Raw genomic sequence first — 72,089 nt, forward strand, 5'->3', positions numbered from 1 at the left:
CTAAATTAATTGTTTTCTTACTTGAAAATTACTCCACTAATGGCTAGAAGGGGGAAAGAGCAATGCTTTGAACTCATAGGATGGAATCACAGTTGCAGCTTGGAAGATTCCTTTTTTAGATTTTGCAAGTGTTTTTCTGACTGCCAATTTGATCAAAGTTATTCCTTCCTGAAGTACAAAAGGGGACTTTAGGTCATGTTGAAGTAACAGTCTCAGCCAAAGGCTAGCATTCTAAAAGCCATTTAGAATTTAGTGGGTTTTGTTATTTATAAAAAATTAGCATATAAGTATTAGTGATCATGCAGTTAGATGTTTACATAGCACCCATTTTTACTTCCTTGGCTCTGAAAAGAATTATATCTAGGAGAAGATCAAAGGTTCTGATCTTGAGAGTGGCGTCCTTAATTTGACCCCTTGGTTCTGGGTGTGAAATTTTCCCAGCCCTCTGAAGCCTGCCTTACAGTTTTATTCACCCACTCCTTAAAGCCCAATGACCTGACATCTACCTCCATGAGTCTCTTCCAAAGGGTTTCATTTATGTTTTACAATCATACTCATTTCTCCTCTTCTGCTTACAAGCTGGAGTATTTTCCAGTTCTTTGCTGTCAAGATAATAAATTGACACCAGGCAGAGAAAATAATCAGACATTGACACACCATTTGCCAACACTTAGTTTGGTTGAGAGAAAAATGGGTTTTCCCAGAATTTCTAAGGTTAACATTTTTAAATCAAGAGCCAAGCCTAGAAAACTGGAAAAAAAAAAAGAGGTTTTATGTATCTAAATAAATAGAGAGTGAGTGAATGAATGAATGAATGAATGAATAAGTAAATAAATAAGTAAGTAGATAGATAAATAAGTAAATAAAATCTGAGGAATGAGATGTTAGAGAAATTCCTATGACACTGGGGGAAACCCTTCATGGTGCTCAAGGGAAGAACCAAGAGTTGGGGAGAGAGGTTGGGTTCCAAAGTCAAATTCTAAAGCTTCTCCTTTAGAATTCCAGAGCAGCAGGTAAAGGCCTTGTTCTTGTGGGTAGGCTGTGAGTGGAGACAAGGAGACATCCAGAGAAGGCAGAGTGTCACCTCCAATAGAATGCCCTGTGGAAACCCGACAATGGCCATGGGAGTTTCTTACATCTGTGGATTGGAGGCAGCAGCACAAGGGCCTGCTTGTTTCACTGTAGTCCAGAGAGGCACCCAGAGTTCCTGGAACCCTAAGAAAGCCACAGAAGGGCTAAGCAGCTTATGGACTGGAAGGGGCTGGGGTTGGGATGAAGAGGCCACAGAGCATGGGGACTTTGCCATCAGAGGCAGTAGCAAGAACATTTGTCATCAGCAGTTGTTATCTACACCACGCCCAACCATGCAACAGCAGATAGAGCCAGGGTAGAGGCTGAGGGCCAGAAACAAAGTGGGGATAAAACTCCTGAACTCAATGCTGGAACAATCAGATGTCTCTTCTCTGATAACCTGGGATTTGGATCCTCCCTCAGAGATAGGGCAGGAAAACAGTCAGAAGAAACTTTGGAAGATCAAGTATTTATTAAGTGACCCAAAATAGAACTAAACAGTGGCTGTGTTCATAGTATTTTAAATTTTCTGAAGAATCAGCGCATCAGAATAAACTGGAATGGGGTAGAACAGGTTGTCTTGCTCAGGAATAGGTATACTCAGGGCTCCAGGAAGAGGTGGGTTCTACAGAGAGAGGGATTTTCTGGGCAGGCCAGGAAGTTTAACCTTCAGGATGTCATTTGCACAGACTCCACCAAGGCCCTCAGCCTCCTATTGTGCTTGTAATTTTGTGTTCTTTTTTCCTAGGGAGTGCCTCATAAAATCAGGATACGCCTCTGAGCTCAGATACACAAATTAAATAAACTTATTTTTTCTAATATCTGAATTTCAGTGTGTGGATTGGGACTCCCACTTCCTGTCTATAATGCTTTATTGAGTGAAGAATTTCGAGTTTGCCTCAGTTACTATTCCCAGGGCTTCATGAAGTCAGACACTGTTGTTTGTCTATGCAGTCCCCTGTGCCTTGCACAGTACACAATTTTTGGTACAGAGTAGAAGCTCATGTGAATTCTAAATGAGCTTGTAGGAAGGAGAAACTCCTTGGTGAGCAGTCAGGAATGGCCTCTTGGAAGGGAAAGGATTAAGTCAGCTTTGATATTGGCATTCAGACACCTGAGAAGCAGCAAAGAACATGCCAAATGTGGGAACTAACAAATTCAAGAAGGGCCATGATATAAACCAACTGGCCACCATGGAAGGTTCTGGAAGCCAAGGCACTAAACTCTACATCTATATGTTCTAAATAAATGCCCCCCTAATGATGATAAGCTTTACTCTTAATGATGTATCATATTCTGGAGCTTCATGTGATCAAAAAGGAGACTGAATCAAAGAATGGTCTCAGTAAACGCAATCTTTAATATCCACTTAAATAGAGCCTTAAGATAGCACAACCAAGAAGCCTTATAATTCCTCTCTAGATTTGTCTTTATGTGGGCCACTCAGTTTTCAAGAAAATTATTCAATGATTTTCCCTGAGGAAGGAAAATTAAAAGACAAATGAAGAAATACCTAGAAAGCTTTTTCAAAAGTGGACTATGTTTTATTAAGGATAAAAATTGCAGTGCATGCAGTAGCAAATATCCAAGTGACGGGTTTATGGTTTCCTTCCAAGTTATGAAATAGTTGAAATTTAAAAAGGATATTTTACATCTCAATATATTAAAATGTTTAATTTGGCTGACAGACAGCCTTGCTGGGGGGATCCATCAACATGTACAAGAGGATTTCTCAGCTCCAGGTAACTGACCCAGGGAAGGAAATCAAGACCCCATGGGCACATTCCCAAGCCATGAGCAAGGCCGTGTCATGGACTTCTCTCAAATGAAGACCCCAGTCGCCACAGCAACACTATTTTATTTATTGGTTCCTGTCATCTAAGGAAACAGAAATAAAATATAAGGACAGTCCTTTAGACAAATTTTCTCAAAAAAGATCAGAGACTGAGCCTATTGCTCAAACTCTTACACCTACCTGAGCTAACAATTTAGTACTGCATAAATCCTGGGCGATTTCAAAGGTATCACTCATGCACCTCAGTAGAGTGTGTTTCAGGAAATTACAGTTGATACTGAGATAGGAAAATGCTGCCAGTGGTATAAATGGAGAAAAGTGTTTGTCAAGGTGTAAAGTCTACATGCCATGTCTAAGATGCATGCAATACTTTTCTTTCAAGAGACTCAAGTCAATCATTTTTTTTACTGGAGAACTTAAATTAGAGATTTTTCCCTGCTCCCGACATCACTAACCATTTTGCATGTCACTGTGCAAAAAAACAAAAAGAACACTTTGCACTCTGAGATGAACCAAAATTAATGGGGTCACCCTGACTGGTTCTGGACCCCAAAATAATGAACCCTTGAAAAAATCCTATTAACCTGAACTTCATCATCATGTAAAAAAGCTGATGTTTTTTCCCACTATGAATAGACTAATATAAATTTAATACCATTGGGGTTTTTACGGTTTGTTTTTCCCTTCCTTTCAATACTTGTGTTGTTTTACTTTTCTTTTTTTTTTTTTTTTTTTAATTTGGTGATGGAGGATTTCAGTCTTTCCAGTCACACTTTTGCACATACTGAAAGGAAGTTTTAATGTTTCTATTTCTGTTTCTGTTTGCTTTTTATAGTTATTCAAGTAGGTTCCACTGAATACAAAGTCCACCTGAGTGCAACTAATTATAATGTATCCTCTTTCCTATCAGAATATAATAGCATCCATCTAATTTGTAAGTATAAGCAAGCACCAAAGCTCATTTAATTAGGTCTGACAAGCTCACTATTAAGGAATAAGAAATATATTTCATATGTGAAAATTATATCTATGAAGTCCTCCCAGGAGAAATTGTCCGATACCAGCTCCATGCTTACAAAATATCATCCCTACAGGTGGGAAAGAATGTCATTTCCTAGCATGCCTGGAAATTTAACATATATGGGGATCCCAGGGAAAGAGGACATCCAACAGTTGCAGGTAATACAGTTGCAACCCAGCAGAGGTAAATAAGATGGTTCTTGGTTCCTAATTTCAATAGCACTGATAAGGACAGTAAAATGCTCCAGACATATGAAAGTAAATTACAAACCCAGGGTCTCTTTAAGACCTCCAGGCCAAAATATATTTTAAGCCTTAATATCATGTTGCCTTAGTTTTGATAATGATATAAAAATAAAGTATGTAAGTATTGATCAAGATTTCTTATTTAAACCACATGTAAATTAATTAATGGTACAGAATCAGAAAATTTTGAAGCAATTTATGTGGCCAAATCCATATCTTGATGGCAGGAAATTCACTACAAGAAGGGATTGTAGAAACAGAAAGTGATACTTGTACAGTTTCTAATATGATTAAGTATTTCATAAATTTCAGTAAGAAAAAAAAAATACTTGCTACCTGAGATAAAGGAAACATAACAGGGTCACCCTGATTTGATCTTTGCCCCAAATAATAAAAACTTGATCATTTCCTGAAAATCTGAACTCCTTTTCAAAGGCATTTTCATACCTGATGTTTGCTCTGCTGACGTCTAAAGATGTCTTGGGGTTTGTGATTATGATAATCATGTTAGAAAGCTGCTTTTTTTTTTTTTGCCTTTAGCAGAGAAATAGAAATTTGGAATCCTTGGAACTTTTGCTTTTTCTCCTTAGATTTCTTATTGCATTTTTAAATTTGATGAATCAATCCTTCTGAAGTCTGGTTCCTTTGCTCTCATTTCCTTCATAAATATTTCAGTCTCATAGCTTTCCTTTGATAATATGCAATTATAAGTAAAGTATTTCTTGCATTACTGTTTAAATGAAATCCCACTAATTATCTACTGTCTATTATAGTTATCTGAAATAATTTCAAATTACTTTTATTTTCATAATGGAAAACCTTTATTTTTCTAATTAAAAAATTCATGCATTTGCATTTTTAAATTAGAAAACACAGAATTATAAAGAAAAATATATGTATAACCCAGCAACCAGAAAAACATCAAACACACAATTTTGAAAATCCATATTGGTGTACATGTATTTATATTGCATTCAGAATTTTACTATAATAATTGTATTCTAATTTACTGCAATAAATTAGGCAATTCTAATGCATCTGAAACTTTGTTCTCACTCTATTATTTTATTACGATAAATTTCTAGTAATAGAATTACCAAGACAGATAGTATTCATGGAATTAAGGCACTTGAAACAAACTGTCAAATTGTCCTGCATGAAGGTTGTATCAATTTATACAATTTGTGAGATACTGTTTTACCTAATCTTCACCATCCTGGGTATTAGCAACTTACTTTATTTTTCCCAGTCATATGGAATCTGTCTAAATAAATTAATAATGACATGAACTTTTTAATGCTAATGTTTGACTGTACTATAGAAAATAAAAAATTTTTATTTAGTTTTATTTATATGTCTATTATTGAAACGTGACAAAAATAAATTTTCATACATTGATTGGCAGTGTCAGCAATCAAAAATCTTGACTTAAGCTATGTACAACTTTAATATTCAAACATATTTGCAGAAATTCCAACATATTTATAAAAATGTTTCATGTACAAATAAATGCTTTAAGGTGTTGTGATTATCATTTAAGGACACAATTAGTTTTTGGAAATAGGGTCTTTAATCTAAAGCACACATGTGAATTTGCTAGTTATTCTTTCCTACTGCACCTAGGGCTACTTGAGTTTTAGTTCTGACATGCATTTGACCATAAATACACTACATGCATGCATGTATAAATATATAAATCATAGTCACTGTAATACCAAATCAATCCTGAATTTTGATTCTCTGGGGCTTTAACTTTGTAGTTGGAGTCCATATCTGTGCTAAGGGTCATGTGAGTTATGGGATCGAGTAATAAATATTAACTCAATTTCCTGGCTGCCTCTCTTGTACTAAAGACCAGTTGATAACTGGTGAACACAGAGGCAGCTTGGTGCTCTAGTATTTCAGCAGGACACGGGCAGTGTGCACTCACCCCACATAACATGCACAGACCTCTTTAAAATGAACCAGATGTGGAGTGCACGGCGGGGGCTGGGACAGGAGCTGCACAGGCAGGAGGTGCACTTTGGGGAGTGTCCCAGAGTATTAGAAGTGGCTAATTCATTTCCTCACAGCACTATGCAAACGACCATCAAATACCAGAGACCTGGTTGGTTTTCTTCCTCTGTAATCATATGTTCACACGTTTTATGAAATTCGGCTTTAATGAAAAACAGGACTGTGTGACAGCAGAGATCAGTAAGGCCATCCACGTGGTACACGGGACATTCAGTTTCCAACTTAGGAATAAGCAGGGTCCATGCTATAGAATGGTGTGTAGTGTGTTAGCAGGTGCTGCATGAGAAGCAAGGGAATAAAGAGCTCCTGGTATCCTCTTTACCTACTGCTACTTGGATTTTTTTCAAAATCCTCTCAGTGGTTTCCTAAAAATGCAAATTAAATCACACATTGAAAGGTGATAAGAACTCCACAGATGCCAGCCTTGCCCTGAGAGGCTGGATTAAAGTAGTCACACTTGACTTACAGAAGTTTCATGCTCACTAATTAACAGGAAAACAAATAAAACCTGATAATTAAGAAGCAAGAATGCTGTAGCTTTGATTAAACAGAGAGCATTCCTAATTTGAGAAAAAGAGGGAATTATGTTCCTGATTGATAAGAGAGAAAGATATAATTTTCCTTCTTTTTCCCTTGTTTTCCTTTATTTTGCCCTCCACTTTATTTTATCTATGTTGGTAGATTTGAGTAAGGACTAAATTCTTTCCTTCTAGGTTCTGGCAAAGCTCTTGCTTTCTGCAAAGGATCAATAAATATGGCTCCTTGCTTTTGACGATAGTGTCCTTCCCTGCTTCCTATCTACAGGGATCAAGAGTCCCTTGAACAGCATACACACACACACATGAACACACGCACACACACACACACACACACAAACTTTCAGTGCCTTATCTTTACTTGACATTGACTTTGAAAGCACTAGAAATGTTGTTCACTCTTATGCATTCCACACGTTCACAATAAATCAAACATGATTTATGAGATTTTACTGCATACACCCCAGGGCCCACACTCCCAAGTTCCTTCAACGTGGAGCCCCACAGACCTTTCCACACCTGATCCTCATCACCCAGTGGAAGGGCACCTCCGCCACCCACACACATGGCAGGGCCTTCAGCATGAAAAGTCCTTGCCTCTCTCTGCCAGGACCCTGCTCTGAAACTCAAACCTCTCAGGAGCCCCAGAGTTTACCCCCAACTGCACACTCCCTAGTGCCAAGGAGTCTCACACTGGACAATTCCCAAACTAAAATCCTAACCTTCCCCCCAGATCTGAATATGCTTTTCCCTTCTCTGGCACTTTGCCTTCAGACACCAGGTCACACAGGGTGAAATTTGCCTTCCTCTACAGGTTTACTCCGTGCCCCTCTGCAGCCCCAGACCCAGCCATTCTATCCCTCAGGTTACTGAAATGCATAATATTCTCTGGATATGTTACCTTGTTAGAGATCCTTGAATTACTGTGTGGATGTTTGCACCTCCCCATTGTTGCAGCTCAAAAGTGAGTCCTCCTGTGATGCGCACAGTCAATCAGTAGACACTGGGATTCTGAGAAGAGAAAAAGTTTATTTGGCAAACGCTAGCCTCACAAAGACAGGAGGACAGTTTTCTTAAATCTGTCTCCCTGAACGGGAGAAACTTTCAGTATTTTATAGCATTCAAACAAAGGCAGACAGGCTTGGGATAAAAAGCAAGCTGTTTTAAGTGACAAAGTCAGAAATAGTCTAATTCCTGATTATGCATAGAGTGATTATATACTTTGACTACTGCTCATGTCAGGCGGGCTAACTTTGATTCGGGCTGGCTTGGTTCAGCAAGATAGTTTAGGACTTTATAATTTTAGGAATATGTTAGTTCTGGACTGACATATTAATCAATAAGGGGCCATGTGCAAGGGCACCCAAATTCAGGGTTGCAAAACAAGTTAGGGGTACAAGTGGGGTCAGCAGTTGTTTTGGTTACAGGGTGGAGTTTCAAAACGGCATCAGTAAAACAAAGCATCTGGGTTGCAGTTAAAAGAGAAATGGAAACTTTTACAACTTAGGGAGCTGCTTCAGAAAGTGGTTGACGGGGGGTATGAAAAATGAGTCAGGGTCTGCCACACCCATTATCTATGTTGTGAGGAGTGTCTGATTTTCTCTCCACACTCACCCTCAGGACTCCCCTGGCCTCTTGTTGAGTTGGCTGTGCCTTCATTGGTCTTGGCATCTCATCCGTTACACAGTTCTATTACCTTCTGGAAAGTGCTCTCTGCAAGACAGATCATGTGTTATACATCACTGTTTTCCCAGCACCAAACCTAATGGTGTCATCGAGAAAAATGTTTACCAAAGGATCCAGGTGGGCTTTCTTTAACACCTCCTGCCTAAATTACTTCCCTTTCCTGGGCTCCTAGAGGTGAGTTTGGTATCCTTAATATTCTCCTCATGTGTGCTGCTTTCTATCACAATTTATTGTATATGTGTTGGTCAAGAGAATGGCAAACTGCCTTCTGTATGCCTTGCATCTGCTAAGTGCTCACCTATAAAATGAAGAATGAAAATAACCAGCACTATGTCAAACCACTGGGTTTTGTACTAGTGTGATAAGGTGTGAGAGAATGCGTCTTGCAAAATGTTAGCTGCTTTCATAAATTCTCTTTATTATTGGGTATTGATACTATTCTCCCATAAATTATTAGAAAAATGTGATTTTTTTCTAAATAGAGAAACTATATATCCTTATATAGTCATTCAAAAAATATTTTCTGAGCCTAGGGAAATAACAGTGAATGATTTAGGCCCAGTCATGACCTTGGGGAGCTCCCGGGTCAGTGGGAGACTGGTTAGAAAACTAAGATATTAACAATAGTGTGTGTTAGGTTGATGAAAATAGACAAGAGGGGCATGAAACCTAGACTTGTATGGTCAGAGAAGGCATCTTCCAGACAGAAGTGACACTAAGTCAAATCCTTCGAAGTGTGACAGGATGAAAATCTGGGACTTGGAGGGGAAATAAAACAACCTTGGCAATCTCCAAGGTAACTGAGCCAACCTGTATTATATGTTTCTATGTCATCATATGGCTTTTAAACCAAGTTGAATCAGATCAAATATTCAATCGCAAATTAACTCCTCACATATGCACCAGATTTTAAGTGTATTTTTGCATTACAATCACCTTTATACCTGGGAGAAGCTAAAGGGGAAAATTGCCTTAAAAAGTACCCTTTTAATAGAAATCTATTTTCACTTATATTATTAGGATGTTGAGGACTGTATCATGTCTCCCACAAAAGTCATGTTCAGGACCCAAGCCCTGGTCTTGTGAACCCATTGGAATAGGGCCTTTTGATGAGGTTACTTCAGTTAAGGTCTGGCCCAACTGAATCAGGATGAGCTTCGTCCTATTTCTGGAAGCCTAATAGAGAAGGACACAGAGAGGAAAGTCATGGGAAGCAAGAAGCTGGAAGTCAGTGGGACTTAGAAGGTAAAGGAGATGCCGCCATGTGCATTGCAATGGGATAGAAAAGCCAAGGACAAAGAATTGCCAACCGCCAGCCCCAGAATGCCACAGTCTTCAGGGGAAAAGCATCACCTTGATCATGCCTGAATTTTGGACTTCTCCTAGCCTCAAAACCATGAGTTAATAAATTCCCATTGCTTATGTCAACTGATTGCATGGTATTTGTTTTAGCAGCCAGGAAAACTAATACACGGGGCCATGGTGAATATTTTTGCATGCTGTTATTTCACCTGATACAGTTCTATCTTACCCATAAAAACAAACAAACAAAAAAAACAACCTTGGATTTTAAATGATCAGACAGATAGTAACTAGAAAAACCAGGACTAGAATACAGGCCAGTATGATTCCAAAGCCAGTGTTTTTAGCCTGTGTGCAATACTGCTTCCTGCCAATGAACGGGAATTGTGTCTTGCTCTCTTTCACTAAACACACACTCAAAGATCAATATTGCTAAATAAAGTCAGATAGTTAAAATACACTTTTTTTTTCTTTTATTGAGATATATTCACATACCACGCAGTCATACAAAACAAATCGTACTTTCGATTGTTTACAGTACCATTACATAGTTGTACATTCATCACCTAAATCAATCCCTGACACCTTCATTAGCACACACACAAAAAAAACAAGAATAATAATTAGAGTGAAAAAGAGCAATAGAAGTAAAAAAGAACACTGGGTACCTTTGTCTGTTTGTTTCCTTCCCCTATTTTTCTACTCATCCATCCATAAACTAGACAAAGTGGAGTGTGGTCCTTATGGCTTTCCCAATCCCATTGTCACCCCTCATAAGCTACATTTTTATACAACTGTCTTCGAGATTCATGGGTTCTGGGTTGTAGTTTGATAGTTTCAGGTATCCACCACCAGCTACCCCAATTCTTTAGAACCTAAAAAGGGTTGTCTAAAGTGTGCATAAGAGTGCCCACCAGAGTGACCTCTCGGCTCCTTTTGGAATCTCTCTGCCACTGAAGCTTATTTCATTTCCTTTCACATCCCCCTTTTGGTCAAGATGTTCTCCGTCCCACGATGCCAGCTCTACATTCCTCCCCGGGAGTCATATTCCACGTTGCCAGGGAGATTCACTCCCCTGGGTGTCTGATCCCACGTAGGGGGGAGGGCAGTGATTTCACCTTTCAAGTTGGCTTAGCCAGAGAGAGAGGGCCACATCTGAGCAACAAAGAGGCATTCGGGAGGAGGCTCTTAGGCACAACCATAGGGAGGCCTAGCCTCTCCTTTGCAGCAACCGTCTTCTCAAGGGTAAAACCTGTGGTAGAGGGCTCAACCCATCCAACCACCAGTCCCCTATGTCTGTGGTCATGTTAGCAACCATGGAGGTGGGGTAGGCGAATACCCCTGCATTCTCCACAGGCTCCTCAAGGGGGCACTACATCTTTTTTTTCCTTGTTTTTCTTTTTTTTTTTTAACTTTCCCTTCTTTTTTAAATCAACTGTATGAAAAAAAAGTTAAAAAGAAAACAAACATACAATAAAAGAACATTTCAAAGAGAACATAACAAGGGAGTAAGAAAAAGACAACTAACCTAAGATAACTGCTTAACTTCCAACATGTTCCTACTTTACCCCAAGAAAGTTACCTAATATAGCAACATTTCTGTGAACTTGCTCCTACTATATCCATCAGAAATTAACAGACTATAGTCATTCCTGGGCATCCCCAGAACGTTAAATAGCTTATCTGTTCTTCTTGGATTATTGTTCCCCCTTCCTTAATTGCTCTCTACTGCTAGTTCCCCTACATTCTACATTATAAACCATTTGTTTTACATTTTTCAAAGTTCACATTAGTGGTAGCATATAATATTTCTCTTTTTGTGCCTGGCTTATTTCGCTCAGCATTATATCTTCAAGGTTCATCCATGTTGTCATATGTTTCACGAGATCGTTCCTTCTTACTGCCGCGTAGTATTCCATCGTGTGTATATACCACATTTTATTTATCCACTCATCTGTTGAAGGACATTTGGGTTGTTTCCATCTCTTGGCAATTGTGAATAATGCTGCTATGAACATTGGCGTGCAGATATCTGTTCGTGTCACTGCTTTCCGATCTTCCGGGTATATACCGAGAAGTGCAATCGCTGGATCGAATGGTAACTCTATATCTAGTTTTCTAAGGAACTGCCAGACTGACTTCCAGAGTGGCTGAACCATTATACAGTCCCACCAACAATGAATAAGAGTCCCAGTTTCTCCACATCCCCTCCAGCATTTGTAGTTTCCTGTTTGTTTAATGGCAGCCATTCTAACCGGTGTTAGATGGTATCTCATTGTGGTCTTAATTTGCATCTCTCTAATAACTAGTGAAGCTGAACATTTTTTCATGTGTTTCTTGGCCATTTGTATTTCCTCTTCAGAGAACTTTCTTTTCATATCTTTTGCCCATTTTATAATTGGGCTGTCTGTACTATTGTCATTGAGTTGTAGGATTTCTTTATATATGCAAGATATCAGTCTTTTGTCAGATACATGGTTTCCAAAAATTTTTTCCCATTGAGTTGGCTTGCCTCTTTAACTTTTTGAGAAATTCCTTTGAGGTGCAGAAACTTCTAAGCTTGAGGAGTTCCCATTTATCTATTTTCTCTTTTGCTGCTTGTGCTTTGGGTGTAAAGTCTAGGAAGTGGCCGCCTAATACAAGGTCTTGAAGATGTTTTCCTACATTATCTTCTAGGAGTTTTGTGGTACTTTCTTTTATATTGAGATCTTTGGTCCATTTTGAGTTAATTTTTGTGTAGGGGGTGAGGTAGGGGTCCTCTTTCATTCTTTTGGATATGGATATCCAACTCTCCCAGCCCCATTTGTTGAAAAGACCATTATGACTCAGTTCAGTGACTTTGGGGGCCTTATCAAAGATCAGTCGGCCATAGATCTGAGGGTCTATCTCTGAATTCTCAATTCGATTCCATTGATCTATATGTCTATCTTTGTGCCAGTACCATACTGTTTTGGCAACTGTGGCTTTATAATAAGCTTCAAAGTCAGGGAGTGTAAGTCCTCCCACATCGTTTTTCTTTTTTAGAGTGTCTTTAGCAATTCGAGGCATCTTCCCTTTCCAAATAAATTTGATAACTAGCTTTTCCAAGTCTGTAAAGTAGGTTGTTGGAATTTTGATTGGGATTGCATTGAATCTGTAGATGAGTTTGGGTAGAATTGACATCGTAATGACATTTAGCCTTCCTATCCATGAACATGGAATATTTTTCCATCTTTTAAGGTCCCCTTCTATTTCTTTTAGTAGAGTTATGTAGTTTTCTTTGTATAGGTCTTTTACATCTTTGGTTAAGTTTATTCCTAGGTACTTGATTTTTTTAGTTGCTTTTGAAAATGGTATCTTTTTCTTGAGTGTCTCTTCAGTTTGATCATTTCTAGCATATAGAAACATTACTGACTTATGTGCATTAGTCTTGTATCCCGCTACTTTGCTAAATTTGTTTATTAGCTCTAGTAGCTGTATCGTCGATTTCTCAGGGTTTTCTAGATATAAGATCATATCATCTGCAAACAATGACAGTTTTACTTCTGCTTTTCCAATTTGGATGCCTTTTATTTCTTTGTCTTGCCGGATTGCCCTGGCTAGCACTTCCAGCACAATGTTGAATAACAGTGGTGACAGCGGGCATCCTTGTCTTGTTCCTGATCTTAGAGGGAAGGCTTTCAGTCTCTCACCATTGAGTACTATGCTGGCTGTGGGTTTTTCATATATGCTCTTTATCATGTTGAGGAAGTTTCCTGCAATTCCTACCTTTTGAAGTGTTTTTATCAAAAAGGGATGTTGGATTTTGTCAAATGCTTTTTCAGCATCTATTGAGATGATCAATTGATTTTTCCCTTTTGACTTGTTAATGTGTTGTAATACATTGATTGATTTTTTTATGTTGAACCATCCTTGCATGCCTGGAATAAACCCCACTTGGTCATGGTGTATGATTTTTTTAATGTGTCTTTGGATTCAATTTGCAAGTATTTTGTTGAGGATTTTTGCATCTATATTCATTAGGGAGATTGGCCGGTAGTTTTCCTTTTTTGTAGCATCTTTGCCTGGCTTTGGTATTAGATTGATGTTAGCTTCATAAAATGAGTTAGGTAGTGTTCCATTTTCTTCAATGTTTTGAAAGAGTTTGAGTAAGATTGGTGTCAGTTCTTTCTGGAAAGTTTGGTAGAATTCCCCTGTGAAGCCATCTGGCCCTGGGCATTTATTTGTGGGAAGATTTTTGATGACTGATTGGATCTCTTTGCTTGTGATGGGTTGGTTGAGGTCTTCTGTTTCTTCTCTAGTCAGTCTAGGTTGTTCATATGTTTCCAGGAAATTGTCCATTTCTTCTACATTATCCAGTTTGTTGCCATACAGTTGTTCATAATATCCTCTTATAATTTTTTTAATTTCTTCAGGATCTGCAGTTATGTCACCTTTTTCATTCATTATTTTGTTTATATGGATCTTCTCTCTTTTTGATTTTGTCAGTCTAGCTAGGAGCTTGTCAATCTTGTTGATCTTCTCAAAGAACCAGCTTTTGGTGATATTTATCCTCTCTATTGTTTTTTTGTTCTCTATGTCATTTACTTCTGCTTTCATCCTTGTTATTTCTTTTCTTCTACTTGGTTTGGGATTGGGTTTGCTGTTCATTTTCTAGCTTCTTCAGTTGATCCATTAGTTCTTTGATTTTGGCTCTTTCTTCCGTTTTAATATATGCGTTTAGTGCTATAAATTTCCCCCTTAGCACTGCTTTTGCTGCATCCCATAGGTTTTGGCATGTTGTGTTCTCATTTTCATTCGTCTCTATATATTTAGCAATTTCTCTTGCTATTTCTTCTTTAACCCACTGATTGTTTAACCTCCAGGTATTTGTGAATTTTCTAAGCCTCTGATGGTTATTGACTTCTAATTGTATTCCATTGTGGTCAGAGAATGTGCTTTGAATAATTTCAATCTTTTGAAATTGATTGAGGCTTGTTTTATGTCCCAGCATATGATCTATTCTGGAGAAAGTTCCGTGAGCACTAGAAAAGTATGTGTATCCTGGTGACTTGGGATGTAATGTCCTGTATATGTCTGTTAAGTCTACTTCATTTATCAGATTGTTTAGGTTTTCAATTTCCTTATTGGTCTTCTGTCTGGTTGATCTATCTATAGGAGAGAGTGATGTGTTGAAGTCTCCCACAATTATTGTGGAAACATCAATTGCTTCCTTTAGTTTTGCCAGTGTTTCTCTCATGTATTTTGTGGCACCTTGATTGGGTGCATAGACATTTACGATTGTTATTTCTTCTTGCTGAATTGCCCCTTTTATTAGTATGTAGTGGCCTTCTTTGTCTCTCAAAACATCCCTGCATTTGAAGTCTATTTTATCTGAGATTAATATTGCTACACCTGCTTTCTTTTGGCTATAGCTTGCATGAAATATTTTTTTCCATCCTTTCACTTTCAGTTTCTTTGTGTCCCTGTGTCTAAGATGAGTCTCTTGTATGCAACATATTGATGGTTCATTTTTTTTGATCCATTCTGCGACTCTATATCTTTTAATTGGGGAGTTTAATCCATTTACATTCAACGTTATAACCATGAAGGCATTTCTTGAATCAGCCATCTTATCCTTTGGTTTATGTTTGTCATATTTTTCCCCTCTGTCTATTAATATCCTTTATTGTACCCATACCGAATCTCTTTAGTACTGAACCTTTCTCCAAGTCTCTCTGTCCTTTCTTTGTTTCTCTGTCTGTAGGGCTCCCTTTAGTATCTCCAGTAGGGCAGGTCTCTTGTTTGCAAATTCTCTCAGCATTTGTTTGTCTGTGAAAAATTTAAGCTCTCCCTCAAATTTGAAGGAGAGCTTTGCTGGATAAAGTATTCTTGGCTGGAAATTTTTCTCACTCAGAATTTTAAATATATCTTGCCACTGCCTTCTTGCCTCCATGGTGGCTGCTGAGTAGTCACTACTTAGTCTTATGCTGTTTCCTTTGTATGTGGTGAATTGCTTTTCTCTTGCTGCTTTCAGAACTTGCTCCTTCTCTTCTGTGTTTGACAGTGTGATCAGTACATGTCTCGGAGTAGGTTTATTTGGATTTATTCTATTTGGAGTTCGCTGAGCATTTATGATTTGTGCATTTATGGTGTTTAGAAGATTTGGGAAGTTTTCCCCAACAATTTCTTTGAATACTCTTCCTAGACCTTTACCCTTTTCTTCCCCTTCTGGGACACCAATGAGTCTTATATTCGGACGTTTCATATTATCTATCATATCCCTGAGGTCCATTTCAATTTTTTCAATTTTTTCCCCATTCTTTCTTTTATGCTTTCATTTTCCATTCTGTCATCTTCCAGGTCACTGATTCGTTGTTCAACTTCCTCTAGTCTTGTACTATGAGTGTCCAGAATCTTTTTAATTTGGTCTACAGTTTCTTTAATTTCCATAAGATCATCCATTTTTTTATTTAGTCTTGCAATGTCTTCTTTATGCTCTTCTAGGGTCTTCTTGATTTCCTTTGTATCCCGTACTATGGTCTCATTGTTCATCTTTAGTTCTTTGAGTAGCTGCTCTAGGTGCTGTGTCTCTTGTGATCTTTTGATTTGGGTGCTTGGGCTTGGGTTATCCATATCGTCTGGTTTTTTCATATGCTTTATAATTTTCTGTTTTTTTTGGCCTCGTGGCATTTGCTGAACTTGATAGGGTTCTTTTAGGATTTGTAGACCAATTGAAGTCCTTATCTCTAATTTATCAGATCTACAGCTTCGTGGAGTACACTTTCTCTAACTAACCAGCAGGTGGTGTCCACGAGCCACCTGTTCTCCACAAGCCAGTTCTCCCCTGCTTAGCCTTTTTGGTGAGTGGGGGAGTGAGTCTTGTGGGGTCCAATTGGTGTACCAAGCTTGCGTGTGTAGTTGGTGTTGCCTGCCCTGTATATGGGGCGAGTTTCTGGGCAGTCAGGGAGGGGGGTGGCCCTAACAATCAAATATCCCTGGTGATCCTAGAGTTTTAAAGCTGCTGCAATAGTCTAATCCTTCAGTTCAGTCCTGCCACAGTTTGTCTCTGCCACTGACCCACAAGTCCTTGGTATTGGCGTATGGCTCCTGAGACTTGCAAGTGGGCCCCTCTTCCAGGCTGTGCACCCCAGGTCCTCTGTTGAGGGATGACTGTGCTATGTCACAGGTGAGTGCCGTCCCCCCAGGGCAGTTCTGGGCTGCTGGGCTGTGTAGGGAGGCTCCCAGTCTGCTCAAATGATGGCTGAATGAGGCTTTGTTAATTCACACTGCTCCACCTTCCCAACTGTGGGACAATCAGCTGAGGTTGCAGGGAAGGCTAATGTCCACGCCCAGTTTTGTGGTGTGTGCCTGTTATTTGAAGCACTTCCGTCACACTGGGTTGTCTGGGGCAGCTCTGGGCTATGGGGCTGGCGATGGGCAGGAGTGTTTCCTGTCCACCAAGATGGTGGCTGTGAGCGGACACCCCCCTTTTCTTGGGAAGTTGTGGTGTTTAGTGAATTTTCTCAGCCACTGGATTATTGCCTTTTGTCTCAGAGCTCTCTTAGTTCTGCTCTTGACTTGACCTGCCCAAATTGCAAGTCTTTGAAGCTTTCTGTATTGGGCTTCTTAGAGTAATTGTTTTAGAAACAGAAAAAAGGATTAAAAAAAAAAAAAAAAGGGCCCTCCTCAGAGATCTAATGGGTTATTGAAATGCTAAGAAACAAAGCAACCAGGGCCATTAAGGAAAGGTCCACAGGGCAGAGAGATCAGCTTTTCTTCGGGATTTGCATATGCGCCTCAGGGCCTGAGCTCTGCCCTTCCCCTTTCTATGTTCACCAGAACTCCAAAAATCCTCCGCTTTTATTTTGGAGTTTTTCGTGCTGTTTTTTTCTATGTCTGTCTCCTCTCTGCTGGGCTGGCTGCTCTCAGATTCTCTGGTGTCTGGTCTCAGTCTATCTATGGTTGGAGTTTGGATCAGTAGAATGAGTTTCCGATAAGGGCTGCCACTGCAGTTCTCCCTTGTCCTTCCCAGAGCTGACAGCCCCTCCTCCCCCGGGACTGAGCCTGGCAGGGAGGGGCGCGGGTCCCCTGGCTGCAAAAACTTACAGATTTCGCTGATCTCAGCAGTTCCACGTTTTCATGAGTGTTGTATGAAGTATGCCCGAAGTCAGATTGCTCTGTGGTGTCCAGTCCACGCAGTTCCTGGCTTTCTACCTACTTTCCTGGAGGAGTAACTAAAACATCTAAAATACACTTTTAATATTTAAATAAGGTATTGAAACAAGGACTAAAATTGTTCATATTTATTGTTGGGTAAATTAGCTCACATAATGGCTAAATCTCAAATATGTTTGCAATAGCCAACTGAATTCAGGAGAATATATTACTGACTGATTTGCCTAAATTCAATTAAATTTTGAAACCCGTAGTTGTGTTAACCCATGAAACAAAGAAGATTCCTGCTATTCAATGCAGCAGGGGAGGATTTTGATTCAGGTTAACTATACTTCCAGAGACAAGAAGAAACTGTTGAAAAGGAATGCTCCCTTTTGCTTTCTACAAGATTTAAAGGGCTTCCAGGGATAGTTGGATGGCACGTGTACCCTATAAACATCAATTTTACAATTCAAAAATTCTAGACTTGATATTGGGCCCAGGTCTCTACTTCCTTGGCCACAAAGCTGGAGGTGATGAACACACTGTGCAAGCCTGCTACAGTTTCGTTTATCCATTTGAAATTGCTCCAAGTTATAGAATAGCGCCTTTAAAAATGTCTAAACATAACTTCTTTCTAAGGTGAATCTAATTCAAAAATGAAAAAAATCATTTCTGCTTCAAAATTTGTTTCTCCTAACAATCTGATTAAATAAGCCTGAGGTAGGACCTGGGCATCTCTATTTTTAGGTATAATTCACACACCATAAAATGCACAGATTACAAGTGCCATTCCACGAGATTTTAAAAACACAGCCACACTTGTAGCCCCCATCCAGTCAAGATATAGAATAGTTCTATCACCCCAGGAAGTTGTTGTATCTTTTACAACCATTCTGAGAGTTTCCCTAGACTACACTGGAGCAAAACGCAATGAGTTATAGGGAGAAAATTAAAGCAATGAATTATAGAGAGCAGAGACCAGATCTTGGGGAGCTGTATATGCTCATCAGAGGAAAGTCCACAACCCTTCTGTTAGAGTCAAACGGGGCTGGGGCGGGGGGTAGTTCTTTCTAATCTTACTTAAATCTGCCCTACATTTACCCTGATGCTCATGACATTTCCTCTGCCTGAAACAGTCTGTCTTCTCCATCCATCTCTGCCTATATGTAAAAATGCTACCCATGCATAAGCATTTGTATCAAATTTTGACATTTGACCATCCAGGAAAAAGGGGAGGAGCTATGCACAGACAATTCACAGACAAAGAAATAGAACTGGGCCCTTAAATAAATGAAAAGATGCTCATTGTCACTCATAATAAGAGAAATACAAATTAAAACCATGTTAAGATACTGTTTCCCACCTACTAGATCATCAAAATCCTCAAAGTTTGACAACATACTCTGTTTGCATGGCTGAGGAAACAGGACGTTTCATACATGGCTGATAGGAATCCAACAAGGGGAGAAATTTGTATATATCTAGAAAAATTATGATAATGAAACTTCAGTGACATTTACTCTTTGACCCAGCAATTCTAATTCTGGGAATATATCACAAAAATACACTGGCAAAATAGGAAAGGAGACATGCACATGGTTATTCATTGGCACGTATTTGTAGTAACAAAACACTGGAAACTCCCCAAATATTTAACAATAGGGCACAATAAACCATGTACAATCAGAGGTGGAGTATTACACAGTCATGAAAAGGAATGAAGACTCTCAAAATACCTTCATATAAAACAATCTCTAAAATATATATTTAAATGGAAAAGCAAGGCAAAGGGTTATGGTATGAAATGTTCATCTAAGAAAGGGAGTAATGAAAATCACACACACATAGTTTCTTACATTAACATAAATAATAAATTAGGTTATCTAATAGTAAACATACAACACATATGTTTCCTTATGCTAACACAAAAAAGTTTCTGATATGTTTCTTATATCAAATACAAAATAATGAGAGGATAAACAACCAATTACTACTTTGGGGAAAGTAGAGAAATGGAGGAAAGAAATAGGGAAAGAAGCGTGACCTCTCTGAATATACCTCGTTTTGTAGATCTGACTTTGGAGTCATTTCATATTTTGTATAATTACAAAAGTTGAAAATAATGCTGTGTATCAATTTGATGGTACAACCCAAGTATAGAAAATTTATTATTTTGCTATTCATCCCTACTGGGAAATTCCCTAAGAAATGAAAAATATATAAATCTTAATGTTTTCAAAAAACATTATTGCTGCCAGAGTTTATGTTGTAATTCTGAGACTGTTGCATGTGCCTCTTTGGATAAAATAGATGAGTAATTATATGGGTTTCTTTGAGAACTGGGATTTTTTCTTTGAGAACTGAGATTTTCAGCATGAGTGAATGTTGGCTTACAGAGAAGGTTAAGAAAAGTACTTGGGGTTCTGAATTTGATCTCATGAAATTTCTTATTTTAAAAACATTTCCCAGCTGTGTTCACTGGGGAGTCCGGGAAAACCATGCCCAACCCAGTAGCAAATATTACTGCTAGCTCTTCAAATGTGACCTCTAAATAAGAAACCAGTATCTTTGGTGATACAGCTAATTAAGGATTGCAAAACCTAAGTGGGGTACACATACACACATACAACATTGGGAAGAAAAAAGGGACATAACTACAGATATGAGAGATATTTTTTAAATACCGTAAGAGAATATTCTGAACAATTGTATGCCAATATTTTAGGAAATTATAATTTACCAAAATTGACATTTGTTAAAAAAACTTGAAGAGAAGAAGAAGAAAAAAAGAGTAGTCAAAATCAGCTATTTAATGCAAAACTATAAGTATATACATTAATACATAGATTATTGTATTAACCTACTCATGGTGAGATTATGGGTGATTTTTATATGCTTATTTTTGCTTAGAAGTATTTTTTAATTCTTACAAAATGTATACATATAATGTCAAAAATAAGTAGACAAAAATAATACAAGGCATTTTATAAGACCCATTTTTAAATTTAATCTTCTTCCTTGTCTTTCCTTAGCCTGTCTTACAGCTGTCTTACAGCAATTCTAGGGTTCTGCTCACAAAAACCCATCCATGAGAAAGACACTGTTTGCTCCTTCTGGAGCATCAAATACATTTAAAGTACCACCTGATAAATTTGTTCTCCTTCACCCAGAATGCTCTGGTTCTCTGCTTGTCTTAGGTACTGAGAACACATGAACTGGCCCCGCTTCCCTCTCTCTGGTCCCCACCCCCAACACCCCCAACACCCCTTCTCACCAGGGATCCTGTCCTCCCTAAGACTACAGAAGGCAGACTCTCCCCACTGCTCTTCATTATCTGTGCGGCTTTAGCTCAACTGGTCACTCGTCCAACTTCAATTTCATCATTTTCAAAAAGGGAATAAAACCTGTAGTGAAGGTTGAAGATAGGGCACTCCATGAAGGAACTAGCACCCTTCCTGAGACAAAACAGAGACTGACTACTCTGTATATTGGGGATTGAATGATGACCCCTGCAAAAGTCAAGTCCTAATCCGCAGTCCTGTGAGTGAGAGCCCAATTTTAAGCAGGACCTTTGAGGTTGTTATTACTTAAGGTGTGGATTCATTTGTGAATAGGATCTTCAAAGATCCTATTTAAATGAGGCCAAATTGAATCAGGGTGGGTCTTAATCCATATGAATGGAGCCTTCATAAGCAGAGAAAATTTAGATACAGTCAGTTGAAGCCAGAAGTAGGAGAAAGAAACGAGAGAGAGAGAGAGAGACAGATCTCCAATGATGGAGGAGAGAATGCTACTGACTTTGGAGAAAGCACGGCCTTGCCAGCACCTTCATATTGGACTTCTAGCTTCCAAAACTGTGAGTCAATAAATTCCTGTTGGTTAAGCAAACCAGTATGTGTTATTGTCATAGCAAAACTGGCAAACTATGACACTGTAGTTTATTTTACACTTGGCTTCAAAGGGGCACACCAGAGCATTTAGTGTAGCTGTTATGTCCAATCAGCAGATAAGGGAAGTGTCTCTGACACTCAAGTAAAAGGACATACCTTTTCTTACCACCATAGCAGAATCTCTTTCATACCTTTGTGGACTAGCAATGCATGTATGTGTGTGTTCTGCACACATATGTCCAAGCATCATACTCTCCTTCACCTAATGCTGTTTCTACACTTTGCCCTCAGCTTTTGCCCTTTTACAGGGGGAAAAAATTCTGGATCCAATGATAAGAAAAGTTCATTTCCATTGGAAATATTGGACCCATTGCAATAACAACAAGAGTAAAACAACAAAAATGGGCCATCCTAATGTGTGCCCTCTCTCTGGGACCCCAGCCCATCTGAGTCTGGTGACACAGTGTGATAAAATATTGACAGCACTCTCCCTGGTTATGATTGCTCAGAGAAAACATCCCCTTCATAATAATCTTATTAGGGGAAGAGAATAGTTCTTTGCTGCGCCTTTGTGTGAAGCAATTTATTTTTATGGGTAGTAAAAGAAAATAAATTCCTCTGAAATGGTTCCTTGGTGTATCAGGGTCTATGTAGCTCATTCTACATTTATAGATAAGCAAAAGGTCAATTGAATGTTATGTCTTTTAGAGTAAAGCACAGTTAGACACTGCACAGCAGGGAAGCAGGGAGGGAGCTGGTTGGCTAATTCAGCTCTTCTTCTGGGCACCTTTAGCGACTGGTTTGAGTGGAGATTTCTGTGTCTGAGGATGTCAGGGGAAACATCTATCAATCACCTTTCACAGCATTTGTTTTGCTGGTGGGATTTTAATACACAGTAGGAGAACAGAGAGTAGAACAGAAAATGTTGATTTTGTCACTATGGAAAATATACAGATAATATTTCAGGCATGTGATTGACAGGTTCCAAAAGAGTGGTATATACATATCTGATTGATAACTTACTCCAAAGTTTCTGAGGCCATTGAAATATTTCTTTAAAATATAAAAGCCGAGACTTGTTTGGAGATAGTGGAAAGAATCTGGGTCTAGAATGCATTCCAAGAGAAATCAAGGGTCTTCTGAAAACTCAGCTCCTCTCCAGGCACACAAAAAGTAAAATAATCAGCTCTCCACCTCAGAGCATGTGTTTTGATAGCCACATTTCTCATTTATTCAACAAATATTTAATTAGTTGATGCCATGCACAAAATTCAATATGCCAGAGCCACAGAGGACGCTGACCTTGAAATGCTTAATTTCTAATAGACACAGGAAGGAGGACTAATTCAACAAGCATCGAGTGTCTTTTGTATGCTAACCTGCTGGCTGTTCATAGAGTCTAATAGGCAAAGAAGCTGGGAGGGGCACTAATATTTAGTGAGGGCCTGTGATGACACAGACAATATATTCACTCAAGACCTTTTCATTTTATTCCTATTTTCAGTTACTATTGGCATGCAATACTTTCTTTCCATCCTTTCACTTTCAACTATTTGTGTCTTTGGATCCAAGGTGAGTCTCTTGTAAATAGCATATAGTTTGGATTTTGCTTCTTTCTCCATTCTCTCTGTCTCTGCCTTTTGATTTTCTTTCTGCCATATTGTTAATTGGTTTTAGTATGACCTATACCTTTTTTGACCCTACCTTCCTCCATAATTGCCTTTTTTTAGATGATTTTTCTTTGTGAATGTTTTAATTTTCTTTTATGCATATTTTTAGATAATTTTTGGGTGTGCCATGGAGATTACTTTTAACATCCTATGTCTACTACAATTTAGTTTGTATTGATACCCACTTAACTTTAATATCATACACATGCTCTGCTCCTATAACCCTCCATCCCTCCCCTTTATGTTGTTCTTGTCACAAATTACATCTTTATGCATTGTGTGCCAATAAAATGGGTTTATGATTATATTTATCCATTCGTATTTTGAACCATGAAAAAAATAAAATAACAGTGTTACAAATGAACAATGCACTAATACTGGCATTTATATTTGCCCATATAGTTACCTATACCAGAGATCTTTATTTCTCCATTCAGCTTTATGTTCTTGCCTAATGTCCTTTCCATTCAACATAAGGGCTCCATTTAGCATTTCTGGCAGGGCAGACCTTGTGGTAATGAACTCCCTCGCCTTTTGTCAGTGAGGAAAATGCCTTAATTTCTCCCTCATTTTTGAAAGACAGTTTTCAGAATACAGTATTCTTGATTGACTGTTTGTTTTTAAATTTCCCCCCACATTTTAAATATGTTCTCCCACTGCCTTTTGCTTTCCATGTGTTCTGATGAGAAATTGGATATTAATATTATAGAGGCTCCTTTGTAGAATTCGTGTTGGTTTTCTCTTGCTGTGGTCAAGATTTTCTCTTTAAGTTTTGATAATTTGAGGATAATGTGTCTCTGTTTGGATCTCCTTGAGTTTTTCTGGCTTCGAATAAACTTGAGCTCCAATGGTTTATATTTTGACGTCTTTCATCAGATTTGGCAAAGTTTTTAGTCATTACTTCTTCACATATATTTTCTTGCCCCTTACTCACTCTCTTTTCCTTCTGGGAGCCCTATGATGTGTATGCTGGTCTGCTTGATGATGTCCCAAAGATTCCTCAGGCTCTGTCCATTTTTCTTCATCCATATTATTTCTATTTTAAAGACTAAATAGTTTCAATTGTCTTATCTTCATGTTTGCTTATGCTTTCTTCTTCCAAATCTGCTGTTGAAGCCAGCTATTGAGTTTATTTTTTAGTTATTGTACTTTTCAATAATTTCTATCTCATCATTGAAATTCTTGTTTTGTTCATAAATTGACTTCCTGATTTCCTTTTACCCTCTGTCCATATTTCCTTTAGTTCATTGATCCTATTCAAGAGAGTTGATCTAAGATCTCTAACTCATAATTCTAGCAACCATATTTCCTCTGCAATAATTTCTGTCAAATTCTTTTTTTCCTATGACTGGGCAACTTCCATAGCTTCTCGTGCATTTTTAAAATTTTTGTTGATAACTGGACATTATAAGCATTATATTATGGTCACTCTGGAAATCTAGTTCTCTTCTTGTCAGGGATTTCTTATTTTTCCTTATTGAGCATTAGAGCTCCCATTTTTTATTTTTCCTCAGCAGGGATCCACCAGACCAAGAGAAGAAGAAGAAGAAGGAAGAGGGGGAGGAGGAGGAGGAGGAGGAGGGAAGGAGAGGAAGAAGAAAGAGAGAGAGAGAAAAAGAAAGAAAGAAAGAAAGAAAGAAAGAAAGAGAGAGAGAGAGAAGGAAGGAAGGAGGGAGGGAGGGAGGGAAGAAGGGGGAGAGAGAGAGAGAGAGAGAGAGAACAAACAAAATGCACTGGCCTCTTCAAATCTTGCAATAGATTCCTGTGGGAAGGTGGAAGCCACTCCTGCTGTTAGGTCTAAAACTGAGGCTAGTGCCTGTACTGGTACTTTAGGGATGCACCAAACCAAAAAAAATAACAGAAAAAGAAGGAAGACAAAACAAAAATGTACACTGCCTCTCCAAGCCTCCCAGTAGATGCTGGTAGGAAGCCGGAAGTCACTGCTGCTTAAAGGGCTGAAACCAAGGTTCGCACCTGTGCTGGTTCCTCAGGGATCTGCCAGACTGACCTCAATTTGCAACCCTAACTTTTTAGAAACTAATGAGAGCAAGCTTTTCTTTCCCTATACCATACCCAGTACTGTGAAAGAAGGGAGCCGACTCGGTCTCTGTGTTCATGCGAAAGAAAGTTTTATTCTATTCATTTCTACAGGTTTTTATAGCATACAAGGTAGTCTCCTATGTGACTGTTTACAGGTATTTCAGGGAGGGTGCATTTTTTCTAAAGCCATAATGTGTGATTGCATGTCTTTGATCTCAAGGGACAATGTCTTTGGGGCTAGACTGGAGACAGCAGGAGCAGGAGACAGGAGCACGGAGGGAGCCCGGCAACTTTACCCTTATCTAAATTGCTGCCTGCCTTCAGGCGTGCAAAGCTTTGGCCTTCTCACAGCCTGGTGCCCACCTTCAGGCTCCCAAAGCTTAGGGGGTGGCCTCCCTGTATAACCTATCATGAATCCAGGGAAACTTCCATGTCTCCACATCTCCCCCCTTTTTATTATGATTACAATTTGGTGTAGTGACACAAAGCTTATTCACAGGGATATCGTGGGTGTTTTGGGAACGTGCTCCACGTCTTCTTAGGCTGTTCCACCCACACTGGAGTTAGCTTTGGGAGGTATCTTCTTTGTACAGTTGTTATAGCGCAGCATTGTTGGTCCTCTGGGAAACAGGATGGTGGGCTCCAGGGTTCCATTGGGCTGTTTTATGACACATAACCTTTTAAAAATAACTGAGATTATAATTAGCAGTGTTACATTGTTGTTTGATGTTATGAACATTAGTAACCAAAAGAAGGTTAGAAGTTTTTAATTTTTATAACATTGTCTAAACATTTTTTTTGCAATTTATAACATATTACATGAATTTAATTATTTTTAGTAGTTTATTTTTTTTAAGGTGAAAGAACAAATTTTTGTAACTGTTGGAAATAAAAAGATATTTTTTAGGGTTTGACCTTGAGAAAGTAAAATGTTAGAAGTTATTAGGTTTGAAACAGTATATATTTTTTTTTATTTTTTATTTTTATTTAGTTAAAGTTAAGGAAAAGATTTAGCTCTTTTAAAAGTGAGAAGACAATATTTTTAAACAACCAAGGACATGATAAATTTAACATATGTTGAGTGCAAGAAGTTGTTTTGATAAAAAAGACTTTTTGCATCCTACACTGATTACTTAGAAAAACACTTCTACAACCTTTTATCAAGAAATAACACCCTAATAATTTAAGGAAACTTTTTTTCTTAATAAAAACAGCTGGAGACAGTAACATGAGGAGCTTGAAGTACAGTGAGGAATGTTTTATTTTTATGAATTATTAGGCACATACCCACAACACTGAATATTAATTACTGCTTTGGGTGGTGGTTAAAATATTTGATGCTATTTTGTTTTATAAAACCACTTTTTTGTTTAAGTTTTGAGGTTCTATTGTTAAGCAGTGTTATTACTAGTTTTTACCATTTTTTAACTTTGACTACAGAAATAATTGTTTTCACAAACTTTTTACAGCTTTCTGTACCTATCTTTCAACCTTGGCAACAGAAATAAATTTTCCACTCTACAAAACTTCTATAACTTTCTGTATCCATCTAGGCTTCATCCCACATTCCTATTAGTCATTTAGGACAAAGTTACTTTCCTTTTCCCCTTAATTAGAAAGACATTCTTTATACCTTCTATACAACATGCTATTACCACCAAAACTAACTTGTTAGAATGATGCTACATATTTAAAACATTCTTTATAGAGAGAGGGAGTTAAAGTTCTCATTATCAGATTCTTTAGCAGAGATATTATTTTATGACACTGGTTTTTCACACAAATGCAAACTGTGCAAACTGCACAAAATTTAAAAGGAGAACTATAAATCTGGGGTTACAGTTAGTGGGGCTCAAACCCACTGAGTTTGCATGCACGAACCTTGGATTAACTTAATTAGCTTTACTACACAATAGACTAATTGAAACAAAAGAAAACAAAGTGAAGACAATAAACAAAAAATCACACACTTACCCAGCACAGGGAAAGTCTGAATTGCAAAGCTACCTTAACTCAGATGCATTTGGTGTTTGTCTGCGGCAGGCACTTTCACCTGGACTTCCTACTCCCGGTACTCTAGGAAAAATTTCTGGGTAACTGGTTAAGCATAATGGGGTAAACAAGATTGCCGGCTAATGCCGCTTCGCACAGAAAGCTTTGTAAAACAGGCACGGCACCTCTGGAAGGGGGAGGCGGCAGCAGCAGCAGCAGTAAAGGAGAAAGGGAAGGAGCGAGGCTATGTTTGTTTCCCTGCTGCCTCTTTTGGCTGGCAGTATGGGCGCCGAGAGCTTGGGGGGTGGGAGGCATTTATTGGAGAGAGCGGCGGTTTTTTTTAGGGACCTCAGTTTCAGAACTCTCAGTTTCGGCAATATGAAGAGGGGCCAGGGCAATATGAACAAGAGCCCATGTAGTAAATGTTTTAGAGGAAACTTTCTGTCCTCGCTCAAAGTGGCGCTTTAAATTTCATCCAATGTGCTCCCACACATCTAAGTCTAATGTGCCTTTCTCAGGAAACCAAGGGTTATGTTGAACAACATCATGCAATAAAGAGTACAAATTATCTTTGAAACAGATGCTCCACTAGCCTACAGCAGTCATTGTAAAATTAACACATACCGGTGCTGGGGAACACTGAGAGACTGACCCATATTGTTGAGTGGCTGAAACTTCTGACCCACTGCGAGACAACTCACTTGTACTTACTGTGCAGCTTCCAAATGTTGTGGTCAGGACTGGAACTCCTCACACGGGGCACCAATTGTGAAAGAAGGGAGCCTACTCCGTCTCTGTGTTCATGCAAAAGAAAGTTTTATTCTACTCATTTCTACAGGTTTTTATAGCATACAAGGTAGTCTCCTATGTGACTATTTTCAGGTATTTCGGGGAGGGTGCATTTTTTCTAAAGCCATAAGGTGTGATTGCATGTCTTTGATCTCAAGGGACAATGTCTTTGGGGCTAGATGGGAGACAGCAGGAGCAGGAGACAGGAGCACAGAAGGAGCCCGGCAACTTTACCCTTATCTAAATTCATGCCTGCCTTCAGGCATGCAAAGGTTTGACCTTTTCCCAGCCTGGTGCCCGCCTTCAGGCTCCCAAAGCTTAAGTGGTAGCCTCCCTGTGTAACCTATCAAGCCAGGGAACCTTCCGTGTCTCCACACAGTACAGCCTCAGGAAGGAATATGGGAAGCAGTGCACTGCACCGGACAGAGGGTTAATAAGCTTCACCACTGACCACTTCCTTCTCTTGAAATTCCTTCTTTCCTGAGGTTGTCACTTACCTCTTTGTAGTCTCTTTCTCTGCTCGTCCTGCCACTTCACACTGGTGTTCTCCCATCCACACTGGACTCTCTGCCTGGTGCACCGACTTTCTCAGCAATGTCAAGCACACCTCCATTCAGCTCTACTCCAGCGATCTCCAAACCTCCCCTCATGCCTGACCTCTCATTCCTGTCCTCCTGAATGTCAGTTCAGACTTTCTATCGGTTTTATTGATTATTTTTATTTTATTTATTTATATTTTCTTTCTTTCCCATTCCTCTTTTCCCAGCTTAGTTCAAATCCAAATTCCATCCCATTACATCAGTCCCTTAACACTCCTCCATCTGGTTTGTTCTTAAAACACATGTTTATGGTGGGGAAACTGTGTTCACATGTACCTCCCCTAATCATCTGTGAGCTTTTCTAGATAGAGGCTCAATCTGGTCCACATTTGCATTCCAAGCTCTCAACGGATTCTTGCTTTCAGAATGAACAACCCATCCTTTGTCTTCCAATCTTTCCTGCACATAACTGCTAAACTCTTCTTGCAGATACTCTACTAGGAAATTTGGCTAGCCACCATAGGCAGAAGGCTTAAATTCCATAGCCTTCCATTTGAAGACACTTAAAATCTGTCCCTGTTCACCTTGCTAACCCTGTCTCCGACCACTCTCCAAATTCCAGCAAAATCTGCCACCCCATCATATCTTGTACTTTCTTACCTGCCTTCACTGTATCTTTACCCTTCCTAATGAAATCTCACTTGTTTTCAAAGCAAAATTTAAATCCCACCTCATTCACAAGTCTTTCTAGATTTCCCTAGACTAAGACATCACTCTCTTTTTTGAACTCTTATGACACTTAAGGTCTAAAGCACTCAGCTATCTTTCCCCAACTAACTTTTCCTCTGAGGTACCCTCTGCATGACTCAGGCTTTTTTCTCTAATGAGACTGTAAGCAGTGTGAGGGCAGACCCCTGACCTGCATGCTATTTGCATCTTAACTGAGCCCTGTATTATCACCTCCCAGAACTTCCAAATGATCATTCTTCAAAATGCACACTTCCTTTCTTGCATGAGTCAGATTTTAATCTTTACTCCAACGCATGCACAACGCACATCAACTCAGATCTGGCAAGCCAAGCCTTCACAAGCCTTGTTCCAAGAGGGCTGCATCTGCAGGGCACATTCTGGCATGGACTTGCACACAGGCTGGATGTATGACATTTCCATGGCAGCTGCAGGTAGAGACTGTGATTCAATTACAGCATTTGATACTGGTAATGGGAGCCACTTGTTATTTTTGAGACAATTTTTAAAAATAGCCTTCTTGTCATCAGAAGGACTTGCTGAGCCGTGTTTGACCAACCTTCCATTTATGTTATCCTCCTTCACAGTTAAAACTCATTCCATACTTTCGATACCTCATGGCCCAGATAGAAAATGGTTTATGCTGGAACATGCTGCCTGGTGGATGGTACACTGACTTTATCAGGTTAATTAAACTTCTATCTGGAGGGATTCAAGACAAAGCAGTGGCTGAAGCTTGAAATCCTACCCACCTGTTTCTGCACCTGAATGGTCAGGCTGAAATGCCCCAAAGAAAGAAGGCTGTTGTGAGAAGAGTTAGCATTACTTGCCAGTCCAGAAGGATGAATTTTCAGTATGCTGAAAATCTTAAACTGAGCAAGACCCTGGGATCCTTACAAGGGAAGGAAGGTGAATGGGAAGTTCCATTGACTTCGCAACCTAATTGCTCCCCTGAATACTGACACTGGGTCAACCCCTCCCCCTCATACCTATCTTGAAGAGAAATCCAGGGAATTAGGAAAGAGGGTGGAATTTCAATCCCAGCAGCTTTTAACTCTTTAGGTACCTGCACATTCCACCTTCCCCAGACAACCACCTTGTGTTCTACAGCCTTGTATTAGTTACCAGTTTGCCCTTATGTCAAATGTTTTCAAATACGTATAAAATGCTGACTAAGGCAAGGAAATTAGCCATACTATTGCCATGTTTCTCTAGCAGGGAGAAGACAGTAGAGGGAGCAAAAGGCTGAACATCCCAGGGATGGTTTTACACATACAGTCTTCCCCCATATATACCGGCCACCCCTCTTTGATCACATACTTTTCATCATGGCAAAGGGTATTATCACGATAGGATCCTAATCCCAAAGAAACCATCTGCACATAACACAGTCAAAGTTAGTCATCTCTTGGTTGAGGCAGAATATGAGACTTCTGGGAGTGCATTTTTGAGCACATATGTCATTCTATCCACCATGCCATTCAAGGGCTTGACATCCTTTATAATTGGGCAAATTCTGCTCTAGTCCACAAAGTCCTAGAGCCCATGCAGTTGATCTAAAATATTATCATACCCATTGTACCCTCTGATTTAGCTTGGTGCTGGACATACAGTAGGCCCTCCATACATATTGTATGAATGAATGAATGAATGAATGGAATTTTATAACTGAGTCAGACAGGACAGCATTGGGATTAGGGATGTGTGGTAGATTGAGCTACATACCCCAATTTAGTCATGTTCTTATTCCTAATCCACATCCCTGTAGGTATGAACCCACTGTAAATAGGACCTCCTGAAGATGTTCATTTTAATTAAGGTGTGGCCCAACTTAATGGGTATAGGTCTTGACCCGGATTACTAGAGGCCTTATAAAGAGAAAGCCATAGGACAGAGTCAGAATGAGGAAGCCAATGGGAACCAGAAGGGAAAGGAGAGGACATCACCATGTACCAGGAAAGCCAGGGAACACCGGGGATTGCAGCAGCCAGCCCCAGAGCACCACAGTCTTCAGGAAGAAAGCATAGCCTCACTGACGCCTTGATCTTGAACTTCTAGCTTCTGAAGCCATGAGCCAATAGATTCGCATTGTTTAAGCCAACCCATTGTTGTATTTGTGCTCACAGCTCAGACAAACTAAGACAAGGTCTCAGGTGGTTACGGTTGCTCTTTTGTAATGCTGAAGCTATGGATATTAGCTTTTAGAGACACCTCAGAAGATTTGAAACCATCTTCCCCAAATTTGTCTGATGATAATCATTTAGGATTTGGGGTTTATATTAGATTAAACCATGTGAAAGGGTTGTTTTATAGGTCAAAAACAATCATGTGTCTGTAATTCCATGTTTAAACTTTTCATTGAAAAATTAAATTTTCAGCTGCCCAGGACTCTCTCTCCCTGAAAACTTGGAGACAAATCTGGTATAATAGGGCCCAGAAATTGATTCTTAGCATCAGGGGAATTTAGGAAGCATCAGATTAGAACAGACAAAAGAGTTGCTCTTTATCGTCAATGCAGGTGGATTCCTAAGAAGTAGAAGGGTTAGAGCAATGTTTTCTTACTGGAGTTTAAGAAGGACCAGTGTCTTTCCCAGCTCCGATTGAATACTTTCAGGGTATGGTGAATGGTGATATGATCAATTGCTGTGGGAACTTGAGTATCTTAAATAACCTCTCTGAGCCTCTGCTTCATTTCAGCAGAACTGGCAGCAGAGGGCCAATCTCAGAAGGTGGGGAGGATGCAGAGTAGATAATGCTGGCTCAGTACATGACTCACAAATGTTTCCAGATGGGCCTTGGAACCTGGACTTCCCATTCTGACGGGGAACCTGTGGCTCAACAAAATTTGTTGGCAGGTGCTTGGGGGAGCTCAGAGGAAGTATCTTCGGGAACCGCATTCTCTCTCCCCCATCAATCTAGTCCTTGTCTTCCTCCCTTCACACTCCTGCCCATCCTTGCTCCAGGCTGCCTACCTCAGCATCTGCTTCATTTTGACTCTGTCCTTTGGCTCCCACTGTCCATCTGCTCTCACCCCTACCTGCAAACTCTGGCTGCTAAAGAAGTGAGGCTTGCCTTTTTTTCCCCTTCCCATTTTTGATCTTCACACCTATAAAGGAACCTGGATTTTGTCACTTCCTTTCTGGTTTCCTGCACAATCTTGGATGATGGCCACCCCATAAGGGATCCATTGGTCAAGGTAGCCGAGGCTCCCGATTGCCCAATTCCCCATCTCCTGTCTAAAAGGGGGGCATCTTCTATGGCATATGACTTTCAAGAGGTGTGATCCCACAGTAAATGTGAGTTTGTCAATTGGATATCAACCTCCTGGGAGCTCTCTGAATTTAAACGGGAGAGGGGAGAGAAAGGAAAACCTCGAGGCTGTGATGGGGCATGGGTGGGCCTTAGGAGAAGAATGTGCTGGTAGGAGCAACTCTTAGCGACCCACCCCCAAGGTTCGGGAAGAAACGACTGGACTGGAGCCATTTCCTGGATCAACATCCTTGGGCATGGGGAGAAGATAAGAAGGGGAGTGGAGTTCTATTTTTAAGACTTATACTATCTACACTCTTATGCTGGCACCACCAGGTAACAGCTGTATGATCTTGGGCAAATATCTTCACCTCCCTATGTCTTTGTTTCTTCATCTGAAAGATGGGAATGATGACCTTTCCTATCTTGTAAGATCGTCATAGGAGTTAAGTGATGTAATTGATGCAAACTGCTTAGGACAATGTTTGGTATAGAGTAAATACTCCAGAAATGTTCCTTGTTATCATAGTCATTATTATCTGAATCTCTATAGTCTCCAAAAGATCTTTCTTTTCATCTTTTCACAAAGCCAAATCCTAAAGCTTGGGAAAAACAATCCGCATGAAAGTCTCAGGGTCTCTTGTGGGAGAAAACACAGTGGAGGATCTATTGAGGACCCCTGGTAAGATATTGGGGACTAGACATTTTAATTCCCCTTGCCTCGGTTTTCCCTCTAGTCAAGGGCATAGTAACAATCTTTTTTGAAAGATTATGAGATAACATTGAAAATTCCTAATTCCAAGAAGATAACCAAACGATGCTAATCCTCTCTTTGTTCCTTTCCCAATCTGGCATGTTTCCCATACTGCTTTGCCCCTCTCTCTTGGCACCCTTCAAACCACTCTTGCTGCAATCACCAGTGACAGGCCTCGTCTGTCCCTCCACCATCCTCACTGTTCCTCCTCTGCTGGCTCAACCCAATCATGCTTTTTGTGGCGTTGACACGTGTCACTCCTCCTGCCTGAAGCAGCAGGACCTCAGTTGCCGCAAGAGTCCCTCTCCCCACCAACTCTAGCTCTCATCACACTCCCCAGAAAGGGGAACTTAGACTTGGTGCTCTGATCCCAATCCCCAAATTAGTCTCTATAATGTCTGTTTTCCTAGTATCTTACAATCTCTGCTGGGGCTGAGGCTACAAAACTTCTGAGCTGGGGCAAAGGGCGTTTTGAGTGGCAACTCTCAGCAGCCTTCAACTCCCCCAGAACAAGTTCCTCTGCAAACTAGGGCAATTTCTGGAGGGTTAGAGGGCAGCCTGCCCCTTATTTAGTAGCTTAAGTGTCTCAAATGAAGGGCCAAGCCCCAGCCCCCACATTTCCACTCATGGTCCCTTCCAGGAGGCCTCTGACAGTAGCCTGGTCAGGCTAGCATTCCTGCCTAACACCCAGGGCACTTGCTACTTTAAGACGGGGGCAATTAAATTTAATATTAGGGTCTATGTTTACAGCTCCAATAAACTATGCAATTGTAGTACTATTTCTAAATAGAATTTTTTTTTTCTTTCAAATTACAAATAGCCCCACACCTTTTCGGGTTTGCAAGCCCATGATAACCAAATCTATATTCCACATCCACCTTTACTGACAGCATAATAATAATTAAGAAAAGACCACAAAGTTTGGACTCAGCTGGGCCAGGTCCAAACACTAGACATGAATGAGACTTTAGGGAAGTCCCTTGCTTTCTCTGAGCCTTGATTTTTCAACTCAATAAAAAGAGGAAATAATACCTAGATCCTAGGGTTATGGCAGGGTATAAGGGAGATGGTAGTTTCAAAGTGCTTTGTACCATGCCTGGAACTTGGTAGGTATTGCATAAATGATGCTTAATGTGTTTCTTTTAATTTTTCCAACAGTGAATTAAATGCCAAAGGAGGTTGTTTTCACTTTAGTGTGTAAAAATTCCAATAATTTACTACCCATAAATATCAAAAAGAAAAATCACAGTTTACTGGTATTTAATAGAGCTTATTCAGAACACAATCGAACAGCTGAATTATTCCCTGGTTGTGGCTGTTGCATGAGGAAGCAATCATTAGTGACTCCCATGTTTGGCGGAAATATAAAGAAGTAAGCACAGTTGCTAAACAAAATATAAAATATTTGAGTTGAGTCCTCTGCTCATTGGAGAAACTGGTGTTTTTTAAATCAGTGCACATTGCCAGCCTTCTTTAATTTCATCACATCTGTCTTTCTCAATTGCTCAGCTATGACATATTCTCAAATATTATGTGATATTTAATTTCAAGAAAACTGTTTCACCATGGTAGCAAAATAACAACAAATGTAATGGAAAAGATATTAAATATAATTTCCTACTGCATAGAACTTTATAAATGTCATTATTATTTATATAACCTACAAGAAGAAAATCAAGAGTATCTGAGTCTGAGGCAGCAAACATGCATCTAACAAGTCCCTTCCTAAGTGTTGGATTTTCCCTGTTAGATTACAGGAACATAATCTGGGTTTTTCTCTAATAGAACATTTTCCCCATCATGTCTGAAAATTGCTCTCAAATCCAAATGAATCCCATTTTTTTTTTCCTCTTTGGATCAATTTTTCCTACTTGCTCTCTTAAAATGAGGCTGACTTTGGCCACATTATCATGATATAGCAAATGTGACAATGCGTATAAAAAAAGGCAGGGATGAGTTAGACCAAAGATTAAGGCATCTTACACAAGTGTTCAGTTATAATTATAACAGAGGAATCATCAGGTAAAACATGAAGTGAAACATTTGCTGAGTCATAGTATATTGGTTTAGTGTCTTTTTCCATCATGGCTAGCTATTCAGAATCCAGCCTAGCTGTCAGAAAATTTTATCTTTGAAGCCATTGATGATGGGAGAAGTGTGTTATTTTGATAACATTGTATTAAACCATCACTGACATCTTGACCAGAGCCTCATGCTCTGACCCGTTTGGGCCACCAGCTTTGTGGCTGCCTCTAGGATACTTGTTAGCTTTTGCCTGAGAGAGACAACAAGCATGGACTCCTCTCAACTTCTGAATCACATCACAAAGTATGTGTTGAAACTTAAGACTCTGCTTTATAAATTAAATTTAATTGGTTGTCTGGAATTAAGACAAGTAATGTGATGAGGTCACATGCTCAGTGACAGTCCATCCCTCTACTTCTTTTTTTCTTTATTAGAGAAGTTGTAGGTTTAGAGAACAATCATGCATAAAATATATGATTCCTGTATACCACTCTATTATTAACAGCTTGCATGGGTGTGAAACATTTGTTACAAATGATGAAAGCATATTTTTATAATTGTACTATTAACTATATAGTCCATGGTTTAACTTAGGGTTTACTGTTTGTGTTGTGTAGTTCCAAGGATTTTTTTAAAAAAAAATTTCTGTTGCCATATATACAACCCAACATTCCTCTTCTGGCCACATCCAGATACATATTTCAGTGCTGTTAATTATGCTCACAATGTCATACTACCATCACCGCCATCCCTCCACTTTTCACAATGGAGTGAGGACAGCCACTGATTGGGCAGCTACTATGCTTGGCCTTTTGCATATGCCTCTTCATTTCATCCTCGCAACAACTGTTTTTTACAGCTGAAAAAGCTGAAGCTTAGAAATGCTTGAAGTAACTTGTGAAATGTCACATAGGAAGTGGCAGAACCAGGGTTCAAGCAGAGGCATATTTTCCTATGAACACCCTTCTTTCTACTCTCGGGTCTCCCTCAGAATTATTGCAATTCACTTCTTATGGACCAAAGGCTCCTAAAGCAGCTGCTGGTGGTTTGTTTTCCCCAGTAACATTCCAGAGAATCTTCTACAGAGACATATAGTTTAAAAAAATAAACCTACTTTTAGCAAAGAGAGGCTATCCAAAGTGTTTTTATTTTATCCTTCATTCGAATCTGAACTTAATTCATTTTGCTGGCCCTGCATTGTCTTTTCATACATTTGAACTTCGGGAATAGGTTGGACTCTGCATCCAAAGGTTTCCTAAAATAATACCTGCACAGAGAAGAGGAACCATGTCAAACACTGCTGACTGATGGCCTTTTAATCTCAAAACTAGATCCTTGATTTCAGTAGTTTCCAAAACAAGAAAGAAAAAAACTGAAGACAAGGCAGACTTTGTGAGGGGTTCATCCCCAGTTTGCCAAGAGCTGAGTTAGCAAGCGATGTTCATAGATGAGCACAATTAGGTTGGACCTCCTCTGCACAGCTGGACCGTTTGGCCAAGTGAGGTTACCATCACCAGATGTGCTGATTCCCCAGAGCCATGCACAGTTCACAGTTTATCTGGCACACATGCATTTTTTTTTCCAAGGGTCACTGCTTTCCCAGGTCAGCATTTTTCTCACTTCTCAAATCAGTCGGGCATGACAAGCCAGTGTGTTGTCCATGCTGTCCTCTCTCCCAGAGATGCTGTTCAATCAATATCAATTCCCAAACACTTACAACAAATGCTAGCACTTTCACTCTGGGCTGGTGTGTTCCCAACCTGGAGGCCTAGTGAAGGGTAAACAACATCTAATGAACACAGTGGACATGACATGTCACCACGAGATTACAAACAAGGAAATATTCGTCTTCCCTGAAATACTGCAGGCCCAGGGTGGAGAAGGCCCACCGTTTTATAGAACTTTTTCCCACCTTGCTTTTCATAGGCCCTCTAAATTATTTCTCAAGAGCCAGGCTGCAAGATTACATTTTTCAAAGCAGAAGACATGATAGAATATTAACCTGAAATTTTGTGAGGAAAATAAAACAGCATCACATCTAAATGAGAATCCTCCTGATTAGGGAATTCCACTTATGTGTAATATAGGCAACTTGTGTTTTTAAATCATTAAAATAGTCAGGAATGTTGCATATGACACTTGCGACTAGTGCTAAGCCCTGTCTTATTATTGGAACTGCAAATGATTACATGTTCTCTTTTGCAAAGAAGCCCAGATCTTTTTATATCATTATATGCTACCATATCCCTTTTAATCATATCTGACTAATACAGTTACCCACAAACAAATGAAAAAAAAATTAGGAGCAATGGGGGGTGAATAGCCGTGAAACGTTAAAATCGAGGTAGGGTCAAGTTTAGAATGCTCCTTGGTTCACCTAATCAGAGCAGAACCTCTGAAAATGATTCTCACCACATCCGTCCCCAATTACAAGAACAAATGTAATGGGGTGGGTTTCAGGGAGAATTATGTGTAAAGTGACTGCATGTTATGAACTCAGATTCAGAACACATGGCCAGATAAATGTCCTTCTGAGAACTGTAGGGCAGAAAGGTTAAGTTCAGGGCAATAATGCACAGCTGCTGCAATTATTTTGCACAGAAAATATTTCTTCCCCCCCTCTTTTTTCCTTCAAAATATATGCACGTGAACATGATTGTATTTAGCTCTCTTTTGGTTGCAAGTGACTGACATACATCTCCTACTACTTAAATAAGAAGGGAACGTATTCATTTGACAGAAAAGGGCAGGAGAATGGATACAGGTGTTTGCTCCATGCCATCGTGTTGTTTCCCACTGTCCCTCAAATCCACTCTCCCCACGCTGGCTTTATTCTCAGGAATGTCTCTCTATGTGGGTGGAAAGGAAGGCACTGGAAGCCCCAAGCCTACAATCCAGCCAGAAGGGAACCAGGGTTTGGGAGCTGGTGGACCTTGGCCAGGCTTCTTGGAACTGTCCCTACCTCTGAAGCTGGGGTTTGAGGGCAGCCACCCTCAAAGCATATTGGTTGAGACTAGAGAGGGGTTTTCCCCAAGAAAAAGCAGTGCTATAAACTGAGGTGGGGGGTAAAGCCGCTGTGTAGGCAACAAAAGGCCACTTATTATTTACTGTGTAAACTGCCTTAGTCTGTTGTATTGTGTCATATGCCTGGTATCTGAGTTTTGTGTATTCTTCTAAGTACAGAATCTGTCGCATAAAGGCATATGTGCCACAAACTCTCTTCAAAATACCTTAGGGTAGACCATAATGTAAACTCTAAAATATTTTTGGAAAACCACACAATTAAACTTTTTGAATGCATGCTTTTTGCATCAAATCTTACAGCTTCCTATGCAAATCTGTACAGATATACATGTGCAGAGGTGTATATGTAGATATGCACACCTAGATACTCATTATAGTATTTACTATATACCAACCTCCCCCTCCTCCTTACTCTTCCCCTCCCCTCCCTTTCCTTCCTGCCCAGCTGTTATAGGAGCAGGAATGTAGTCCTGAACCAGAGGGTCACCAGTTCCTTGCCTCTTGTAACTCGCTTTATGGTGGATGGGAACTGGACAGAAAATAAGATAGCAAATGTCTGCTGGCACTAAGCGAACCTGCTGCCAGGACCAGCACTGCGGGCTTTTAAAGGCAGCCGCATCACCTGCGTGCGCAGCTCAGGGGAGCGCCCGGCTGTGAGGCGACCCCATGCGGGCAATGCAGGAGGGGTCCCTCCACCTCCCAGAGCCCCCTCTGTGCGCACCGCTCCTCCGGTCTGGGAAGAAGCGCCGGATGGTCACCCTGAGCTCCGGGCGTCTTTGCTGCTGTTGCGCCTAGCTCGTTTCGTCCCTGCCTTCTCCTGAAAGTTCATTCACACACACACACACACACATGCACGCACGCACACACACACACACACACACAAGGTTAGGGTTTACCTACTTGTTATTATATCCTCGTTAAGCTACCCTCGAATTGCATTGCCTTTCTGTTGAAGAGAGAAATTGTCCTGGTCGTCTTAATGTTGTGCATTAACGTTAGACGTTGATAGTTTATATCCTAATTTTATTTTATTTTTAAAAGACTGAACCGAAAAACTATCACTGTGGATGTGACTAAATTTCACTATAAGGTAAACTCTGGAACAGCAAGTGCTTCCCCTGTCTTGTTGATAACTGTATCCCCCCAGTGCTAAGAATGATGCCCCAGCAGGTGGTGGACACTGAGTAAATATTTGTAGGATGAGTGAACTAGTGAAAGTTCCAGTGATGAAGCTGTGCCTTTCAGTTCTCATCGTCAACTGTTTGTGACTATTTGTTCCTGTCTCCAGTTGATGGTCCTATCACCTAGCCATGATGCCCTCTCTCGCTCTCTCACCTCCTTAAATAAAGCCAGACTACCTTCTCTCTCCAGTGCTGGCTCTTCTCGCCCCTCACCCTCACTCTGACTAGGGCTTTGCAGGACTACTGCCTCCATTCCTTTTATTTAAAATTTATACAACTATAAACATATTCATGCATCTGGAGTTGCTTCTGAATTCAAACCCCCTTCCGTGTTTGTGCATAATGTCATATATATCCTCTAATGCCTCAGAGTATGATTTTTGATGCTTTTATGTCTCAACTCATTGTGTCATTACATTTTAATCTCTAAGAAGGATTCAGAATATCCAGTGAGGAAAAAAAGACATAGAAAAATGACATGAGCCTCCGAATCTTCTGAGGTTTGGTGGGCCGTATGTGATTAGCCTGTAATGCTCAAACCTTCATAGAAATGCAGCTAAGCCTTTATCAGTTGCTTTTCAGGTTTTTGTAGTTCAAGCATAATCTCCCTGGAAGGCACTGAATCCTCTCCTCCACGTGACCCTGTAAGAAACCAGAATTTGCACACATCCAATATGGTAAGTCCTCAGCAACTTGTTCCAAAAGCTCAGGGTAGAAGTTTACTAGGATCAAAAGGAGCTGGTGAGTTTACTAAAACTGCCTTCAAAATCTGATGTTGCCCATGTTCCTTGAGGCTCAAGACACCTCAGTTATTTCACTTAAAAAAAAAAAAACAAAGAAAGAAAATCCTATGTGGCCTCTCACAAACAAGAGGAAAAATCTTAAAACTTTTACTGTGGCAACTTTCCTCCCTCTCTCTTCTGTCTTTCAGATCAGAGTCCTTAGATCTACGCTGCTTGGACTTTCATCCCAGCTCTGAGAACCTGGTCTGGTTACTTACCATCTGTTCCAGTTTGCTATTGCTGCCATTATGCAAAATATCAGAAATGTATTGGCTTCTCTGAAGGATGGCCAGTGGCATCCGGAAAACCTCTGTTAGCTGGGAAGGCACATGGCTGGCATCTGCTTGCTCCCAGGTTGTGTTTCAAAATGGCATTCTCCAAAATGTCACTGTCAGCTTTCAATGGCTGTCTTCAAAATGTGTCTCTCAGCTGCAGCTACACTGAGTTCCTTCCATCTGCACTTCTATAGGGCTCTGGTAAACTAATCAAGACTGCCGCTGAATGGGGGGGCCACACCTCTGTGGGAATAATCTAATCAAAGGTATTACCCACAGTTGGGTGGGTCACATCTCCATGGAAACCACCTAATCCAAAGATTCCAACCTAATCAACCCTAATATGTCTGCCTCCACAAGATTGCATTGAAGAACTTGGCGTTTTAGGGGACATAATACATCCAAGCCAACACACCATCTTTATTCCTCAGCTGACTCATTGGTAAAACAGGGATTACACTCACCTTGTAGAGTTGTCAGAATTAAATGAAAGAATTCACATGAAAGAGCTTAGCACATAGTGAGCCTGCTCCCAGCACATGGTTAAGTCCTCAGTAAGTGCAAGCCTTTGTAATTGGGATTGAACCCATCCCTCTTCTCAGAGAAATAGCATATAGGAATTGGGATGAGAGTTCAAGGAAGTTTTATGTGGAAACTGGATGTGATTTAAAATCTAAAAGTATTAATGTGGTGGTGAAAGAGTACTGGACTGGGAGTCAAGAGGTCTGGATTTAATTCTGTCTCTGTGGCCAATTAATTGTTTGACTTGGGGCTGAAAAAGTATTTTCTGGGCACCTACCATTTGCCAGACACTAACAATTTTGAGGCCAATAAAACACTGTCCCTGTTCTCCAGACATTCACAGGCTTGTGGAAGAGAAAGACATGTATGTGAACACAGATATGAAACACTCTTTGATCCACTCAATGAAACACTTAGAGGAAAGCAAATACTTCCTGTTCTCAGGAGGGTGCAAGAAGTCTTCTCAGAGGTGGGTTTGACGCAAGAATAGGAATTAACTGGTGTGCATGGAGTTGATAGAACTGAGAAGGAACAGTCAGACAGACTTAGGTTAAAAACTCGAACCAGCTCTGTAGATTCAGTGAAATAAGGAAAGTTATTCTGACTTTGAACCTCAGTTTCCTCTTCTGTAAACAACCTGCTTTTAGGATTCTTAGAAGGATTAGAAATAAAAGACATAGAAAGCACCCAGCTGGGGTCGTTAATAGACATACACATAATTAATAAACATAATAGTTGTGTGTTCCCATCCCCTCTGAGAAACTTTTCAGCCCTCCCACGCTAAGCCTCTATGCATCAGACCCAAAGGAATGTTATGCTGTCACCTTCTAGGGTAGTTTTAGAGGCTGCTATGAACTTTACTGGAATTGAAAGTTTAATGTGGAAAGTTTCACAACTAGTTCTTAGTTCAGGTAGAGAGCATGGGTGAACAGAGAGAGGGATGTATTCTAAATTTCACCAGATTTTCTTTTAGAGCAAAGCAAAGTTTATTCCTTCTCTCTCTCTCTCTCTCTCTCTTTTTTTTTTTTTTTTTTTTTTTTTTTTTTTTGGTGGGAAGTTATTCCTACTACCAATTATTATCAACACTATTCCCTCTTTCCTGGTAGGCAAGACATACCAACCAGCATTCTAAGCCAAAAGGGAGAACATCTCTCCGTAAAAAAAAAATAAGTAAATAAAAGTCCAATACTCTCACCCCACCCAACCCAAGGTGAATTCTTTCCCTGGGTTGGGAAGCCCCAAATTCCAAACAATGGTATTATTCACAAACTCTAACCAATTTGAAAACTTGATTGGATTGCAGAAATGAGCCCACATTCTCTCATCTTAGAAGTGTAAAAGAGGAAGGAATCTCAGAGATCATTTGATCCTTTCTATCCCTACAAATGAGGAAATTCAACTGGGAGAGGAGTGATGATTCATCTGAGTTCCCATGTTTAGCTCAGGGGCAGGGACAGGAATAGAATTTGAACTCCAGACTCCTGTACCAGTGCCCTTTCTGCAAATTCAGTCTTTCCAAATAATCATTAGGTTAAGTTGCCCAGAAATCTCAAATATGAACACATTTAGCCATTCCAGTTGAGTTTTCTAGAACCAACTGGTAAATGCAATATCAACTTACATAAGGGGAGAAAAAGACGAAGAACAAAGCAAATATAAGGGAGATTAAGTCACATGTTAAACACCAGTAAGATGCTTACTATTTTCCACTCATTTTCATGATGCCAGTTCTAGTTCGCTAAGCTGCTCAAAGCAAATACCCTGGAATTCATTGACTTTTAGGTTGGGAATTTATTAGCATACAAGCTTACAGTTCTGAGGCCATGAAAATACCCAAATCAAGGCATCATGAAGACAGTACCTTCTTCCTGAAGACTGACTGCTGGTGATCCTGGACTCCTTTGTCACAAGGCAAGGCACATGATGGCTTCCACTGGTCTCTCCATTCTCTTCTGGGTTTTGTTGCTTCCAGCTTCTTGCTTCCATGCCTTTCACTCTCTCTGTCTGAATTCCATTCTGTTATAAAGGACTCCAGTAAGAGGATTAAGATGCACCCTGAATTAGGTGGGTCACATCTTAAGATCCTCCTCACCAAAAGATCCTGCTTACAATAGGTCCACACCCACAGGAATGGATTAGCTTTAAGAACTTACTTTTCTAGGCTACATACAGCTTCAAACCATCACAATGCTCATGAAAATCATGGCATTCATGGTTAGATAAAATATTAATTAAGAAAAAAATCTGAAGAGTTCTTGGACATTTTAAGAGGATATTTTCCTTAATTTCATTATGAATATTAAATGAAAACCAACAGCAGCTAACTCTTGTATTTTTGCAAATTCTTCAGAAAAAGGATGTCTACTTATGTTCATTGATAGTAATGTAGGGAATGAACATTAAATGATTTTAAAAGTATTCTGGAGATGTGGAAACAAATCTGGGTTCAAATTCTGAATAAACTTTACAGTATTTTTAAAACCTTAAGTAAATGTCTTAACTTCTCTGAACGCAATTTTATCATCTGCAAAATATAAGTAATGATGTATCCCAGAGAGCTGTCCTGAGAATTACATGAAATACTGTTTATATAAAGTGCTCAGCATCCTGAAGCCATTCTCTTTGATTATGAATACTTTGCTCACAACTAATAGAATGAGGCTAGCGCAACAAAAGATAACTCAAAAATCATTTTTATTTGCTTTGCATACAGCTTGAAATACAGACTGACATATATATATATATATATATATATATATATATATATATAATTCCATCTGAGCACTCTCATTTCCTTTTTGTCTTAACCCAGTTGTGACTGGTCCATGATCTAAGAGCAAGATAGTGACAGATGGAGGTTTTTTTCATTTGTTTTTATTTTACTTTGACAATTAAAATATATTTAGAGCAGTTTTAGGTTTACAGAAAAATTGAGAAAATAGTGCAGAGTGTTTCCATATACGCCACACCCAGTTTCCCCTACAATTAACATCTTGCAGTAGTATGGTACATGTGCTCCAATTAATGAAGGACTATTGGTACATTATTAATTGAAGTCTATACTCTATTTGGATTTCCTTAGTTTTTACCTAATATCCTTTTTCTGTTCCAGGATCCCATCTAGGACACCACATTACATTTAGTCCTCATATCTCCTTAGGATCATCTAGGCTGTGACAGTATCTCAGACTTTCCTTGTTTTTGATGACCTTGAAAGTTTTGAGGAGCACTGTCCAGGCACTTTATGGAATGTCCCTTGATTGGGATTTGTCTGACATTTTTCTCATGATAAGATTGGAGTTACAGGTTTTGGGCATGGAGAAGGGAGATCACAGAGGAAAAGTGTTATTTTTATCACATTATATCAAAGTCACATACTATCAACATGATTTAATACTGTTGCTATTGTCCTTGACCGCCTTATTGAGGTAGTGCTTATAGCATTTCTCCACTGTAAAGTTACTCTTTTTACCCTTTTAAATACTATACACTTTGGAAACAAGTAACTATGTACAGCCCACACTTAAGGGGTATGCCCCAACTCCTTGGGGTGGAGTATCTACATGAATTTTTTGGAATTCTTCTACATGTGAGATTTGGCTATCCTCCCCATTTATTTATCTGCACAATCATTTCTTTATATCAGTATGTACTCACAGATATTCATTTTATACTTTTGGTTATAATTCAATGATACTTTTATAAATTTTGTTTCTCAAATTGTTCCAGCTTTTGCCACGGGGAGCTCTTCCAGTTGGCTCATGTGTCCTTTTGACATAACCCCAAAATTGTAATTTCTTTTTTTGAGAACTTTCTTACTTTCTGGTAGTACAAGAAGTTCCAGGCTCATCTGGTACATTTCCTGCCCCTGTACTAGAATAAGTCATTTATCCAAGAAACTCTTGTTCCTTTAATTGGAATATGGTATTAGAAATCAAGATATCAGCACTAGGTGTGCTCATTGCTACAAGGGTGTCATTGAAACTAGGCCTTCTCGGATGACAGAGGAAATATATGTGTATATCAGAAGTTGTGCATATATGCATATCCATAAATATTCGTATATCATCTATAAATATTTCTAATGTAACCGTGTGTGCCTATACTAAGCTAAATATGAGTTCATGCTGATGACCAAACTGTAATCCATTATGACATGGTTTTTTCTAGCCTACTCCTTTGCTTATATGTAAACTTCCATTCAAATGGTGAGAAACCTGGCTCCCATCATCCACCATCTATTTACTCAAATGTTCAATTCCAGTATACATGTACAGTGGTATCAGTATTAACTAATATCCCCATGGAAACAGTGATATCAACTAGAGGATAGTGCGAGTGTACCATTTCTTTTGCCATTAGTCTTACAGACTCCACTGATTTCCAGAATTACTGAGGTCAGCATCCATATCCCCTATCCCCATCAGGGAGGTTGCTTCATACAGTTGTAATACAGTTAAATACTTAAGTCAAATTCTGCATCCCATTGTTGAGACCCCCAACCTCTTAAATGATTTTTTTTAAGGATTCATTCAAAATTCTATGAGTTTTGACAAAAGTATAGTGTAGTTTCACCATCATAAATAATCAGTTCTTCAGCACTACTCTCCCTCTTGCTCCAGCCCCAAGCCCCTAGCAACCACTGATTTTTCAATCATTGCAGTAGTTATGCTTTTTTCCAGAATGCCATATAATTGGAATCACAGAGTCAGTACATGGCTTTTTTGTTTGTTTGTTTTTTAATTCAATTTTATTGTGATATAGTCACATGCCATGCAGTTATACAAAGCGTACAATCAATTGTTCACAGTACCATTATATAGTTGTGCATTCATCACCAAAATTAATTTTTGAACATTTTCATTACCACACACAAAAGTAATAAGAACAAAAATTAAAGTGAAAAAGGATAATTAAAGTAAAAACGAACACTGGGTGTTTTGTTTTTGCTCCCCCTCCCCCCATTTTTCTACTCATCCATCCATACACTGGACAAAGGGGAGTGTGATCCACATGGCTTTCCCAGACACATTGTCACCCTTCATAAGCTACATTTTTATACAACCGTCTTCAAGATTCATGGGTTCTGGGTTGTAGTTGATAGTGTCAGGTATTTACTGCTAGCTATTCCAATTCATCAAAACCTAAACAAGGGTTAACTATATTGTGCCTAAGAGTGCCTACCAGAGTGACCTCTTGAGTATGTAGCTTTTTATATTGATTTCTTTCACTTAGCAATATCCATGCAAGATTCATTTGTTTTTTTCACTGACTGGATAGCTCATTTGTTTTTATCACTGATTAATATTCCATTGTATGGATATACCAAAATGTGTTTATCCATCCATATTGAAGGATATCTTGATCGCTTTGAGGTGATTATGAATAATGCTGCTGTGAACAACCATATACAGATTTTGGTGTAGTTATATGTTTTCAAATCAGTTGGGTAAATACCAAGGAGCAGAATTAATGAATTGTGTGGTAAGATTGTTAGATTTATAAGAAACTGACAAAACGTCTTGGGATTCCTATTGACAATGAAGGGGAGTCCTCTTTTTCTATATCCTCATTGGCTTTTGGGATTGTCAGATTTGTTTGTTTGTTTGCTTGTTTTTAAGCCATTCTAATAGTAGCTTACTGCTGTTTTAATTTACAATTCCTTGGTGACAAATGATGTTGAACATATTTTCATACTCATGTTGCCATCTATATATCTTCTTTGGTGAGGTGTCTTTCAGCTCTTATGCCCATTTTTAAAATGGATTGTTTGTTTTCTTATTGTTGAGTGTTAAGAATTATTTATATATTTTGTACTCAAGTCTTTTATCAGAGATGTGTTTTGCAATTATTTTCTCCTAGCCTGTGGGCTGTCCATTGACCCTTTTTACAGTTTATTTCAAAGAAGTTTTCATTTTAGTAAGTCCAACGTATCAATTTTTTCTTTCATAAATGGTGCCTTTGGTGACATGTTTGGTGACATATCTAAAAACTTATCACAAACCCAAGGTCCCCTAGATGTTCTCCTCTGTTTTATTCTGGAAGTTTTACGGTTTTGTGTTTTACATTTAAATCTAAGTTTCACTTTGACTTAATTTTTGTGAAAAATGTAAGGTCTGTGTCTGGATCCATTTTGTTTGCATGTGGATATCCAGGTGTTCTAGCAAAATTTGTTAAAAGACTAAACTTTCTCTATTAAATTGCCTTTGCTCCTTCGTCAAAGATCAGTTGACTGCATTTGCAGGGATCTGTTACTGGGCTCTCCATTCCATTCTATTTATCTACATATCTATTCTTTCACCAACATCATGCCCTCTTGATTGTCATAGCTTTATAAGTTCTAGAATTGAGTAGTGAGAGTCCTTCAGTTTTGTCTTTCTCAGTATTATGTTGGTTATTCTAGGTCTTTTGCCTTCCCATATAAACTGAAGAAACATTTTTTTCTGTCTCTACAGAAAGAGCTTACTGAGATTTTCACTGGGATTGTGTTGAATCTCTAGTTCAAGTTGGAAATTATTTACATCTTAACAATATTGAATCTTCCAGTACATGAACATGGAATATGTTTATCTATATCTTCTTTAATTTCTTTCATCAGAATTTTGTAGTTTTTCACATATAGATTCTTTATATTTTGTTTGAGTCACACCTAAGAATTTAATTTTAGGCAAGAATTTCATTTGCTATTTTCAAAGGTATTGTTGTTTTCATTTCAGGTCAACTTATCCATTATTGATATATAAAAAAACAACTGACTCTTGTATATTAACATGGTAGTCTGCAATATTGCTATGCTCACTTATTATTTCCTGGAGATTCTCTTGTGATGCTTTGGGATTGTCTAATTATGTCTTCTGTTAAAAAAGACAGTTTTATTTTTTCCTTCCTAATCTGCATTAATTTCATTTCCCTTCTTGTCTTATTTCACTGGTTGTCACTTCCAGCACACTGATGGAAAGGAGTACAGGGAAACAACAACCTTGCCTTGTTCCAGATCATAGGGAGAGAGTTTTCAAGTTCTCGCCATTAAGTGTGATGTTGTTAGCTGTAGGTTTTTGTTGATGCTCTTCATCAAGTTGAGCAAGTTACCTTCTATTCCTAGTTTGTTGAGAGCCATTATCATGAAATGGTGTTGAATTATGTTACCCTTCATCAATTAATATGATCGTATCATATTTTTTCTTTAGTATGTTAGTGCGGTATATTACGTTAATTTTCAAATATTAAGCCTGCCTTACATATTTGGAATAAGTTATACTTGGTTCTGGTATATAATTCTTTTTTTTTTTTTGCACTGTTGGATTAAATTTTCTAATATTTTGTAGAGTATTTTCGTATCTATATTCATGAGAGATATTTCCTGTAGTTTTACTTCCTTATAATGATTTTATCTGATTTTGATATTATGGCAATGATGCCTAATAGAATAAATAGGAGGTGCTCCCTTTACTCTATATTCTGGAGGAAATTGTGGAGAATTGTTATCATTTCTTCTGTAAATGTTTGTAGAATTCACCAGTGAACCCTCTGGGCCTGGTACTTTCTTTTGAAAGGTCATTAATTGTTAATTCAGTATCTTTAATAAATATAAGCCTATTCAGATTATCCAATAAATATAAGGTCTTTTCAGATTATCCATTTCTCCCTGTGTGAGTTGGAATTTTGTATCTTTTAAAAATTGGTCCATTTCATCTAGGTTGTCAAATTCGTGGTCATAGAATTTTTCACTGTATTTTATTATCCCTTCAATGTACATGTCATCAGTATTGCCTATTTCCTTAAGGCCTAAGTAATATGCAATATAGAGACAAGCAAATAATAGATAAATTGTATTGAAGGCTTGGCTTCTGGTGGGGGGATTGGGAGAGTGAATATCCCTTGTATTGGTTCAGAAATTGGAGTCTTGTTTCTGGAAGATGAGAGCTATTTCACAAACCCCCTTTCTCACACAGAATTTGTCAATATGTAAATGCTGCTCTCAGTGTCTAATTCTTTCATAAGAAATTAGGTTAATTATACTGAATATTTGTATAAACTAGTAAAACTAAATATCACCAGTGTTTTATATACTAGATTTTTTTCCTTGAGAATATCTGACTTTATTTTTTAATGATCCCTGTGTATTTTCTTTTTAAAAACTATTTTAATTCCACAGCACCATAACTGGTTTCTGATAATTTCATTTACTGTGTAATAGCCCCAGAGTCATGATGAAAAGACTTGCTAATTTCTCCCAGACATGCTTGATTTACTGCCTAAATTCTCTGAAGCAACAGTAGCTTCAGCAATTTTATACGCATTTATTTATTCATTAGTGTAATTCTGGTTCTGTTTACAGGTTATTTCTGAGAGTCAGTCAAATGACCCATTAGGATACCTACATTGATAAAGCCTCAGGTAGCAACTGGACATAAACAGTATTCTGTTACTTGAGCTGATGAATGAAGTATCAGTAAACTTAAAGATAGAATTATAAAGATTATGCTATTTGAAGAACAGAGGGGATAAAAGAGAAAAATGATCAGAGACTCAGAGAAACACAGAACATCATTATGTGTAGCAACATACATTTAAAGGGAGTCACAGAAAAAGAAAAGATAAAAAGGAGAAGCAAAAATATTTGACAAATTATGAAGTAATGAAAATGCCAATATCTGATAAAAATATTAATCTACACATTTGGGATGCTCCATAAACTCCAAGTGGCAAAAGTTCAAAGAGATCCAAACCTAGACATATTAAAAATGTTGAAGGACAAAGGCAAAGAAACTCTCAAACATCATGAGAAAAATGACTTGTCACCTACAAGGGAACCCCAAGAAGAGGAACAACTGACTTTTCATCAGAAACAATAGAGACCAAAAGGCAGTGGGATAACAGATCCCAAGTGGTGAAGGAAATAAACTGTCCACCAAGAATACAATAGCCTACAAACCAATATTTTAAGAATAATGAAGGTGAATAAACACACTCTGAGATAAATGAAAGCAGAGAAAATTCATTGCTAGCAGACCAATCTTATAAACAATACTAAAAAGAAGTTCTTCAGGTTGAAAGCACATAACACCAGAGAGTAATTCAAATACACATTTAAAAAATAAATAAATAAATACAAGTGTACCAGCTAAATTGTGTAGGTAATTGCAAAAGACAGTATAATTGCATATTTATGTTCCTTTTTCTCTTTTTTGATTTAAAAAACAATTACATTAAATAATTTAGATATAATTGCACTGTTGATCCTATAAGCAGAAGAATTCTAAGCCAAATGAACAAAAGTCTAACTTGAATCACAAAAACAGAGAGTCATGGTCCCATAATTGATTTCCAGACTTGAGATAGTTTACAGACCCAAAATCCCTTGACTGAAGGGAAGGCCAGTTACCCATGTAAGGACCCTACTACATTTCCAAAAATTCATGCTTTTATTCTTCCTCCCAGCTTTCCCCAAAGGGATTTATTGCCTTTTGTCAGGGTGACTGTGCACCCTGGGGATTATTGTACGCTATCTCTGGACTTACAGTAATTCCAGAAGACCCAAAACATCACTGTGGTCTACAAGTCAGCATAAGGGCTTATCGAGGTCAGGCAATCAATTAAGCTCTAGCTCAGGTCCATCTCAAGGGGTCCAGTGAGTCACTGAACCCATGCTGTGGCTATTTCCCCAGTTCCAGAATGCATAATTAAAATGGATATCCTCAGCAACTGACAGAATGCTAATATTAGTTCCCTGACCTGTGGAGTAAGGCCTTTTATGGTAGGAAAGGCCAAGTGGAAGTCACTAGAACTTCCTCTACCTATGAAAATAGTAAACCAAAAGTAATATCACATTATTGAAGGGGTTGCAGAGATTGGTATCACCATTAAGGACTTGAAGGATGCAGTCCTGTGCAAAAAGCAGATGGAACTTGAAGGATGAGAGTGAATTATCATAAATTTAACCAGGTGATGACTCCATTTTCAACTGCTAGGCCAGATATGGTATCATTACTTGAGCAAATCAACACATCCCCTGGTATCTGATATGCAGCTATTGCTCTAGCAAATGCTTTTTTCTCAACACCTCTTATAAAGACCAGCAGAAACAGTTTGCTTTCAGCTGGCAAGGCCAGCAATTCACCTTTATGGTCCTATTTCAAGGGCGTATCAACTCTTTAGCCCTGTGTCATAATCTAGCCCAAATGGACCTTGATCATCTTTTCCTTCCACAAGACGTCACACTGGTCCCTTATACTGATGACCTTTCAGTCATCTAGTTAGCAAGAAGTAGCAACTATTCCACACTTCTTAGTAAGGCATATGCATGTCCGAGTATGGGAGTGTGCCAGTTTAGATATATTATGTCTCCCAAAATGCCATGTTCTTTGATGCAATTTTGCGGGGGCAGATGTATTAGTGTTGACTATGTTGGAATCCTTTGGCTGAGTGTTTCCATGGAGATGTGACTCAATCAACTGTGGGTGAGACCTTTGATTAGATAATTTCCATGGAAGTGTTACCCCACTCATTCAGGGTGGGTCTTGATTAAATTACTGTTAATTTCATGAATCAACTTGGCTAGGTTACAGTGTCCAATTTGCTGGATTGTTATTGTGAGGGCATTCTTGTGATGGTTTGCTTCTATAGTCAATTGATTGCATCTTTGACTGACTACATCTACAGTCAACTATAGTGACTGCCCTTGTTCTGGATTGCTAATGCTATCATTATGCAAAATACCAGAAATGGATTGGCTTTTATAAAGGGGGTTTATTTGGTTACAAAGTTACAATCCTAAGGCCATAGAAGTGTCCAAACTAAGGCAACAGCAAGAGGATACCTTCCCTGCAGAATGGCCAATGGCATCTGGAACACCTCTGTCAGATGGGAAGGCACATGGCTGCACCTTCTGGTCCTGGGTTGTGTTTCAGCTCCTCTTTCCCAGCTCCTGTACATTCTTGCTTCTTTCTCCCAGGGCATTTCCCTCTAAGTGTCTGGGGGTCCTCTCTTAACTTCTCCAGGGTAAACTCTGGGCTAGCATCTCAAAGTGTCAGCAAGTGTCTGCTTTCAAAGGCCATCTCGAAAATGTCTCTCTCAGCTGCTCTACAAAATGTCCCTCTCTTATAGGACTTCTGAATGGGTGGTGTCCTATCTCCATGGGGATAATTTAATCAAAGGTCTAGCACACAGTTGATTGAGTCACATCTCCATGGAAACACTCAATCAAAGGATTCCAACCTAATCAAAACTAGTATGTCTGACCCCACAAAACTGCATTAAAGAGTGTGCCTTTTTGGGGGATATGTCCAAACTGGCGCAATATATCCAAACTGGCATAGCCCTAAAAATGAAGGGATTCTCCTCATCCAATCAGTTTGCAGTATTAAAGCCAGAACTGTGGATTTCAGAAGTCAGAAAGAATACTATCTACCTCTTCTTTAGCCAGCCAGGTTCTCCTGGGGATTACAAGTTCACCTTCATGAGAATTTCCAGCTTGCAACTCACCCTACAGAATTCAAACCTGCCAATTCCCATGGTGGTGTGAGCCTATTCCTATTATCTCTCTATCTAGCTATCATCTCCTGTAAGATCTGTTTCTCTGGAGAACCTTTACTAATACAGGTGGGATAATTATATTAGTATCAGATAAAATAGACTGTTATTAAAAGCAGGGCTAGAGATAAAAGGAGTCATTACATAATGATAAAAGGAATACTATGAGAAGACATAAAAATTCTAAGCATGTTTGTACCAAATAATGTAGCACCTTAGTACATAAAGCAAAAATTACTAGAATACATGAAAAATTGAGATTTCACCATAATTGTAAAATGTTTCAACACACCTTCTAAAAAACTGATGTATAATGCAATAAAACATTAAGAATATAGAAGATTTGAACAATGCAGTAACAAGCTTGATCTAATGGTCAAATACAAAGCACAGCAAATTTCAAGCAGGTATGGAACACACAGAAAGTAATCAGATATGTTCAAATAAAGCAAGGTTAAAATTTCAAATAGCTAATATCATATACTCCACTCTCTAACCACCACACAAATAGGTTGGAAATTCATAACAACAACCATAACAAACTTTAAAAGTATACATTCTTTCTGCATGCCAAATCCCACTTTAAGAAATCAGGACTTCTTGCAGAAATAGTTGATTTCCTGTTTGGAGCCATATAATGCACTGTAAAATGGAACATCTTATTGGAGCCAATTTAAACAGCCAAATTTGGAATAATTTGAGCATAAACAAAAATAATAATGATAATAATGGATTGCAACACATTGACTAAAAAAGAATCCATTTCATCCATAGTGAAAGTCAAAAGTAAAGAGGGAGAATGAGAAAGAAAGGATGGAAAAAGAAAGCATTCTCCTTTACACAGGAAAGCCAAGTAATAAACACAGATTAAATGCCATAATTGAAAACTCACTCTTTTGTAATCAATAGTGTAATAAATGAGTGGGCAAAGGCATTCAGTAGATAATAAAACCATTAAGTGAAAAGTTGTTTGAGGACAATATAGTCACATGGTAACATCTATTATCCAGAGATTGTTTATTAATTTGAAAGAGGAAAATGAGAGGGCTCACAATAAGGAGTCTTGTCAGTCACTTATTTTTAACAAATGAACCAAGCTGCATCTCAGTAATAGTAGGACACCTCATGTAAGTTGCTCCTAACAAGAGGTGCTATAAAAACACAGCATCACAGTTGCAGGCTCTAGCCAAAAATGTTCAGTCTAAATCTAATCAAACTTCTAGGCCACACATACGTTTTTAGAAAATTCAGATGATAAAATACAAATACAATGGCACAAGGAAAAAAAATGAGAATCATCCTATGAGTATTTTTATACAAAAATAGTTTGTATTCCATAAAAATTCATCAATATGAAGGAAAAGATATGTGTGGAGGGGGGAGGGGTTCCAAAGTAAAAGAGATTAAACAGACATTAAAAACAACACAATATGTGAACTTTGATACAACCTACTGGGTAAAAAAAAAAAACAAAACCAACTATAAACAGTATTTTAGGGTCAATCAGAAATTTGAATACAGACTGGATCTTAGATTGTATTACATAGTTGCAATAATTTAACCTGTGTATTAACAGTATTCTTATAAAGTTCGTAAAAGGTGCCCTTATTTTTAGGAATAAGTGCTTAAATACCTAGGGATGAAGTACCAGGATGTCATTAACATACCTTCAAAAGGTTTAGCAAAAAAATTATTTTAGATAGATAAATAAATGTAACTAGAAAGAAAAAAGAAAGCATATGTGGCAAAATATTTACAATTGTTGAAAATAGGGCATGTGGAAATTCACTCGACTTTTTTTTTCAAACTGTATATTTGGAAATTTTCATAATAGAAAGTTAGGAAAAACACATATATGTGAAAAGTTAAAAATTTATTTCCAAATAACTCAGAAGAATCACAAGGGAAATTATAAAAATATTTAGAACACAATGATACTGAAAACAATCCTGAAAGGTAAGGGTTAACCAGAATACTGCTTGCCTGCAGGCTGGCGCTCAGGAGAGAGGCTGGTCCAGGAAGTGTGCAAAGCCTAGCCCTTTGGGCAATCCATCCTGGTCTTCCAGGGTTTGGGTCCCAGCTCCCTAATAATGCCTGAGGGGGAGCTCTGCTTACCCAGTCATGAACTTGGAGAGGGCAGATTAGGGCAGAACAGATCTTGCCACATAATATTGCAATTGAGTACCAGTCACTGATCTTACCAGAGGAATAGCCAGGGCTTCCCTGGTCTACACAGCCCTAGAGCCAGGGCTCCTTTCCTGGAATGTGATATCTGGCCCTTCCAGATTGCTGTATGCAGACCCAGAAGGGGATGGGCAATTAGGGACATGTACCCTTGGCTCTATTCTGTCCCCATGACTTCCCAATTGCACACAGTTCCAGCAGGTCTGACATATGTGCTGTTTGGTCATTAGTTGCGTAACAAATATGCAATAAAATTTGTGGGATAGAGCTAATCCAATATTTAGAGGGAAAATTATAGGTTGAGAAGATTGTATTAAAATAAAGCCTGAAAATTGATGATCTAGGCAAATTAAGAAATCAGAGAAAAGAAAAACAAAGTAAATGTAAAGAAGTAGACAAAAGGAAATAAGATCAAAAAGAAATTAATAAAAAGAAAGCAAACATCCAATACTGGGGGTGATATTAGTTAGTTCTTTGAGAAGACTAATGTACAGCAATCCTTCCAAGAGTGATAAAAAAGAGGAGTCACAAATACAAAATTAAGAAAGTAAAAGAATAGAAATCATAGTGGAATTTACTTAAATGAAACATTTTTTAAAACTCCGTGCCAATGAAGTTGACAACTTAATTGGCAAATCCCTTGAAAACCGTGATTTATTAATACGACTTAAGAAGAAAAAAATTAAAAACTGAATGATATTATAAACTTTAAATAAATTGAAAGATTGATCACAGATTTTCCCACAAATAAGATAACAGGTGGGAAAATAATAGCTCTCTATCAGACATTTAAGGGATAAATAATTTGAACATCATATGAAATCTTTCAGAAAGTTTAAAAAATAAATATTCCTCTATCCTATATTAACCAATATAGAAGCAGCATTTTGCAAAATTTGACAACCACATATGACAAATCTCTTCACAATCAAGGAATGGAGGGGACCCTCTAACCTGATAAAGGAGATCTATAATAAATCTATAGCAAACATCTGAGGCAATGATGAAATTAAAAGCACTCCCTTTAAAACCAGAAATAAGATTTAAATGGCTACTATTATCCCTTTTATACCACAGGATACTGAAATTAGATAATGTAATAAGACAAAATAAAAAGAAACAAAATATACAGAGATTGGAAAGTAAGAAACAAAACTGTCATTATTGGAATAAAGATATGATTACTTACATAGAAAAACCTCTACCAATAAAACTAAGTAGAAATTATTAGAGTTCATAAGAGAGTTGAGAGAGATTGTTTAATATAAAATAAAATAAAAACTCAGCTGCATTTTAAATAGCAACAAATAATTAGAAAATTCAATTTTAAATAAAAGCAGCATTTATCAGAGCAACAAGAGTAAGGTAAATTAATGAATCTAATATAGAACATGCAAGATCTTTTAAAAGAAAATTACAAAACTTTATTAAAGGACATTAAAGAAGACTCAAATAAACAGGCCAATCCCATCAGCAGGAAGTCTTAATACTCTAAAGATATCAGTTCTTCCCAACTGAATCCAAAGCAACTCCAATCCAATGTTTCTTCTTTTTCATGGATTTAGATAACTCTCAAGTTTACATGCAAAAAGCAAAGAGCAGGAGGCGGGGCAAGATGGCAGACTGGTGAGCTGTATGTTTTAGTTACTCCTCCAGGAAAGTGGGTAGAAAGCCAGGAACTGCGTGGACTGGACACCACAGAGCAAACTGACTTTGGGCATACTTCATACAACACTCATGAAAACGTGGAACTGCTGAGATCAGCGAAATCTGTAAGTTTTTGCGGCCAGGGGACCCGCGCCCCTCCCTGCCAGACCCAGTCCCGTGGGAGGAGGGGCTGTCAGCTCCGGGAAGGAGAAGGGAGAACTGCAGTGGCAGCCCTTATCGGAATCTCATTCTACTGATCCAAACTCCAACCATAGATAGACTGAGACCAGACACCAGAGAATCTGAGAGCAGCCAGCCCAGCAGAGAGGAGACAGGCATAGAGAAAAAAAACAACAAGAAAAACTCCAAAATAAAAGCGGAGGATTTTTGGAGCTCTGTTGAACATAGAAAGGGGAAGGGCCCTGAGGCGCATATGCAAATCCCGAAGATAAGCTGATCTCTCTGCCCTGTGGACCTTTCCTTAATGGCCCTGGTTGCTTTGTCTCTTAGCATTTCAATAACCCATTAGATCTCCGAGGAGGGCCCTTTTTTTTTTTTTTTTAATCCTTTTTTCTTTTTCTAAAACAATTACTCTAAGAAGCCCAATACAGAAAACTTCAAAGACTTGCAATTTGGGCAGGTCAAGTCAAGAGCAGAACTAGGAGAGCTCTGAGACAAAACGCAATAATCCAGTGGCTAAGAAAATTCACTAAACACCACAACTTCCCAAGAAAAGGGAGGTGTCCGCTCACAGCCATCATCTTGGTGGACAGGAAACACTCCTGCCCATCGCCAGCCCCATAGCCCAGAACTGCCCCAGACAACCCAGTGTGATGGAAGTGCTTCAAATAACAGGCACACACCACAAAACTGGGCGTGGACAGTAGCCTTCCCTGCAACCTCAGCTGATTGTCCCAGAGTTGGGAAGGTGGAGCAGTGTGAATTAACAAAGCACCATTCAGCCATCATTTCAGCAGACTGGAAGCCTCCCTACACAGCCCAGCAGCCCAGAACTGCCCTGGAGGGACGGCACTCACCTGTGACATAGCACAGTCATCCCTCAACAGAGGACCCGGGGTGCACGGCCTGGAAGAGGGGCCCACTTGCAAGTCTCAGGAGCCATACGCCAATACCAAGGACTTGTGGGTCAGTGGCAGAGACAAACTGTGGCAGGACTGAACTGAAGGATTAGACTATTGCAGCAGCTTTAAAACTCCAGGATCACCAGGGAGATTTGATTGTTAGAGCCACCCCCCCTCCCTGACTGCCCAGAAACATACCCCATAAACAGGGCAGGCAACACCAACTACACACGCAAGCTTGGTACACCAATTGGACCCCACAAGACTCACTCCCCCACTCACCAAAAAGGCTAAGCAGGGGAGAACTGGCTTGTGGAGAACAGGTGGCTCGTGGACGCCACCTGCTGGTTAGTTAGAGAAAGTGTACTCCACGAAGCTGTAGATCTGATAAATTAGAGATAAGGACTTCAATTGGTCTACAAATCCTAAAAGAACCCTATCAAGTTCAGCAAATGCCACAAGGCCAAAAACAACAGAAAATTATAAAGCATATGAAAAAACCAGACGATATGGATAACCAAGCCCAAGCACCCAAATCAAAAGATCAGAAGAGACACAGCACCTAGAGCAGCTACTCAAAGAACTAAAGATGAACAATGAGACCATAGTACGGGAGACAAAGGAAATCAAGAAGACCCTAGAAGAGCATAAAGAAGACATTGCAAGACTAAATAAAAAAAATGGATGATCTTATGGAAATTAAATAAACTGTTGACCAAATTAAAAAGATTCTGGACACTCATAGTACAAGACTAGAGGAAGTTGAACAACGAATCAGTGACCTCGAAGATGACAGAATGGAAAATGAAAGCATAAAAGAAAGAATGGGGAAAAAAATTGAAAAAATCGAAATGGACCTCAGGGATATGATAGATAATATGAAACATCCAAATATAAGACTCATTGGTGTCCCAGAAGGGGAAGAAAAGGGTAAAGGTCTAGGAAGAGTATTCAAAGAAATTGTTCGGGAAAACTTCCCAAATCTTCTAAACAACATAAATACACAAATCATAAATGCTCAGCGAACCCCAAATAGAATAAATCCAAATAAACCCACTCTGAGACATATACTGATCACACTGTCAAACACAGAAGAGAAGGAGCAAGTTCTGAAAGCAGCAAGAGAAAAGCAATTCACCACATACAAAGGAAACAGCATAAGACTAAGTAGTGACTACTCAGCAGCCACCATGGAGGCGAGAAGGCAGTGGCACGATATATTTAAAATTCTGAGTGAGAAAAATTTCCAGCCAAGAATACTTTATCCAGCAAAGCTCTCCTTCAAATTTGAGGGAGAGCTTAAATTTTTCACAGACTAACAAATGCTGAGAGAATATGCTAACAAGAGACCTGCCCTACTGGAGATACTAAAGGGAGCCCTACAGACAGAGAAACAAAGACAGGACAGAGAGACTTGGAGAAAGGTTCAGTACTAAAGAGATTCAGTATGGGTACAATAAAGAATATTAATAGACAGAGGGGAAAAATATGACAAACATAAACCAAAGGATAAGATGGCTGATTCAAGAAATGCCTTCACGGTTATAACATTGAATGTAAATGGATTAAACTCCCCAATTAAAAGATATAGATTCGCAGAATGGATCAACAAAAATGAACCATCAATATGTTGCATACAAGAGACTCATCTTAGACACAGGGACACAAAGAAACTGAAAGTGAAAGGATGGAAAAAAATATTTCATGCAAGCTACAGCCAAAAGAAAGCAGGTGTAGCAATATTAATCTCAGATAAAATAGACTTCAAATGCAGGGATGTTTTGAGAGACAAAGAAGGCCACTACATACTAATAAAAGGGGCAATTCAGCAAGAAGAAATAACAATCGTAAATGTCTATTTACCCAATCAAGGTGCCACAAAATACATGAGAGAAACACTGGCAAAACTAAAGGAAGCAATTGATGTTTCCACAATAATTGTGGGAGACTTCAACACATCACTCTCTCCTATAGATAGATCAACCAGACAGAAGACCAATAAGGAAATTGAAAACCTAAACAATCTGATAAATGAATTAGATTTAACAGACATATACAGGACATTACATCCCAAATCACCAGGATACACATACTTTTCTAGTGCTCACGGAACTTTCTCCAGAATAGATCATATGCTGGGACATAAAACAAGCCTCAATTAATTTAAAAAGATTGAAATTATTCAAAGCACATTCTCTGACCACAATGGAATACAATTAGAAGTCAATAACCATCAGAGACTTAGAAAATTCACAAATACCTGGAGGTTAAACAACACACTCCTAAACAATCAGTGGGTTAAAGAAGAAATAGCAAGAGAAATTGCTAAATATATAGAGACGAATGAAAATGAGAACACAACATACCAAAACCTATGGGATGCAGCAAAAGCAGTGCTAAGGGGGAAATTTATAGCACTAAACGCATATATTAAAAAGGAAGAAAGAGCCAAAATCAAAGAACTAATGGATCAACTGAAGAAGCTAGAAAATGAACAGCAAACCAATCCTACACCAAGTACAAGAAAAGAAATCACAAGGATTAAAGCAGAAATAAATGACATAGAGAACAAAAAAACAATAGAGAGGATAAATATCACCAAAAGTTGGTTCTTTGAGAAGATCAACAAGATTGACAAGCCCCTAGCTAGACTGACAAAATCAAAAAGAGAGAAGACCCATATAAACAAAATAATGAATGAAAAAGGTGACATAACTGCAGATCCTGAAGAAATTAAAAAACTTATAAGAGCATACTATGAACAACTGTATGGCAACAAACTGGATAATGTAGAGGAAATGGACAATTTCCTGGAAACATATGAACAACCTAGACTGACCAGAGAAGAAATAGAAGACCTCAACCAACCCATCACAAGCAAAGAGATCCAATCAGTCATCAAAAATCTTCCCACAAATAAATGCCCAGGGCCAGATGGCTTCACAGGGGAATTCTACCAAACTTTCCAGAAAGAACTGACACCAATCTTACTCAAACTCTTTCAAAACATTGAAGAAAATGGAACACTACCTAACTCATTTTATGAAGCTAACATCAATCTAATACCAAAACCAGGCAAAGATGCTACAAAAAAGGAAAACTACCGGCCAATCTCCCTAATGAATATAGATGCAAAAATCCTCAACAAAATACTTGCAAATCGAATCCAAAGACACGTTAAAAAAATCATACACCATGACCAAGTGGGGTTTATTCCAGGCATGCAAGGATGGTTCAACATAAGAAAATCAATCAATGTATTACAACACATTAACAAGTCAAAAGGGAAAAAGCAATTGATCATCTCAATAGATGCTGAAAAAGCATTTGACAAAATCCAACATCCCTTTTTGATAAAAACACTTCAAAAGGTAGGAATTGAAGGAAACTTCCTCAACATGATAAAGACCATATATGAAAAACCCACAGCCAGCATAGGTACTCAATGGTGAGAGACTGAAAGCCTTCCTCCTAAGATCAGGAACAAGACAAGGATGCCCGCTGTCACCACTGTTATTCAACATTGTGCTGGAAGTGCTAGCCAGGGCAATCCGGCAAGACAAAGAAATAAAAGGCATCCAAATTGGAAAAGAAGAAGTAAAACTGTCATTGTTTGCAGATGATATGATCTTATATCTAGAAAACCCTGAGGAATCGACGATACAGCTACTAGAGCTAATAAACAAATTTAGCAAAGTAGCGGGATACAAGGTTAATGCACATAAGTCAGTAATGTTTCTATATGCTAGAAATGAACAAACTGAAGAGACACTCAAGAAAAAGATACCATTTTCAATAGCAACTAAAAATATCAAGTACCTAGGAATAAACTTAACCAAAGATGTAAAAGACCTATACAAAGAAAACTACATAACTCTACTAAAAGAAATAGAAGGGGACCTTAAAAGATGGAAAAATATTCCATGTTCATGGATAGGAAGACTAAATGTCATTAAGATGTCAATTCTACCCAAACTCATCTACTGATTCAATGCAATCCCAATCAAAATTCCAACAACCTACTTTGCAGACTTGGAAAAGCTAGTTATCAAATTTATTTGGAAAGGGAAGATGCCTCGAATTGCTAAAGACACTCTAAAAAAGAAAAACGAAGTGGGAGGACTTACACTCCCTGACTTTGAAGCTTATTATAAAGCCACAGTTGCCAAAACAGCATGGTACTGGCACAAAGACAGACATATAGATCAATGGAATCGAATTGAGAATTCAGAGATAGACCCTCAGATCTATGGCCGACTGATCTTTGATAAGGCCCCCAAAGTCACTGAGCTGAGCCATAATGGTCTTTTCAACAAATGGGGCTGGGAGAGTTGGATATCCATATCCAAAAGGATGAAAGAGGACCCCTACCTCACCCCCTACACAAAAATTAACTCAAAATGGACCAAAGATCTCAATATAAAAGAAAGTACCATAAAACTCCTAGAAGATAATGTAGGAAAACATCTTCAAGACCTTGTATTAGGCGGCCACTTCCTAGACTTTACACCCAAAGCACAAGCAACAAAAGAGAAAATAGATAAATGGGAACTCCTCAAGCTTAGAAGTTTCTGCACCGCAAAGGAATTTCTCAAAAAGGTAAAGAGGCAGCCAACTCAATGGGAAAAAATTTTTGGAAACCATGTATCTGACAAAAGACTGATATCTTGCATATATAAAGAAATCCTACAACTCAATGACAATAGTACCGTCGGCCCAATTATAAAATGGGCAAAAGATATGAAAAGACAGTTCTCTGAAGAGGAAATACAAATGGCCAAGAAACACATGAAAAAATGTTCAGCTTCACTAGCTATTAGAGAGATGCAAATTAAGACCACAATGAGATACCATCTAACACCGGTTAGAATGGCTGCCATTAAACAAACAGGAAACTACAAATGCTGGAGGGGATGTGGAGAAACTGGGACTCTTATTCATTGTTGGTGGGACTGTATAATGGTTCAGCCACTCTGGAAGTCAGTCTGGCAGCTCCTTAGAAAACTAGATATAGAGTTACCATTCGATCCAGCGATTGCACTTCTCGGTATATACCCGGAAGATCGGAAAGCAGTGACACGAACAGATATCTGCACGCCAATGTTCATAGCAGCATTATTCACAATTGCCAAGAGATGGAAACAACCCAAATGTCCTTCAACAGATGAGTGGATAAATAAAATGTGGTATATACACACGATGGAATACTACGCGGCAGTAAGAAGGAATGATCTCGTGAAACATATGACAACATGGATGAACCTTGAAGACATAATGCTGAGCGAAATAAGCCAGGCACAAAAAGAGAAATATTATATGCTACCACTAATGTGAACTTTGAAAAATGTAAAACAAATGGTTTATAATGTAGAATGTAGGGGAACTAGCAATAGAGAGCAATTAAGGAAGGGGGAACAATAATCCAAGAAGAACAGGTAAGCTATTTAACGTTCTGGGGATGCCCAGGAATGACTATGGTCTGTTAATTTCTGATGGATATAGTAGGAGCAAGTTCACAGAAATGTTGCTATATTAGGTAACTTTCTTGGGGTAAAGTAGGAACATGTTGGAAGTTAAGCAGTTATCTTAGGTTAGTCGTCTTTTTCTTACTCCCTTGTTATGGTCTCTTTGAAATGTTTTTTTTATTGTATGTTTGTTTTCTTTTTAACTTTTTTTTTTCATACAGTTGATTTAAAAAAGAAGGGAAAGTTAAAAAAAAAAAAAAGAAAGAAAAACAAGGAAAAAAAAAAGATGTAGTGCCCCCTTGAGGAGCCTGTGGAGAATGCAGGGGTATTCGCGTACCCCACCTCCATGGTTGCTAACATGACCACAGACATAGGGGACTGGTGGTTTGATGGGTTGAGCCCTCTACCACAGGTTTTACCCTTGGGAAGACGGTTGCTGCAAAGGAGAGGCTAGGCCTCCCTATGGTTGTGCCTAAGAGCCTCCTCCCGAATGCCTCTTTGTTGCTCAGATGTGGCCCTGTCTCTCTATCTAAGCCAACTTGAAAGGTGAAATCACTGCCCTCCCCCCTACGTGGGATCAGACACCCAGGGGAGTGAATCTCCCTGGCAACATGGAATATGACTCCCGGGGAGGAATGTAGAGCTGGCATCGTGGGACGGAGAACATCTTCTTGACCAAAAGGGGGATGTGAAAGGAAATGAAATAAGCTTCAGTGGCAGAGAGATTCCAAAAGGAGCCGAGAGGTCACTCTGGTGGGCACTCTTACGCACACTTTAGACAACCTTTTTTAGGTTCTAAAGAATTGGGGTAGCTGGTGGTGGATACCTGAAACTATTAAACTACAACCCAGAACCCATGAATCTCGAAGACAGTTGTATAAAAATGTAGATTATGAGGGGTGACAGTGGGATTGGGAATGCCATAAGGACCAAACTCCACTTTGTCTAGTTTATGGATGGATGTGTAGAAAAGTAGGGGAAGCAAACAAACAGACAAAGGTACCCAGTGTTCTTTTTTACTTCAATTGCGCTTTTTCACTCTAATTATTATTCTTGTTATTTTTGTGTGTGTGCTAATGAAGGTGTCAGGGATTGATTTAGGTGATGAATGTACAACTATGTAATGGTACTGTAAACAATCGAAAGTACAATTTGTTTTGTATGACTGCGTGGTATGTGAATATATCTCAATAAAATGATGATAAAAAAAAAAAAAAAACAAAAAAAAAACATGGATGAACCTTGAAGACGTAATGCTGAGCGAAATAAGCCAGGCACAAAAAGAGAAATATTATATGCTACCACTAATGTGAACTTTGAAAAATGTAAAACAAATGGTTTATAATGTAGAATGTAGGGGAACTAGCAATAGAGAGCAATTAAGGAAGGGGGAACAATAATCCAAGAAGAACAGGTAAGCTATTTAACGTTCTGGGGATGCCCAGGAATGACTATGGTCTGTTAATTTCTGATGGATATAGTAGGAGCAAGTTCACAGAAATGTTGCTATATTAGGTAACTTTCTTGGGGTAAAGTAGGAACATGTTGGAAGTTAAGCAGTTATCTTAGGTTAGTCGTCTTTTTCTTACTCCCTTGTTATGGTCTCTTTGAAATGTTTTTTTTATTGTATGTTTGTTTTCTTTTTAACTTTTTTTTTCATACAGTTGATTTAAAAAAGAAGGGAAAGTTAAAAAAAAAAAAAAGAAAGAAAAACAAGGAAAAAAAAAAGATGTAGTGCCCCCTTGAGGAGCCTGTGGAGAATGCAGGGGTATTCGCGTACTCCACCTCCATGGTTGCTAACATGACCACAGACATAGGGGACTGGTGGTTTGATGGGTTGAGCCCTCTACCACAGGTTTTACCCTTGGGAAGACGGTTGCTGCAAAGGAGAGGCTAGGCCTCCCTATGGTTGTGCCTAAGAGCCTCCTCCCGAATGCCTCTTTGTTGCTCAGATGTGGCCCTGTCTCTCTATCTAAGCCAACTTGAAAGGTGAAATCACTGCCCTCCCCCCTACGTGGGATCAGACACCCAGGGGAGTGAATCTCCCTGGCAACGTGGAATATGACTCCCGGGGAGGAATGTAGAGCTGGCATCGTGGGACGGAGAAAATCTTCTTGACCAAAAGGGGGATGTGAAAGGAAATGAAATAAGCTTCAGTGGCAGAGAGATTCCAAAAGGAGCCGAGAGGTCACTCTGGTGGGCACTCTTACGCACACTTTAGACAACCCTTTTTAGGTTCTAAAGAATTGGGGTAGCTGGTGGTGGATACCTGAAACTATCAAACTACAACCCAGAACCCATGAATCTCGAAGACAGTTGTATAAAAATGAAGCTTATGAGGGGTGACAATGGGATTGGGAAAGCCATAAGGACCACACTCCACTTTGTCTAGTTTATGGATGGATGTGTAGAAAAGGAGGGGAAGGAAACAGACAAAGGTACCCAGTGTTCTTTTTTACTTCAATTGCTCTTTTTCACTCTAATTATTATTCTTGTTATTTTTGTGTGTGTGCTAATGAAGGTGTCAGGGATTGATTTGGGTGATGAATGTACCACTATGTAATGGTACTGTAAACAATCGAAAGTACGATTTGTTTTGTATGACTACGTGGTACGTGAATATATCTCAATAAAATGAAGATTAAAAAAAAAAAAAGCAAAGAGCAAAGATTATGAGCAAGATATCAGCAAAGAAGAAAAATAAGATGGAGGAATTTGCTTTATTAGTTATCAAGACTTTTTATGAAAGCTATAGTCCTAAAGAAAATGTGTTTGTTGCAGACATACAAAAATGATCAATGGAAAATAATAGAAAGCCCCCAAACAGACACGCATATATATCATATATAATATATGACACAGTAGAATTGAAGGTCAGTGGGAAAAAGCCAATTTAATCAATGATGGCTGGAGAATCAAATTATCCATATAAAGAAATAAACTTGGACCCCTACTTTATACCATACACAATTATGGTAAAACTAACCAACACTGTTTTAGTCAGAGTTCTAAGCAGTTAATGTTAACTTATTTTAAACTCAGAACTACAATATGATAGAGATTTCACTTTGATTATCTTTACTTTATAGTTTTGAAAACTAAGACATAGAGAGGTTATGTAATTTGCCCTGGTTGAAATTTGCTCAGGTTGAAATTTACCAAGTAAATGATAAGAGCTAATTCAAACTCGGAAGTCCTGTTTAAAATTTCTTGCTCTTGACCACTATTCAGACTGTTTTTATCAATTCCAGACACATTAAGAACTTAACTGGAGAATCTAACTTTATATCTTTTAGAGAGAACTATGTGAAAATATCCTACTGATTCTCAGATAGCCAAGAAGTTCTAAACAAGATGCCAAAAATACATCATACAGAAAAAGATGATGAACTTATTAGCAATAAAGAACTTCAGTTCACCTTTAGAGAAATAAGATGAGCCACAAACAGGAGATGATATATGCAACATTTATAACCAACAAATGATTAGTATTCAGAATTTTTAAAAATTCTCTGAAACAATTAGGGAAAGATAAACAATAGCATTTCAGTGAACAAAAGATATAACAGGCATTTCCTTGACAAGCATGTCACGAAAGAAAAACCAAGATTTGTCAAAATACTCAAACTCAAAATGCTCCACCTCATCAGCAGTCAAAGAAATGCAAAGGGAAGCCAAAACTAAATTCCATTCTATACCCACCAGATTGGCAAAAACCAAAGAGATGGTATTCTAGTTTGCTAATGCTGCCAGAATGCAAAACACCAGAAATGGACTGGCTTTTATATAGGGGGTTTATTTGGTTACAAATTTACAGTCTTAAGGCCATAAAATGTCCAAGGTAATGCATCAGTAATCAGGTACCTTCACTGGAAGATGGCCAATGGCTCTGGAAAACCTCTGTTAGCTGGGAAGGCACATGGCTGGTGTCTGCTCCAAAGTTCTGGTTTCAAAATGGCTTTCTTCCAGGACGCTCCTCTCCAGGCTGCAGTTCCTCAAAAATGTCACTTTTAGTTGCACTTGGGATATTTGTCCTCTCTCAGCTTCTCTGGAGCAAGAGTCTGCTTTCAATGGCCGTCTTCAAACTGTCTCTCATCTGCAGCTCCTGTGCTTTCTTCAAAGTGTCCCTCTTGGCTGTAGTAAGCTCACTCCTTCTGTCTGATCTTATATAGTGCACCAGTAATTTAATTCAGACCCATCCAGTGGGTGGGCCAGCTCCTCCATGGAAATTATCCAATCAGAGTCATCACCCACAGTTGGGTGGGGCGCATCTCCATGGAAACACTCAAAGAATTACAATCTAATTAACACTGATAGGTCTGCCCACACAAGATTACATCAAAGATAATTGCGTTTGGGGGGACATAATACATTCAAACCGGCACAGATGGATACTATCAAGTGTTGACAAGATGTGGAGCAATAGGAACTCTATACACTGCTGGTGGGACTAGAACTTTGGCCAACTGTTTTAGATACAATTTGCATTACGCAGTAAAGGGGAAGATACACGTCCCTGTCTACACAGCAATTCCACTCATAAGCCATATACAAGAATGTTCCTTGCATCACTGTGTGTAATAGAAAATATTGAGAACAAAAATACAAATGTTTTTCAACAATGGAAAAAATATACAACTGTAGGTGTAATTATGCAATTAAATGCCACATAGCAGTGGAAATAAATAAAGGGGCTGGACATAACATCAACATGAGTAGATCTTAAACACTTGATTTTAAAAAAAAAAGAAAACAAATATAGAAGAACACACATACTATGATTTCATTTATTAAAGGTCAAAACAGATAAAACTGAGTAATTTTCTGCTTAGGGACACATAGATATGAGTCAAAACCGTAAGAGAAATGATGGAAAGATGATCACAAAGATAAAGTGAGGTCATCTCAGTGAGGGCAGGGGAGCTAACGATTGGAGACTGCATGTAGACTGCAGAGGTTCTTGTGATATTCTCTTTTCTTAAATTCCATGATGGATACATTATTCTTCAAACTATATCCATACATCAAAAACATATATATTTTTTCAAATAAATGATGTACATTTAAATGCATGGTTATATTTAAAGGATTTTTAAATTAAAAGAGGAAAGCAAAGAATAAAACAAGTCAGGGAGGAGGCAAACAAAACTGTTAAGAACTTTTCAGTGCTACCAAAGTTACTTGGGATCAAGGAGGTCTTCCACATTATGTTTCTTATCTTTTATATTTTTTTTGGCTGTTTTTTTTAGCAATTGTGTAATACTTTTGAATTAAAAAATAAGAATTAATGATCTGCAATGGAAATCTTTGTCTGCAGTTAGGATAAATTCCTGAGTATCAAGATAAAGTAAGTAAAATATAACAAAACAAAATGTTCTTCAATGGGAGAATGGATAAACTATAGTACTCCTATAGGGAAAACTACTCAGCAATAAAAAATAAAGAACTACTGATACATGCAACTTAAGGGCATTTTGCTGAGGGAACAAAGCCAGTCTCAAAAGTTTGCAAACAGCGCAATTGCCTTTTTATGACATTGTCAAAAATACAAAACTATAGTGAAGGAGAACCGATCAGAGGGTTTCCAGGGGAAAGAGTGGTAAAAGCTGCAACCACCTTTCCCCCCCTAAAAAGTCAATTTTACCATATAATTAAAAGAAAAGAGAGAAAAGAGGGAGAAAGGAAGGGAGGGAGGGAGGGTGGAAAGAAGGAAGGAAAGAAACCTTTAAATGTAATATAGCACTGTGGCACTGTGGATTGGATCCTGGAACAGAAAATGGACATTAGCAGAAAAATGGAGAAATCTGAATAAAGTCTGCAGTCTCATTAACAGTAGTAAGATACCAATGTTAATTTCTTAGGTTTAACAAAAGTACCTCGGAGATGTAAAGTGTTAACATCAGGAAAGACTGGGTAAAGCGTATACAAGAACTCTGTACTACATTTGAAAATTTTCTGTAAATCCAAAATTATTCCAAAATAATATGTTCATTTAAGAAAAATCCAAGGAAAAGTGTAAATGCTATAATTTTTATTTTTTAAAAGTGGAGGGAAGAACATACCTGTGTATTTGCTTACACGATCCATAGATGCCTCTAAAAGAATGCACGAAGAATTTAACACCAGTTGCTTCTGAGGAGGAGAAATGAGTCTCTAGAGGACAGGAGTGGGAAAGAAAATTTTAATTTTGCACTTTTTTACATTCTCAATTTTGAATTATGTGGATGTATTAACTATTTAAAAATGAAATAAAACACATTTTGATACCCACAGCCAGGCTGAGGAGAAGTTTCTCATGAACTAATAAGGAAATAGCTCCAGGCTTATTTGTGCTTCTTTCCTCAGTTCTCAATAACAGTTGGGCAATTCATCATTAATTTTAGTTGTTTCAGTGCTTCTAGCCATTTCTCATCTATGAAATCTGTACCATGCCCAGCCCAGGGCAGCCCTGTCACTGGCACTGAGGACAGAGGAATTGATTTCTCCTGGGAAGGTCCCACTTAGTTGTGATTTGAGGGCCCCAGTGAGATTGCCGTCATAGGACGAAGACTGTCTGTCCCTGTGTGTGTCAGTTTGTCATTTACACAAAACACCCACGAGAGAAAAAAAAAATCACTGCTCCCCTTCTCTGTTTCTGTGGAAACAGTGGACTCCTCCTGCAGAAGCTCCAGAGGGCAAGGAGGATCCCAGTGGGCGTGTCCACAGCTTGCAGGGGTGACCTGAAGAACGGGTGCTGTGTATTGAAATGACGTGAGCGATCTTGAATCCCCCAAAACTTGGAAACATGCTGACCACAAAATAGAATGTAAACAAACTGAGAAAAACGTGTTTTTGAAGTATGTAATAACCAGACACTTGTGTGAGGTATGGACTGACTTAGAGCCAGTCACATTGGCATTATAAAACTCCAGGCAAGACGCTGCTCCGGGAGCCTCAGGTCGAGGCAGGTTGACCTCGGGTCTGACTCCCGCTGCAGTGCTCCAGGCGAGATCGCTGCAATCTGGCCGACACCCCGCAGGCAGATCAGTGCCTCCCAACCTGCGGCTTTAGAGTCTCCACTGACGCTGGGTCGGAAGTGCCTCCCGATCCCTGCTCCTTAAAGGCATCGCCCTGCAGTCGAGCGGTTCTTGGGCAGATGGAGTTTAAAGACTTTAATATCCTCCACTTTAAATGTATTGCCCTGACCTGGTTGTTGTGCATTAGTTATATTGGAAGCTGCAATTAAGCGAGCAAATCAATTGCATTGAGTATTCCAACTTTAGTTGTATGGAACCTGTTTTCAAATGCTGTTTACTTTTGATTTCAATCTACTTTCACTTTATTACAAAAACAACATTTATTTGACACAGTGTGGAGGTCAGCTTTCTCTCAGTTGGGCAAATCATTTGATATCTATGATATTAATTTGTATTTTACATTCACCTTAGAAAAAGGAGAGAGAAAAAAAATCACTGGTAGTTATTTTTTAAAGTGGTTTTATTATTCACTTTTTAAATCTTCACTTTTGACAGAACCATCCATACAGTTTCAAGTGCTGGAGAGTGACTAAATAGCTTTCAAATTTGGTTTCCTTATCTGTGAAAGTGGAATGTAAATGAGACATTTATTTCTTTGTTGCTTATAAAGCAGCTCAGATTTCAGTACTTCTTTAGGGGATTAATTGCACATTGCTGGGGGTTTAACTCAAAGGGATCAGGGAATCATTCCTTCATTTCTAATAATTTGCATTTTTATGTTTCTCATTCCACAGGGTGGCTGCTCATGGCTGAGGAGCACTGCAAAACTCCAGGGGACCGCCTTCATGAAGACTGGCGTGTGAATAGCATCCCCTAGAATTGTGTGAAAAGTCACCCTCTTATTTGTGCCTGTGGCCTAAGAACAGACAGGGAATGATGGTCAAGTGATTATAAAACACTACCACCTGACAGTGTTATTGTGAAAGCCTTGTGGATCACATTCCCTTTATCCAGTGTATGGATGACTGAGTAGAAAAATGGGGACAAAACCTAAATGAAAAATAGTATGGGGGGGGGGATGATTTGGGTGTTCTTTTTATTTTTTGTTCCTAATTTTACTTTTTCTGGTATAAGGAAAATGTTCAAAAAATAGATTGGGGTACTGAATGCAGAACTATATGATGGTGCTGTGAACAGTTGATTGTACACCACGGATGACTGTATGGTATGTGAATATATCTCAATAAAACTGAATTTAAAAAAGTACACCACCACCTTCCTACATGCCCTGCCTCATTTCCTGCAGATGATTCAAACAGACCAGATACCCTAAGTAATTTTAAGCTCTTCCAAAGGTGAAGAGCAATTGTTCTGAGAAACAGAATATATTTTCCACTGAACAGATGGAAAAAGTGAGACACTCAGTGACTCGGGATAAGTATATTTCCAATGCCTTTGCACACATATTTCAAAAGTATTATCTCACTCTGCTCTCAGTGTTCTTATGCCAAAGGTACAAAACAATCATTTCTCTAGCTAATTCACCAATACCAAAAAGAAGAATTTCCTCTCTTGGTACAAAAGCTCTTTACTAATTGTGACAAAGTATAGTTTCCCCAATCATCTGGGATTCAAGAAGTTCTGCCCAGGGGATGCACAAAAGCTACATGTGGAAGGTAGGTGCAACTTGTCAGTGGATTAAGGATCTTGTTGGGTGGTGCTTGGAGACGTGTTTTACAGAACAGGGTGCTTTTAAAAGGATGCATAGCATTCAAAGGGTTACGTGGAAAAGAGAGGTACAAGACATAGTAATTGAGACTGGAAGATCATCTTAGAGAACACAGGATAACCAGCAATTTCTGTGGGGAGGACCAGGTTGCTGTGAAGATACGAATTTAACCTGACATGAAAGGTGTTCTTGAGCCTTAGGAGAAAAGGGCATTGTATTATTGTT

The sequence above is a fragment of the Choloepus didactylus genome, chromosome 4, assembly GCF_015220235.1.
Source record: "Choloepus didactylus isolate mChoDid1 chromosome 4, mChoDid1.pri, whole genome shotgun sequence".
NCBI classification, from domain to species: Eukaryota; Metazoa; Chordata; class Mammalia; order Pilosa; family Megalonychidae; genus Choloepus; species Choloepus didactylus.